The sequence below is a fragment of the Triturus cristatus genome, chromosome 3_2, assembly GCF_964204655.1.
Source record: "Triturus cristatus chromosome 3_2, aTriCri1.1, whole genome shotgun sequence".
Classification (NCBI taxonomy): domain Eukaryota; kingdom Metazoa; phylum Chordata; class Amphibia; order Caudata; family Salamandridae; genus Triturus; species Triturus cristatus.
In genome coordinates, this window is record NC_140584.1 from 275,598,249 (window position 1) to 275,670,337 (window position 72,089).

Here is a 72,089-nt window from a genome sequence, read left to right on the forward strand (position 1 = left end):
TCTATAATAAAAGTGGTGAAGTGCCCCAAGAGGGGTGACCATAATGAAGTACATTAAAAAAATCCAAAAGGGCAATGATCAATACGAGAATATATTGCAGTATATTGACAAAAAAACAAGTCCAATATTCACCAAATTATGATTGGTATGAGTAAAAAATGACTGAGGTTCTGCTTTGTTCGCCATAAGTTGGCAGGGTATGCTCAGACGTGAGTCCCTTGCTCACTTTGCCACTGGATTCAAGCAAGCCTGGCTGAAGACGGCTGAAATGCTAGAAACCGGTCCTAGGAAGCTTGTTTCCGGTCCAGGGAAGACATGGCTTATCAGTTCGGGCTGGGCTGTTCCCATGAGGCACAGGGTCAGACTGATTTGCATATGGCCATGTCTGAACTGGGGTGGCAGAGTGGGCTAAAGAATGGTGGTGGATTAAACCCAGATCAGTTGACTGGGGGTGAGTGCTTGCAATGTTCAACACTCCGTCCATCATTTCCTTTGGTTTTGCTTTGTTCGCCATAAGTTGGCAGGGTATGCTCAGACGTGAGTCCCTTGCTCACTTTGCCACTGGATTCAAGCAAGCCTGGCTGAAGACGGCTGAAATGCTAGAAACCGGTCCTAGGAAGCTTGTTTCCGGTCCAGGGAAGACATGGCTTATCAGTTCGGGCTGGGCTGTTCCCATGAGGCACAGGGTCAGACTGATTTGCATATGGCCATGTCTGAACTGGGGTGGCAGAGTGGGCTAAAGAATGGTGGTGGATTAAACCCAGATCAGTTGACTGGGGGTGAGTGCTTGCAATGTTCAACACTCCGTCCATCATTTCCTTTGGTTTTGCTTTGTTCGCCATAAGTTGGCAGGGTATGCTCAGACGTGAGTCCCTTGCTCACTTTGCCACTGGATTCAAGCAAGCCTGGCTGAAGACGGCTGAAATGCTAGAAACCGGTCCTAGGAAGCTTGTTTCCGGTCCAGGGAAGACATGGCTTATCAGTTCGGGCTGGGCTGTTCCCATGAGGCACAGGGTCAGACTGATTTGCATATGGCCATGTCTGAACTGGGGTGGCAGAGTGGGCTAAAGAATGGTGGTGGATTAAACCCAGATCAGTTGACTGGGGGTGAGTGCTTGCAATGTTCAACACTCCGTCCATTATTTCCTTTGGTTTTGCTTTGTTCGCCATAAGTTGGCAGGGTATGCTCAGACGTGAGTCCCTTGCTCACTATGCCACTGGATTCAAGCAAGCCTGGCTGAAGACGGCTGAAATGCTAGAAACCGGCCCTAGGAAGCTTGTTTCCGGTCCAGGGAAGACATGGCTTATCAGTTCGGGCTGGGCTGTTCCCATGAGGCACAGGGTCAGACTGATTTGCATATGGCCATGTCTGAACTGGGGTGGCAGAGTGGGCTAAAGAATGGTGGTGGATTAAACCCAGATCAGTTGACTGGGGGTGAGTGCTTGCAATGTTCAACACTCCGTCCATCATTTCCTTTGGTTTTGCTTTGTTCGCCATAAGTTGGCAGGGTATGCTCAGACGTGAGTCCCTTGCTCACTTTGCCACTGGATTCAAGCAAGCCTGGCTGAAGACGGCTGAAATGCTAGAAACCGGTCCTAGGAAGCTTTTTTCCGGTCCAGGGAAGACATGGCTTATCAGTTCGGGCTGGGCTGTTCCCATGAGGCACAGGGTCAGACTGATTTGCATATGGCCATGTCTGAACTGGGGTGGCAGAGTGGGCTAAAGAATGGTGGTGGATTAAACCCAGATCAGTTGACTGGGGGTGAGTGCTTGCAATGTTCAACACTCCGTCCATCATTTCCTTTGGTTTTGCTTTGTTCGCCATAAGTTGGCAGGGTATGCTCAGACGTGAGTCCCTTGCTCACTTTGCCACTGGATTCAAGCAAGCCTGGCTGAAGACGGCTGAAATGCTAGAAACCGGTCCTAGGAAGCTTGTTTCCGGTCCAGGGAAGACATGGCTTATCAGTTCGGGCTGGGCTGTTCCCATGAGGCACAGGGTCAGACTGATTTGCATATGGCCATGTCTGAACTGGGGTGGCAGAGTGGGCTAAAGAATGGTGGTGGATTAAACCCAGATCAGTTGACTGGGGGTGAGTGCTTGCAATGTTCAACACTCCGTCCATCATTTCCTTTGGTTTTGCTTTGTTCGCCATAAGTTGGCAGGGTATGCTCAGACGTGAGTCCCTTGCTCACTTTGCCACTGGATTCAAGCAAGCCTGGCTGAAGACGGCTGAAATGCTAGAAACCGGTCCTAGGAAGCTTGTTTCCGGTCCAGGGAAGACATGGCTTATCAGTTCGGGCTGGGCTGTTCCCATGAGGCACAGGGTCAGACTGATTTGCATATGGCCATGTCTGAACTGGGGTGGCAGAGTGGGCTAAAGAATGGTGGTGGATTAAACCCAGATCAGTTGACTGGGGGTGAGTGCTTGCAATGTTCAACACTCCGTCCATCATTTCCTTTGGTTTTGCTTTGTTCGCCATAAGTTGGCAGGGTATGCTCAGACGTGAGTCCCTTGCTCACTTTGCCACTGGATTCAAGCAAGCCTGGCTGAAGACGGCTGAAATGCTAGAAACCGGTCCTAGGAAGCTTGTTTCCGGTCCAGGGAAGACATGGCTTATCAGTTCGGGCTGGGCTGTTCCCATGAGGCACAGGGTCAGACTGATTTGCATATGGCCATGTCTGAACTGGGGTGGCAGAGTGGGCTAAAGAATGGTGGTGGATTAAACCCAGATCAGTTGACTGGGGGTGAGTGCTTGCAATGTTCAACACTCCGTCCATTATTTCCTTTGGTTTTGCTTTGTTCGCCATAAGTTGGCAGGGTATGCTCAGACGTGAGTCCCTTGCTCACTATGCCACTGGATTCAAGCAAGCCTGGCTGAAGACGGCTGAAATGCTAGAAACCGGCCCTAGGAAGCTTGTTTCCGGTCCAGGGAAGACATGGCTTATCAGTTCGGGCTGGGCTGTTCCCATGAGGCACAGGGTCAGACTGATTTGCATATGGCCATGTCTGAACTGGGGTGGCAGAGTGGGCTAAAGAATGGTGGTGGATTAAACCCAGATCAGTTGACTGGGGGTGAGTGCTTGCAATGTTCAACACTCCGTCCATCATTTCCTTTGGTTTTGCTTTGTTCGCCATAAGTTGGCAGGGTATGCTCAGACGTGAGTCCCTTGCTCACTTTGCCACTGGATTCAAGCAAGCCTGGCTGAAGACGGCTGAAATGCTAGAAACCGGTCCTAGGAAGCTTTTTTCCGGTCCAGGGAAGACATGGCTTATCAGTTCGGGCTGGGCTGTTCCCATGAGGCACAGGGTCAGACTGATTTGCATATGGCCATGTCTGAACTGGGGTGGCAGAGTGGGCTAAAGAATGGTGGTGGATTAAACCCAGATCAGTTGACTGGGGGTGAGTGCTTGCAATGTTCAACACTCCGTCCATCATTTCCTTTGGTTTTGCTTTGTTCGCCATAAGTTGGCAGGGTATGCTCAGACGTGAGTCCCTTGCTCACTTTGCCACTGGATTCAAGCAAGCCTGGCTGAAGACGGCTGAAATGCTAGAAACCGGTCCTAGGAAGCTTGTTTCCGGTCCAGGGAAGACATGGCTTATCAGTTCGGGCTGGGCTGTTCCCATGAGGCACAGGGTCAGACTGATTTGCATATGGCCATGTCTGAACTGGGGTGGCAGAGTGGGCTAAAGAATGGTGGTGGATTAAACCCAGATCAGTTGACTGGGGGTGAGTGCTTGCAATGTTCAACACTCCGTCCATCATTTCCTTTGGTTTTGCTTTGTTCGCCATAAGTTGGCAGGGTATGCTCAGACGTGAGTCCCTTGCTCACTTTGCCACTGGATTCAAGCAAGCCTGGCTGAAGACGGCTGAAATGCTAGAAACCGGTCCTAGGAAGCTTGTTTCCGGTCCAGGGAAGACATGGCTTATCAGTTCGGGCTGGGCTGTTCCCATGAGGCACAGGGTCAGACTGATTTGCATATGGCCATGTCTGAACTGGGGTGGCAGAGTGGGCTAAAGAATGGTGGTGGATTAAACCCAGATCAGTTGACTGGGGGTGAGTGCTTGCAATGTTCAACACTCCGTCCATCATTTCCTTTGGTTTTGCTTTGTTCGCCATAAGTTGGCAGGGTATGCTCAGACGTGAGTCCCTTGCTCACTTTGCCACTGGATTCAAGCAAGCCTGGCTGAAGACGGCTGAAATGCTAGAAACCGGTCCTAGGAAGCTTGTTTCCGGTCCAGGGAAGACATGGCTTATCAGTTCGGGCTGGGCTGTTCCCATGAGGCACAGGGTCAGACTGATTTGCATATGGCCATGTCTGAACTGGGGTGGCAGAGTGGGCTAAAGAATGGTGGTGGATTAAACCCAGATCAGTTGACTGGGGGTGAGTGCTTGCAATGTTCAACACTCCGTCCATCATTTCCTTTGGTTTTGCTTTGTTCGCCATAAGTTGGCAGGGTATGCTCAGACGTGAGTCCCTTGCTCACTTTGCCACTGGATTCAAGCAAGCCTGGCTGAAGACGGCTGAAATGCTAGAAACCGGTCCTAGGAAGCTTGTTTCCGGTCCAGGGAAGACATGGCTTATCAGTTCGGGCTGGGCTGTTCCCATGAGGCACAGGGTCAGACTGATTTGCATATGGCCATGTCTGAACTGGGGTGGCAGAGTGGGCTAAAGAATGGTGGTGGATTAAACCCAGATCAGTTGACTGGGGGTGAGTGCTTGCAATGTTCAACACTCCGTCCATCATTTCCTTTGGTTTTGCTTTGTTCGCCATAAGTTGGCAGGGTATGCTCAGACGTGAGTCCCTTGCTCACTTTGCCACTGGATTCAAGCAAGCCTGGCTAAAGACGGCTGAAATGCTAGAAACCGGTCCTAGGAAGCTTGTTTCCGGTCCAGGGAAGACATGGCTTATCAGTTCGGGCTGGGCTGTTCCCATGAGGCACAGGGTCAGACTGATTTGCATATGGCCATGTCTGAACTGGGGTGGCAGAGTGGGCTAAAGAATGGTGGTGGATTAAACCCAGATTAGTTGACTGGGGGTGAGTGCTTGCAATGTTCAACACTCCGTCCATCATTTCCTTTGGTTTTGCTTTGTTCGCCATAAGTTGGCAGGGTATGCTCAGACGTGAGTCCCTTGCTCACTTTGCCACTGGATTCAAGCAAGCCTGGCTGAAGACGGCTGAAATGCTAGAAACCGGTCCTAGGAAGCTTGTTTCCGGTCCAGGGAAGACATGGCTTATCAGTTCGGGCTGGGCTGTTCCCATGAGGCACAGGGTCAGACTGATTTGCATATGGCCATGTCTGAACTGGGGTGGCAGAGTGGGCTAAAGAATGGTGGTGGATTAAACCCAGATCAGTTGACTGGGGGTGAGTGCTTGCAATGTTCAACACTCCGTCCATCATTTCCTTTGGTTTTGCTTTGTTCGCCATAAGTTGGCAGGGTATGCTCAGACGTGAGTCCCTTGCTCACTTTGCCACTGGATTCAAGCAAGCCTGGCTGAATACGGCTGAAATGCTAGAAACCGGTCCTAGGAAGCTTGTTTCCGGTCCAGGGAAGACATGGCTTATCAGTTCGGGCTGGGCTGTTCCCATGAGGCACAGGGTCAGACTGATTTGCATATGGCCATGTCTGAACTGGGGTGGCAGAGTGGGCTAAAGAATGGTGGTGGATTAAACCCAGATCAGTTGACTGGGGGTGAGTGCTTGCAATGTTCAACACTCCGTCCATCATTTCCTTTGGTTTTGCTTTGTTCGCCATAAGTTGGCAGGGTATGCTCAGACGTGAGTCCCTTGCTCACTTTGCCACTGGATTCAAGCAAGCCTGGCTGAAGACGGCTGAAATGCTAGAAACCGGTCCTAGGAAGCTTGTTTCCGGTCCAGGGAAGACATGGCTTATCAGTTCGGGCTGGGCTGTTCCCATGAGGCACAGGGTCAGACTGATTTGCATATGGCCATGTCTGAACTGGGGTGGCAGAGTGGGCTAAAGAATGGTGGTGGATTAAACCCAGATCAGTTGACTGGGGGTGAGTGCTTGCAATGTTCAACACTCCGTCCATCATTTCCTTTGGTTTTGCTGAGGTTCTAGTATATGCATAACAACCCATATACTTTGAGAAAGCAACTTTTAGGTTACTCATGAAATTAGACTACTATTTAGGATAAATTGTATGCATGATGTATGGTTAGTTAAGATGACACAAGTTCATCAAACTAAAATTCCCTGAGTACGGGGCAAAACTACTACATTTACTAAATGTGAAGGCTTTTACTGTAAAGGAAGCAAAAAAGTGTGTTTATGGTATTGATTCACAATTGAGTTTCCAAGGTGCTGAAGTGGCATGTTCCTCAGCGTATATAAAGTATTATTAGTGATAGAAAGCATGGAGGAAGTAAGTGGACAAGGGTGTTGGCAAACAAGACTCAATCCTGAAATGGGATTAGTTAATAGCATTGAGTCACTAATGCCTATAGTGAGATTGGGAAACCATAAAGTGGAGTTGATGAGTCACAACTGTTAATAAAAACAGAAAGTAGAGCAAAACTGATGCCATGTTCTGACCAAAGAGGTTAGGAGGAACAAGGAGATCACAATATATATCGAAACTTCACTGGGTTTGTGGAGGAACTCTTATCTTCCATAAGAAATGTTTTTAGGGAAATGCATCATGCACGTTAATACACATTAGAAGATCAAGTTACGAAGTTGTCAGAAGCTGTCCATCAGATATGGTTGACGATTAAAAAGTATAGTCCCAAACAATGTTATTACTAGTACATATCATGTGAATTTAAACATTAATATATGCCTGATAGCCTATACAGCCAAGTTGTCAACATCAACTCACATAAAACAGCAAAATATTTTTACAATGAAGATGTACACCCAAATATTTTAAACACTGGGAGTGCGTGGTTATATTAGACAACATCGATGTATACAATTTAATAAGCATGAACATGTATGTTTGCATACACATCACTTGAACCAGTTGGTGTTGCACACATTTTTCAATGTTTCAGTTGTCATTAAGAAATGGTGTAATTCCCTATCGTAAAAGACACACAATTGATGGACGGAATGCTGAACAAATCAAAACATTCACCCCCAGTCAAGAGATCTGGGTTAAATCCATCATTCTTTTGTTCACCATGCCACCCTAGTTTAGACCTGGCCATATACAAATCAGTCTTGACCCTGTGCCTCATGGGAACAGTCCAGCCCGAACTGCCAAGCCAGGTCCTCCCTGGACCGGAAACGAATATCCTAGGACCGGTTTCAGGGTTTCACCCCTCTTCAGCCAGGATAGCTTGATTCCAGTGGCACAGTGAGCCCAGGACCCACGTCTGGGCCTACCTGGCGCACTTAGGGCGGGAAAGCAAAAGACACACAATTGATGGACGGAATGCTGAACAAATCAAAACTTTCACCCCCAGTCAAGAGATCTGGGTTAAATCCATCATTCTTTTGCTCACCATGCCACCCCAGTTTAGACCTGGCCATATGCAAATCAGTCTTGACCCTGTGCCTCATGGGATAAGTCCAGCCCGAACTGCCAAGCCAGGTCCTCCCTGGATTGGAAACAAGCATCCTAGGACCGGTTTCGGGGTTTCACCCCTCTTCAGCCAGGATAGCTTGATTCCAGTGGCACAGTGAGCCCAGGACCCACGTCTGGGCCTACCTGGCGCACTTAGGGCGGGAAAGCAAAAGACACACAATTGATGGACGGAATGCTGAACAAATCAAAACATTCACCCCCAGTCAAGAGATCTGGTTTAAATCCATCATTCTTTTGCTCACCATGCCACCCCAGTTTAGACCTGGCCATATGCAAATCAGTCTTGACCCTGTGCCTCATGGGAACAGTCCAGCCCGAACTGCCAAGCCAGGTCCTCCCTGGACCGGAAACAATGTTCTGCATTCTGTCCATCAATAGTTCTTTTTGCATTTGTCACCCTGAGTGGGATGGGTATGCTCAGACGTGAGTCCCGTGCTCTACATGCCACTGGAATCAAGCTATCCTGGCTGAAGAGGGGTGAAACCCCGAATCCGGTCCTACGATGCTTGTTTCCAGTCCAGGGAGGACCTGGCTTGGCAGTTCGGGCTGGACTGTTCCCAATGGGCACAGGGTCAAGACTGATTTGCATATGGCCAGGTCTAAACTGGGGTGGCATGCAGAGCCAGACTGGGAACCACAACCGGCCCTGGCAAAGTGCCCGGCAGGTCCCCCAACCCGGGTGGGTGCCGCCGAGCTCTTTGCCAGGGCCGGTTTTTGGCCGATTTTGTTACAGGGCCGATTTTGCACCTATGCTGCAAAAGCGGCCCTGTAACAAAAACGGCCCCCAGGGGCCCAAAACTGGCCCCCACCCGTGCGGCGCACCGGGGGATTGCCCAGTGCCGCTATGGCCAGTCCGGCCCTGGTGGCATGGTGAGCAAAAGAATGATGGATTTAATCCAGATCGCTTGACTGGGGGTGAATGTTTTGATTTGTTCAGCATTCCGTCCATCAATTGTGTGTCTTTTGCTTTCCCGCCCTAAGTGCGCCAGGTATGCCCAGACGTGGGTCCTGGGCTCACTGTGCCACTGGAATCAAGCTAACCTGGCTGAAGAGGGGTGAAACCCCGAAACCGGTCCTAAGATGCTTGTTTCCGGTCCAGGGAGGACCTGGCTTGGTAGTTCGGGCTGGACTGTTCCCAATGGGCACAGGGTCAAGACTGATTTGCATATGGCTGGGTCCACCCTGGAATGGCATGGTGAGCAAAAAAACGATGGATTTAGGCCCATATCTCTGTACTGGGGTGAATGTATGACATTGTTCTGCATTCTGTCCATCAATAGTTCTTTTTGTAATTCCCTATCGTGACTAAGACCATGATCCACTGCTTGAAGTTTACTGATCCATTTTGCCTCTATCTTGCATTATGCTTGTATAATATTGCCATCTTGTGGTTTGTTCCTGATGATTTTCAGTGTGTGGGAGGTGATTAGTACGTTTTCCACATTCTAATGTACATTTTTATAGTGGACTGCCCGGAGGTAAGCATCGCCATTGTTATGTTTGTCCCTTAAACGTTCCTGTAGATGTTCCTTTAAGCTTCTGATGGTACTATCAATGTTTATTAGAGAACAGTTGCAGATTTAATGCATGTTACAAATTTAGTATTATAATTGATGAAGTCTTGTATTTTGTACCTTTTGCTATTGTACTGAAACACATGTCTTATCTATGGCACATTGACATACCTTACAGTTCCCACATTTATAAAAGCCATCAGTCTGGGTTTAAACTAGGGGATTAACAGAAGGCCAGCCAATGGTTGTAAAGAGCTATAGCATAATTTGTCTCTTAAAATGGTACTCCTTTTATGTGAACCTTAGGTTTGGCAAATATAAGATTTTGTGTTGTGCTATCAACCATCAAAATGTCCCAATATTAGTCAGGATTTTATTAACGTTGGCACTTGATGTATTATATTGAGTAATAAATCTAGGTGAGGTGTCCGTTTTGATAGTGATTTTGATCTGGGCAATATTCTTTGTTTAGATCTTTTTAATGTTGTACCCTAGCCACTTGCTAGGAGCTGGTGTTCCGTAAGGTGAAGTTCCCTGAGGAAAGTAGAGTCTTCACTGCAGTTACGTCTTCGTCTTATCATTACCCTGGAGAGATTGATAGTTTCCGAGATCTAGTCTGTGCACTAGATGCATGTAAAATGGCACCACATGATGTGGGTTTTCTATACATTTTAGAGGCCCAATTATCATCCTGAAACTATATTGCAACATCAAAAAATTCAATGGAAGTGCAACAGCATTGACAAGTGAAATGTAAGCTATAGTAATTGTTATTGAGGTATGTGAATATGTTGAGTAAGGTGCTGAAATCTCCTTTCCATATCATGATACTGTCATCAATGTACCTTCCCAGTAAACAATGTTGGTACTGATATGGGGTGGGCAGTTTATTCATATGTATTGCACCTCGATATGGCTCATACACAAATATGCATATGAGAAAATACATTTGTCCCCCTTGCCGCTCCTTGCATTTGCTGAAACCTCTTCTGCTCATGTATAAATACATTGTTATCAAGTACCAAGTTGAGCATGTCAATAATCATGTCAGTATATTCAAACAAACTGATTTTTGATGCGACAAAGTGTTTGGTTGCTCTCTGTCCCTTGTCTTTAGTTATGCAAGTATATAAAGAATTGACATCTAAATTCTTTAAGGTTATATCATCTGTTCAGACGATGTGTGTTCTTTTATTGAGTACGTTTTTAGTATCCGGTATGTAAGATGACTAGTTAGTTGCAAATGTTTGCATAAAATGGTCAATGTATTCAGAAATCGTTTCTGTTAGAGAGCCTACCCCTGATGTGATTGGCCTAACTAGAAAAGATGGTACCTGCTTTATGTATTTTATGAGATTGTGAATGTACAGATACTTAGGATAGAGTTGATTAAGATATTTATATTCCTGATCAGAAATTAGACAAAGGTCCCTGTATTTGACTAAGAAATTTGTTATATAGTTGGTAATCTGTGAGATTGGATTTGGCTCATCTAACGTAAACCAGCGGGTCATCAAGTTATCTATTGATCTCAGATTTATAGCCCGATCTGTTCGTGATTGCAATTTTGCCCACTTATCTAGTTCATTAATGATAATGCTAGAGTCTCTCATTAATTACTCCAAAGCAGTAAGTTAATATGATATTGTTGCAAAGGGATCCTCTTCACTTTCCTAATACTAACCACAGGGATGTATGACGTTACAACGCATGCTTTTACAACGCATGCTGTTACAACGAAAGTTTTACAACGCATGCGATGTTACAACGCATGCTTTTACAACGCAAGTCTTTACATCGACATACACTAGATGGCGTGCTGACATTAGAAATGTGTAATTTACTATTCTAACTCCAGTCCACGTTGCATTAGGGAAGGTGTTTGGATAGTAAACTACACTATTTCTAATGTTAGCACGCCATCTAGTGCAAGTCGATGTAAAGACTTGCGTTGTAAAAGCATGCGTTGTAACATCGCATGCGTTGTAAAAGTTTCGTTGTAATGGTAGTGCGGTGTAAAAGTTGCGTTGTAAAGGTTGTTCCCCTAACCACAGCATCAAATTGTCGCCAATTTTTGTTCATATCTCCTTTGTTATGGCCCAATCATCAGCAACATTACTTTAATTGCTGAAAGAAATCCAATTGAGATTCCATGTTCTCCAATCTTCCTTTTTAACTGTGTTCCTGAACATCTCCATTACTGTGTGGGATTAAAAAAACTTGGACCCTTGCTCCTTTCTACTGGTCTTCTATTTCTTATTCCAGTTCCTACCTTCCCTTCTACATCCATTGCTAAATTCCTTTTGTTGAAGTAATTCTTGTGGTTTTCCTTCAGTCGTACTTCCATCATTCTCTACTCATTGCCAACTTCCTTCACAATATTCCACTTTTCTGCTCTTCATCTTGCTGGGACATATAAAAATGTTAGGTGAGCAGCCCTGAAATAACTCAAACAGGGACTTTCCAGCAGTTGTATGGTTCCTCCTGCCAGTCCAGACTGCCACTGCAAACTGATTGTAAACTCTCCTTCATAGTGGAAATTCATCTTTGAACAGTTCCATTGGACTCTGTATAATATAGAGCACACTATAGAGCTTGATTCCTTTTATATTCTGATACGCCTCCATTTCTCTCGAAAGCAAGCATACTCCATTATCAGGAAATCTTCCCGCTTGAACACCTTAAAGAAATATTAATATTTTGAGCACACAGAGCCTCAGGTTACCTGGAAAAGAAATCAATCATCACCAGAATTTAAGGATTTAAGGAGTAGCTACCTTTTGCTAAAGTGGGCCAATCATATCAAAAGCAGTTTCCTCCCAAGGCTTCCCAGTTTGTAAACCAGCACACAACAGGAGTCCTCCTTACATAGCAAACTTCATTCTCCAAGGTCCAAGTTTGGCCACCAAAGATCGATTCTGATTCTTTGTATTGCCTTCACAATCTCCAGATCAACAAATAATATTTGTATAACTCTTAACAAGACACCCTCCTTGACTGACAAATAATTCTTTACCAACCAAAACTATTTCAGTACCTTACTCAGGCCGTTCTTCTGTCCTCAACCTCATAAAAAGGCCCTAAAACATCTTGCAACAATTTATCTCAGTGGCTATCTCACTTTGTGTATTAACACACTTGATCCATCAGCAAATACTCATTGGCATTCTACTGAGCCTTATTAGCTTCTACTAATATAGACAATCAAACTCTCATGAGTCCTAGCTCCACCCCACACCCCACAATGATAATAAATAGCATTTTAAACTGTGGGCATCTGCATTTATAATGTGTGTGACATTAGAGCAATTATACTAAAGAACACACACTCATTACCCTAGTACAAAGGTCAAACTTGAGTTTATTACCACAGTACAAAAAAAGAGACATTAACACTTTTTATTGCCTCAGATTACATGTAACTTTACGCACGGAAGCAACTCCCCGCTTAGTCACTATGTCATGAGTATGATTGTATTAGCTGCACAAATTGACCCACTTGCATCCTGGATTTGATTAAATACATTTGTGAAAACAACTACATTGAAAAAATGCTAGGGCATAAACCATATATGCAGGTGCGCGGTGTATAATATGCTAGTAATTACTACTGGAAAGGCTCATTTGAGGCTTTAACTCTCTTGAAATGTGGACAAAGTTGCTTTGGTGTCACACCCTGGTCTCTATAATGGGCATATGAGTATTATATGCTTATCTCAGATGTCTGTTTTATAACTGTAAATCAAATGATGTCCATATAACTGTTTGAAGGTACTTTGTTGAAACACACTTAATAAACCAAGAGGTGTGGGTATCCACAGACATGTGCTCCACAAGAAATAAATCCATGCTCCCAGATTCACAGCCAGCTACAGAGTTGCTGGAACATGGGGTTTCTCTATCACTTACTCATGAATTATAAACCCTGCATACAGGTCAATGGATCTTTAATGTCGACAGAGATGTAAGGAGCTGAAGTCAATATAATATAAAGCATTATCAAGTATAATTTCTTTTAGTGCAGTCGTTAAAGAGAGTGTGAGTTAAAGGGTTTTATATTCAAATCTTTTAGTTTATCATTTTTATTAAGAACTTTTTCCCAAGTCTTATCATTAAAAGTTCATATAATCAATCAATTGATATTTTGTAATGAAGTAAATCAATATATTAATCAATAATGCAACAAGTGTGTTCCATAAAGAAACTTCCCAATTCTAAATAAATCAGAGTTAATATGCGTGAAGGAGTAAAGATGTCAAATATGATACCCATCAAGGGTCCTGATGAGAGAATTAAGCATAAGCCCTTGGCATAATAAATTGGAAAATATTCTCAGCTGAAATAACCGCAGACCAAGAAATTAGCTAAGACTTCTCATGAAGAGATTTCTAAGAAACCCAGTAATGAGTCTCCTCTCAGAGTCTGAGATGATGGACGAAATCTCAAACTATCTCTGCTTGCTCTCCTCCTAGTCTAAGAATACGCACTAATATAAATACACATTTTCTATGTTGTAACATCAATATTTTTTTCTCCTTCATGTTGACCAATAAGTGTTCAGCTCACTCCTAGGAGCAAGTTTACTCCCTACTTCTCACCAGAGTACAGTGTCCTAGAATGTTGCGGCACATCCTTTCTTGTTATCCAAAACTTATTTCCATTAATCATGCTCCCTCCCGTCTGCATCTTTTGCAGTGAGAATCTTACTGTTAGTTGTCTAATACAACAAATGTCTCTTCATTAGCTAATAAACAGTAGCTTCTGAAATTGCAATATCTGCAGCAAAGAGAAGAAAAAAAAGAATTATACAAACAACTCTTTATTGTAGAAAACAGGTCTTTCAGAGTTAATATATTCTCTTATTCATTGACGCCATCTTCGGGTATGTTACGTGAAGAACTCATGCTTTATTTCTATGATACAGGCCTATTGTTTTAAGTATGGCTACCTACTACAAATTTGGCATTTAATACCTTTTATTTTCTAAAGTAATTTCTGCACATTTTTTGAGTATGCATTTTGTGTCTACATTCACAGTAGCAGTTCCCTCCCCTCTGATGGTTGAAAAACCATCTCAATATTTTTACAAATGAATCTTTAGAGTACACTCACAGTCTGAGTATTATTTTTCAATATTATGTTTTCCAAATTCTTCCAATTTCTTGAATTCTCTATTTTGTTTCTTTCTCTATTCTTTCTTCGGTTTATCCTGCATTGAAATGTTTTATATAAAGTTTTCAAACAAATGTCTATTATTACTGGCTCCACTATCCCTGAAGCCTCAGGATGATAGCTACAACGTAATCTCTGTTCCACTTGAAGATCCGCACACACCATTCTAAGGAGCTCAGTAATAAAGGACTCCCTAGGTCTTACTCCAGAGAAACCAGAAATACATACCTTGGAATGAGTTTAAGCAACACAGTTTAGCAAAAGTGAGACTGTAATTTCTCCAGGTTGGGTAGGGTCCACCCATCAAGAGAAAAGGCACACTATAACTAGGATGTTTCTCAGCTCATTACATACAGCTGTTTCGAAGCAGCCCAACTGCATCCTAATAAATGGTTGTTGGACTTGGCCCTTCTGGCAGGTTCACCCCTGGACTTTTTGCTTTTACTGGTGACCTGGTGGTAGTGATTTTTGGTTTCTGCGCACTTTCCCTGTGTCCCAGAGTAAAGTGCGTGCGCACTCTGAGTGCATGTGGTGAGATAGGCCTGCCCTCCCATGGGAATGCATGGGGAATGTATGTGTCCCTGGTAGTTCCTGATGCGTGGGGTGTGCAGGCTCGAGTTTGGTATGTGCGGACTCGTGTGATCGAATGCTTCGCAATGATATATAATGCGTGATTATGTCATGTGCGGAAGTGCCACTTCTAGGAGTTGGCATATTAGTGTAAAATGTGCAGAGACTGCCTGTCGCGTGATTGGCTGGCTGAGGTCATGTGACGGGCTAGGGAATCCCCAGAGTCAGGAGGAGTCACCCAGTGGTGAATAGGGAGATCAACAGCTAGATGGGTGGGAGGAGTACACCTGGGTCCTGAATAGGGCTGGGTTTTCCCTACACAATGCTGGCTCCGCCCCCTGTGGTGCGACTGATGACCCTAGCCCTGCCAGTGAATAGGGAGAGGGGCTGAGCAAAACAAAGTGCTCAGGAACCAGTTGTAACTGGTTCGCCCCTTCCCTGCACCTTGAGACAAAGGGTTTTACAGTATAAGAAGGGGCTGTGTCCCCTTACAATTTGTTCTCTTGCTGATCCTAATTTGAGGGGGGCCTGCTGCTGCTGGGCACCAGGAGAGACCGCCACTGGGGACTGCCTACCTGCTGGAGGGCCCTGTGAGCTGGCCCCTGGGCCCAGTCCTGGCCCCCTGCATCTGAAGACTCTGGTTCTGGACCTTGTTGTTATCCCTAAGCGCCTGGGAGCGCTTTTATTCACTTTATAGCGCTAGGAGCACTTTATTTGGGACTTTTCTGAAGCCTCCAGTGCCTGAAAGCGCTGGACTTGCCTTGGCACACAGAGCACTTCCCCCTGTGCCCTCGGCGCCTGGAGCGCTTGGTTTCTGATAGCGGGTGCCCACCCCGCTTATTGCCGTGGTTTTAAGGCGGGAGTCCACCCCGCATACTCGTACCATCGCGGGTGCCTACCCCGCTTTATTAAGGAATACGTATCCCTGGCGGGTGCCCACCCCGCCAGGGACCTGGCCGCAGTCTTTTGTTGAATTATCGGGTGCCCACCCCGTGTTTCCCGCAGCCGCCGGGAACCCTGGTCCGCCGCGCTGCCCGCGGCAACCCGGAAGGGAATCCCGGCAGCCTTAGAGGGGGCGGGGCCTGACCCTGAAGACGAGTCCAGGCGGGAGCCCACCCCGCGCTGGACGGCACCCGGAAGGAGCGAGAAGTGAGGGTGTCGTAGGAGGAAGCGGACGGGAGCCTATCCCGCGCTTCCCCAAGGAGAGGACGAGAAGCAGCGCCGTGACTGCCCCGGCCCCGCCGCGAGAGAAGTGCCGACGAGTGCTGCCGGTGAGTGGGGGCTCTAGGGGGCCAGGATTCTTTCTGTCAGAGCGCGTGACGCTCTATCCACCGAAGGGGCACATCGTTCGTTACAGAGCCTGTAAGGCTCCACCGAAGGGGCACCTTGTTGTCAGAGCATGCGAGGCTCACGAGTCCCCCGAGTGGGACTCCAACGTTGGGGACATTGTGGTTTCCCGAGCCCCGTGAGGCTCCCAGGTAGAAGGGGGCATTTCTTTAGTGACCAGAGCACGAGTACGCTCCAACACTTGGGGGCAGTCTTTTTGGCAGAGCCCAGGGAGGCTCCAAGGCATGCCATATTTGTTTTAAAAGGCACAGTGGTGCCCACGCTCCTTCTCCCAGCTGCCCAGCACTTAGTGGGCAGCTGCACCGTGTAGGTTGTGCCCCTCCACACTTTGGCTTGCGCAGCCTGCGCAGCCTTCCCCTGACATTGACACAGGGCGTCCTTGCCCCTTCAAGGCCAATTGGCCTAGGGACTGCCACAGGTGGTGGCTAATGTGAGTTTTGCGCTATTGTTCCTAACCTGCACCTCTGAATGTGCCTAGCAGCTATATTTCACTGGATGTCTGACAATCATCTTAAATGCAATGCTGGCAAAACGGAAATCATTCCATTCGGAAAGCAAAATCTGTTTTCCCCGATAACTTGCTAGCCTGATGATGCAGAAGCCCCCCCTAAGACCATCACCTCTGCCCGAAACCTGGGCATTAAGTTTGATTGTCAGTTATCCTTCAAACAACAAGCGCTGGCTGTAGCCGGTTCATGCTTCCACATAATAAAAACTTTAAGGAAGTTTTTTGACCTTCTTCCTTTGCCAGCTAGGAAAACGGTCGCAGTTGCCTTAATTGCCTCCAGGTTGGACTATTGTAATAGTCTATATGCTGGAGCCAATAAATCAGTACTCCACAGACTACAAATGGTCCAGCATTCTGCAGCTCGTTTAGTACTACGCTGGCCTCGTAAGTCATCAGCTTCAGCAGCACTGAATGCGCTTCATTGGCTCCCAATCGGTAAAAGGATTCTTTTTAAGATCCTTTTACTTACTTTCAGGGCCTTTCATCATCTAGGTCCTAAATATCTATGCAATGGCTTTAAACGTTACCACCCGACACGTTGCTTAAGATCTTCAGGTCTGAATCTGTTTACAATCCCCAGATTCAGGCTAGCCACAAAAGGTGGCAAGTCTCTTTTTGTTTTGGGTGCTAAGGCCTGGAATAAACTTCCTCCTTCTATACGATCCCTGTCTCAGGAATCCCAGTTTAGGAAGGCTTTAAAGACATGGGTATTTTCCCTCACTGATGCAGCTTGCTCAGCAATGGTATAGATATTAGTGTTTAGCGTGAAATGTGTCTGTCTCCCCCCTACCATTCCATCTGGTTGACTTAGCGCCAAGATACTCCTTGGAGTGGTAGCCGCGCTATATAAGTTTACTTTTACATTACATTACATTACATTTATGCGTCATGTGCTTTGTTCTACACCGCTGAATGTATTTTATGCATCATGTGTTTTCCTTCCCTACACCTCTGAATGTGTTGTGATGCATCATGTGTAATGTGCTTATACCCCTACAGGTATTGTGATACTTAGGTGGTTGTTTTCTCCTAGTACAGGTGGTGCTAGTGAGGTCCTGGTTCCCTGCGCAATATTTTCCTAAGGTGGTTAGGGTTGCGTAGGTGGTACTTACCTGTTACCAGTAGTTACTGGTTGTGCGCTACATGTGTTATTTAGTGCTACAGTGATTGTAGGTGCTATGTTCTACAGTATTATTTCTATGTTCTAAGTGCTAATTTCTACAAAGTGCTAATTCCTGACAGTGGTCCATGTCGCCCTGTCCCCTGTACATATAATCCCTTGTAAAATTCTGCCCGTGCCAGTTGGCACAGTGTAAATTGTGTGAATATTATCTAATGTGTTTGGTATAATACAAAGGCTATTTTTATATAATACCTTGTGTGGAGTTTCCTTTGTGGTGGGCCTTGGGTGTTGTTGCTGGGTGCGCGCACAAACGCTTTACAAATCGCCTCCGGGATAAGCCTGACTGCTCGTGCCAAGCTACCAAGGGGGTGAGCAGGGGTTATCTTTGGCGTGTAACTCCCCAGCCCTGACTAGAGTGGTGGTTTCTGCCTGGCTTTGGCGCAAGCCCTAGCCAACCAGAAATCCCATTTCTAACAATGGTCCACCTGAACTTCCTACGTGACTCATGGTTACTAGTGTTCTCCATCCTACATTCATCTGTTGACATGTTACACATCTGTGGCACAATTCTTCTACTAGCACTCTAAATCAGGGATTGAACCAATTTTGCCTAAACAACATAACCATTATATCCCTTCCGATTTGTGCATGACCATGGAAATATTGTATCATGGGAAACAACAATCTGTCTGGTAACACTGACTATACATCAGCTGCAATTCAAATGTCATTTTCATTCTTAACACAACCTGCTCTGGCCTAACCTAGTTGTTCTGCTTCTGAAACCTCTTCTTGCAATCTTGTAATCTCTTCCCAAGTGTCACCTACTAAAGCCAACATAGAACAAGCAACATCCTCATTAGATTAATTTGCATATTCTCCTTTAAATGTGTAAGTCACAAGTGCACAATATTGGGCCACTGCATCTGCATACTGATCGCCAATTGTGACATAATCATTGCCAATTCTGGGTGCTGCAAAGCTTCCAACAACCCTTTTACATATTCCCCATTTCTAATGGCTGATCCTGATGATGTCATGAACCCCATTTATGACCATAACTGTCCAAAGTCCTGGACCACACCATGGATACATGCTATCTGTAAATATATACCAAAAGGGAGTCACCGTTCCTAAGTAGAGAGAGAAAGTAGGGAAGTAAGAGGTACTCTCGTTGTGTGCTACTCTAATTGTGGGGGGCAGTGTGTCCTCATCTTGATGCCCGCACACACCCCGAAGGATGTAATGATTCATCATTGGGCTTTTGCCCCTTGTCGGGCTGGCGCTGCAATGCCCTACGAGTACCCCGAAGGGTCTCTTTTTCGGTGATCTTTTGATGAAGCCGTATGGGTGCGTGGGTGTAAGTGGCAGTAGAGTCCTAGAAGGTGTATTAAAAATGGCTGGAGGGAGAGTGATTGATTTATATTAAGGTGATCCACTGGCTGAGACAGCGAGAGGCACACAGGTGACACAATCCAGATGCACCGAGAGAACCCTCTCTAGTGACCCTCATTGATCTCATGGCATCTTACCCTACCCACCAAGGGAAGTTCTACTCCCTTTGTTTATCCGGGGGCATTGAAATTTTCGGGCCACTGTAGATACAACTTTCTTACTCGGTCCTGACGAAGCGCCCTGGATCTCCCCCTGAGACCACTAAAGCGCAAAACATGTTGACCGGGTCATATGCCCACTAGGGACATATAGTTACCCACCTACCAAGGGACATAATACCCCTTAAAGCAGCACCATACACTTTGTTTTAATAATGACAGAGGGATCACCTTAATAAAAATTAATCACTCTCCCTCCACCCATTTTTTAATACACCTTCTAGGATTTCACTGCCACTTACACCCACACACCCATATGGCTGCATCAAAAGATCTCCAAAAAAGAGACCCTTCGGGGGACACATAGGGCATTGCAGTGCCGGCCGGACAAGGAGCAAAAGCCTAATGATGAAGCATGACATCCTTCTGGGTGTGTGAGGGCATCAAGATGAGGACACACTGCCTCCCCGCAATTAGAGTAGCACATGACAAGAGTACCTCTTACTTCCCTTCTTTCTCTCTCTACTTAGGAACGGTGACTCCCTTTTGGTATAAGTTTAACTTCGGGAGCACGGGGCACCAGACCTTTTGAAGAAGAGTCCCCCTCTTTTGATAAATAGGAATATCTGTAAATATAGTCACTCTCATTTGTGCTGAAAGGCAACATGAACTTGTAAGGGCAACAACTCCAAGCCAAAATGCTTCTACCACTTCTTGAATTGTGCAGACTGCATAAGCTGCTGTCAGAGTTCCCTCATTGTTTCTTAGACATGAGCTATCCACAAAGATTTTGTAATCTGTCTCATAGAGAGGTTCATATTTTAAGTCTTGTCTCGGCCAGATGCATAAGTCTGTAACATCTAGACAGTCATGTCCAACTTCATATCCATCAATTTCATTTTCAGGTAATGGCAAAAAGGTAGCTAGGATCAGCATGCAAAATCATTTCAACATTACCTTCTCTGCTGCAAGTATCTGTTGTTCATACTTTGTAAGTCTGCTGTTTGTTAAATATTGTGTTTTAGTTCAAGTGAGAACATTTTCCATAGAATGAGGAACCATCATTGTAAGATGTTCTGTCACTATGCTCTTGCATCTCTCAGTACTGACACCAACTGCCATGATAACTTTAAGACAGCCGGGCAATCCTGCTCCAACAGGGTAAGGAGTAGTTGAAAAATATGCCACAGATCTTTGTGCGTCTCCCTGCCTCTGAGTAAACACTGAGAGCGCAGCCCTCCCACTCACTGCAAAACAATGTGAATATGTTACTGTAATCAGGCATTCCTAGTGCCGGGACACATCAGAGATGTTCTCTCAGCTCTTGGAAAGCCTTCAAGCAATCATTGTCCCATTGAAGAGGACCAGGCACATCTTTTTGGGTCAGCCTCTGTAAAGGTTTGGCCAATAGGGAAAAGTTTGGTATCCACCGTCTACAGTAGCCAACCATTCCCAGAAACATCCTGACTTCTCTCTGAGTTCTTGGTGGATTCGTTGTTGAGATAGTTTTGAGTCTTTCTCGCTCCCCTCTCAATTTTGTGTCCCAAATATTAAACTTCTTTTCGGAAAGATTGCAGTTTGCTCGGAGACACCTTATGCCCATTCTCAGCTAAATAATTTAGTAAAGTAATTGTATCTTGTTTGCAGGTCTCTCATGTATTTGATGCCAGAAGAAGGTCATCAATGTACTGAAATACAAGGTATCTACAGAGTCTCAAGATTCTTTTTAAAGATATTATTAAAGATTGAATAACTCTCTGTATACCCTTGTGGAATTCGGCACCATATCAAAACTCTATCTCTAAACTCGAATGAGAACAATATTTGTCTGTCCCCATGCAACGGAATAGAGAAGAAAGCCTGACAAATATCCATGACTGTAAACCACTCTGCAGTGCAAGGAATCTGGAAAAGTAATGTTTCTGGATTTGGTACCACGGGACAGCATGGAACAACAATGTTGTTAATTTTTCGAAGATCCTATACAATTCAGTATTTCCAATTGGGTTTCTGTAAACCCATAATAGGAGAATCGCATGGCCTTCCCACAATCTCTTTTAAAATTCCCTGTTTTAGCATGTTCTGAATCGCTGTTGTTATAGTTGCCACTGACTCTGATGTTCAATTATAAAGTGGTGTTCTTGGTAAAATTGCATTTGGCTTTACTGCAATTCAGACTGGTTGTACACCTTTGATGACTTTGATGTCTTTTTCTGAATATTACTGTATCTTTAAAATTGGGAGGTAAATCCTCTAATGTTCTCAATCAATGGATACAATCCTGCAGCTGTTCCTTGTCTGGCCATTTTAAATTCAACATCTTGATCATGCGTTTGAAATTTAACACCATTGGGTCTGCAATTTAACTTGCACAAATCTATCTTCCTAACAGATTCACAGGACTTGATTCACATATCACAAACTGGTTGTCTTCCTCAAAATACCCTATTTTCACAAGAACTTTCTTTGAAATAGTGTTTACAATTTGCTTATTTGTAACACCTACAACATGGATCTTTTTTCTCAAGAGGGGTAGGTCTGGGACTTCCGTCATTATAACAGTGGATCTGGTAGCTCCAGTGTCAATAGGAAATTACACTTGGTGGTCATTAACTTCTCCTTCTACAAATGTTTCACTTTGTTTACCTCTAAGACTGCACCAAGTCCACAATCGTCCTCCCCCCCTCAGGCACCTTCATTGGGAATTGTCAGAGTAAAAACTCTCGTTTTCCAACATGGAGGAAAGTTGAAATGGGTTCCAGTGTTGAAATGGGTTTGGATTTGTTTTCGGTACTTGATTCATATTGAACCTAGGATTTCCCATAATCTGTGGGCCTTTGGAACTCGCTGAACCTGCATCATAGGAACTTGTGATTGTTCTGGTATTTGTATTTGTTCTGCAGACATCTCAACTGGAACATTCTACATCTGAATTTGGTTTACTCTCTGCATTTGCCCATTACCATTGATATATTAGGATTCTGCCTACACTCCCTCTTCCAATGCCCGATCTTGTTACAGAAATTACAATGAGTTGACTTCTTCAGTGTAGCAATGCATAACCCAGAATTTGGCTTGTTCTGAACAGCTCAACATGGACCCTGTGAGACACCAACTCCTCCGTGAGCAACCTGACCTCCAGCTTGAAAAGTAACACCTTGGATTCCACTAATGTTTCTTCCACATAACTGATTCTGGAATCCTTACTGAGCTAGCTTTATCTGCAAGCATAAAGTTCTCCTTAAGTCTTTTCTGCTTCTTTTCTTGCTCATCACTACAATATTTCGCATACCTTGGGACCTCGTCTAAAGTGTTTGTCTGCCAGCAAATCACATTTTGCCATATGTGCATACTGATCTCTGGTCGCAACCCAAGAACAAACTGTGACATAAAATTCCTCAAATCACTTTTCTCAAGATTTTCTTGGCCACTGTGCTGTTTCAATATCTGTAACAATTGTTCATAGTAAGCATGCACCGATTCCTTTGCCTCTTGAGTTGGTCTGTTGATCGTCCGCCAATCAATATCTCTCACCGGAACTTTTCCTTTCAAAAAGGTACTTGCCTCATCATACTTAGCTATGACCACAGGTGAGGGTTCACAGTCCCTCAGAGGTTCATAATGTGCCACAGCACACCTAATTACATGCAGACCACAAGTCACTCGGTACTGCAATGTCAAAGAAAGTATTCAAATCTGTCCACAAAACCTTTGAAATTTAAACAAATCTGTCAACTTGTATATACCATTATGCAGGATTCTCTCTCAATTTCCTAAAATTGTTCATTAATGTTGCAAGTTCACCTCTACTCCATGGTACATAAACATGCCCTCCAACTGGTATTTACCTCATAGAAAAGGTAAATGCTTCATCTACATCTGGGAGTGCTGGTGTGCTATTTGCTTCTGCTGTATCTGATGGTTTCTTTATATTTTTCTGTTTCGTTGCCCACTTGCTCTCTAATGTCAAAGGGCCCGATTCACAGAACTAACTTAAGACAAAATCCTAAACTTACTACCATTTTGGTATTCACAGAACGTACTTACTACTTTTGGTATTCACAGAAGGCACGTACTACTTTTGGTATTCACAGAATACACTTACTACTTTTGGTATTCACAGAATGGATTTATGACTACTAACTTTACGTCTGCACTCGGGCCGGAATTTCCGCACCCGGAATTCCGCTATTGGAATCTCTGATTACGGGCCGGAATCTCCAATTCCCGCCCGGGATACCCGCACTGTGGCTGTTGATCATTTTCCTCAAGGGTAAACACCTGTCCAAGTGCCTACCATCCCCCACCAAGCCAAATACTAGATTAAATGGCGACGTCCCAGTTAAGATAGGTTCAAAAAATTTCACAAAGAGGCTGTATAAAGATGTCATCAATTCTAGTAAAATGCAAAGCGGAGTAAATTGTTGTCCATATTGACCAAAATACTGCGTTTTCTTGTGGGAGCGTTATCAAGCGCACTGTTATACTTAAGGATCCAATTTTGAATTCCATGGAGCGATTGATTGACCCATTTACTTTTGTGGGTGTTTGGTGATCTATTTTGGTCAATATGGACAACAATTTACTCCGCTTTGCATTTTACTAGAATTGATGACATCTTTATACAGCCTCTTTGTGAAATTTTTTGAACCTATCTTAACTTGGACGTCGCCATTTAATCTAGTATTTGGCTTGTTATCCTTGAGAAAGTCACAGTACGCATATGTATGGACGAAACACGTGTTGGCTGTTGTGAAATATCTTTTGTGCGAATTGGGACACAAGATGAACTATTAAAAAGAATACGTTTTGTGAAGATTCATATTCCATTTGAATTATTTTATGGAAATTTTGGAGCACTCTGGATTTTTCAAAGGACACTGAGTATATCATTACTCCGACTATTAGTTTCATAACATCAGTTTGATATTCAACTGTTTATAACTTTATTTTGTGTGTGCGGCAATAGCTGTTTTCTTCATTAATCCCTCAACAGATTTGATTCCCCACAAATGATGGGCCCACACCGTGAGTGATAATGTCATGGGTGAATCAGGCACTATGTGTCTGTGATGCGCAGCACTGCTTCCTTCCAATTTTCCGTAACACAACACACAACTCTTGTTTTGAGTACCATAATGCAAAGTAGGAGAAAACGAAACTTTGTTTTGATGTTGTGTCAGCCCCCCCCCCATCCGTGCAAAAATATCATTAAATGGTCTGTTCTCCCTTTTGTAACATGTTTATGATTCTCACCTGCACTGTCATTTCAGGTTTTTCCACAACAGAACAGCAGGATGGCAGTGGATTTGATTAGTGATTGTGGATGGATCAGGATGAATACAAAATGGCTGTCAATAATTTCCTGTGATGTATTTCCTGTCTCCCACTTCCTGTATATCATTTCCTGTATGAAATAATGTTTTCCGGGTCAACTTCGGAGATTACGGCCCGAAAACGGGATTTTCGATTTCGGAGCGTAATGTGCAGATGCGGACCCACCGCTCTGGAACCGGAAACTACGTTTTCGGGCCGTAAGCTCCGAAAATTAACCGGAACACATTATTCCATACAGGAAATGATATACAGGAAGTGGGAGACAGGAAATACATCACAGGTAGTTGTTGACAACCCTTTTGTGTTTATTCTGAGTCATCCTCTATCACAGATCAGATCCTCTGCCATCCTGCTGCTCTTCTTAAACTTATTTCCCCCAAAATGGCTCAGGGTTATGAGGAGAAAGCACCCCCTTTCACTGAAAGGGGATTAGACATCTTGGCTGAGGGGGTGCTGTCCAAATATCCTCAGCTATATGGGGACCCTGAACACCAGCTGAGCAATGCAGGCCAGGCTATGGGCCAACATCGGTGAGCGCTGCAGTGTAGTGGGCGTCCACACCAGGAGTGCTAGGGTATGCCGCAAGCGCTGGGAGGACCGAAAACGCTGGACCCGGAACAAGGCTGGTGGGACAGTCTTCCCAGCACCATGTGCATCGTGCTCGCCTCTCCCCACTGTACAGGAGGGTCCTGCGAGCAGCTTGGCCGACCCTCCATGCTCAGCTGGAGGAGCATGAGTAGCAGAAACCAGGTAAGTGCATTATATGCAATATGTGTCTGGGAGTATGATGTAAGTGAAGACAGTGCTGTACTATTGTGTGTCCCATGCCTCCATTCACCTATTCTGTGTCCATGCAGCAGTCATCATGAATAAAAAGGCACACTGTGGAATATGGACTGTACAGGGCAGAGTGCATTTAGGGAGTTGTAGTTTCTTTATGACAATTGGGGAATTGAGCCACACTTGTGCATTTGTATTGAAATGTGCACTGCCAGCACCACTAACAGTGAACCAAGGGAATCATAACTGATGTGTGGATTGGATGAGCAATGGTACAGACACTGTCCAGTGTGTGTATGGCAGGCCAAAGGGTATTGGATACCTTGACTTGCGTTGCATTGCATTTGTTGAGTTTGGGTTATAATTAAGACAGATCATCATGTGCCATGGAGTCAAGATAGACTTTGAAATCCTTGCCTCACTCTTAAGTGTTTCTAAATTTTCCAAGTGTGTCCACTGACACACCTCTTGCCCTCAGTGGCTTGTATGTCAATTCACATTTACAGGTAGCTGTCACAACGACCCACTACTGGTCACCGGTGCACTGCACTACCTTATCAGTCACCAAAGCCAATATGTGGCACTGGATTGTCTGCTTTTGTGAGGGGACATCAAAAGGCTAGACTCACAACGTAGCAAAACAAATAGCCCCGACCCTATGTGGATGTGTGACCCACATTCGGCATTTGTCTTGTCCTATCCAATGCTACACAGCAGATGACATTTGTCCAGGCGTAAAAGAGCTGCAACTTCATATCACAGGCCAATGTCAATGAATTCTGGGCTCTCTCTGATCTCCTTTGGTGGACTGATTTTGGAACCTGCACATGTAGCAGTGACAGGACACACAGATCACAAGAATGCCAAAGTTGAGGGTTGGCCAATACAGTTGTGTAAGCCACAAATATTCTCGTGAGATGTCCATGTCAGACTCAATTCAGGAGATGACAGTGAACATACACGTAATGTAAGCTCATAAACACTGACAACTGTATAGTGTAATCAGAGGAAAACAAAGTCTGACCTTGGCTCATCTATGTATGTGTCTCGTCCTGAAGTATACAACCACTACATCATTATTTTGCTTGCATTTCAGTGGGCACAGCTGGCCAAATGGTAGAGCAGCAGGGCCAGGTTCGGAGTGGGAGAACATCAGTGCGCCGGCGGCTACGACCTCTTTCTACCAGTGAGGAAGAAGAGGATGAGGAGGGACCCTCAACATCTGGAGGCAAGGTGATTGCGCCCACCCGGACTGACCAGGAACACAACTCTGGTGCAACGGCCCGGGTGGTGGCTGTGAACATTGAAGTGGGGGGGGAAAGAACCCGACACCTCTGGCCAAGGGGTGGTGGAGAGCTACTCCCCCCAGACCATTCACCTGTGGGTTCTGTTGAGGTATCCCTGGGGCAGGCCTATACCCAATCTGGGCCTGCCATCAGCCCCTCCCTACCTCTAGAGACCCCCATTCCATCGGGAACTCTAGCTGCATCCCCTCCAACCAGTCCCCCTCATTGTAGGTGCCAGCTCGACAACAACATTGGCTCTGACCCTGAGGCACCACATCCCTCCTGTCCCACCCAGGCCCCTTCCTGTGTTGTTCCTCCTGTGGCTGTCCCAGTTGACTTGATGTGGGTATGTGAGGGTCAGCCAGACATGTCCGCTCGCATCATGCTGCAGTTGTGTCTAGAGATACGCATGATGTGAGAGGAGATTGTCTGAGCTCTGGCCACCCTCACTACCAGCATCAATTCCATGGCCACAGCCATGTCATCTGTTGTTTCCCAACTTCCTTCCCATACCACCGTCAATGTCTCCCCCTGTCCGTTGGCCCACTCTGTTTCCCCCATACTCCTCGTGTGTCCAAACCCCGTGTGGTGCCTGTTCCTGCACCGGCTATCTGTGTGCCTGCATCGGACTCGGGGGATAGTAGTAGTAGAGGATGACCAGAAGGACACTTAACTTTTTGACAGAATCATCTTTGTTGACAATTATTTACTTTTCCCCTTGTAAATAGACTGGTTTCCCTGACGCTCCCTGACGTGTTATATTTTTGTTGCCCCACCCCAATCCAAGTTCCCTTCTCCAGCTGCATTAAGATCATCATTTGTTTTCCTTTCTCCCTTCCAAACGGACGGTTGTTCTTCAAATCATTTATAAATATCTTTAAGAATCCTACTTACTTTAACTTGTTTGACTTCATTGTGAATGTCTGGTACAGAAAATGGACACTTATTTGGTGAGTCATCTGCTATGCACATTATGGCTTGTTGCAATGTAGGGTTACACTTGTAACTGTGTCACACACACACATACCTCCTCACATCTCTAGGCCACCTACATTGGTATACAGGGCATGATACACAATAGAATCTTGACTTTGGAAGATCTTTACTTTTTCTTTACACATTCACAGTGGTCAATTTGTTTTTGGGATGTTGTCAATGGCGATCGTGCTTGTGACATCGTAATTTCTGAGGGGATGATCGTTGTGAGGGATCAGGTCTGGCTTGTCGCCTTCGTGTAGGTGGGTGTTGTCCATGTGCCTGTACAGGGTGACTTACATGTGCAGGGGCAGATGGCGTATGTACAGTTGGTGTTTGTGCCTGGACAAGGGCTGGTTGTGCAGGTGGTGGCAGTGCCCGTTCAGGGAGTGGTGGTGGCTGTGCGGTGGTGGGAGTGCCCATTCAGGGGGTGGTGGTGGTTGTGCAGGTGGTGGCAGTGCTCGTTCAGGGGGTGGTGGTGGTTGTGCAGGTGGTGGGAGTGCCTGTTCAGGGGGTGGTGGTGGTTGTGCAGGTGGTGGCAGTGCCCATTCAGGGGGTGGTGGGGGTTATGCAGGTGGTGGGACTGCCTGCTCAGGGGGTGGTGGTGGTCACGCAGGGGGTGGGAATACCTGTTAAGTGTGCCAGTGTGGATGTGTACCTTTGCTGTGGTCCTGTGCAGTTGGTGGTACAGGTGTGTGGATGTGCTGTCCTGCAGGCAGATATGATGGCTTCCCTCTCTGCGTTGACCGTGAAGGGAGACTTTGGATCACTTTCAGCATGCCCTCCATCATCTTCATGGCCAAGGCATGGTGTCTTGCACTCTCTTCCTTTTGGATGGATATCATGTCTCTCATATTCCTGGACATGTCCTGCCAAGTTCTATCCATCCTATCCAAAACATGGGTCAGTTTTTCCACCACCTGAGAGAATTGGAGCATGTCCTGCAGGGACTCAGACATGTCTGACAGGGTAGCCCCTATGGCACGAATGTCCTGCCTCACATCTGTTTGCTGATGAAGACGTCCTGCTCCCACTGGCCACCATAGCCAGGTGCACGCCCTCTCTGCAGGTGTCGGCCATGGATGAGACCAGCAGGTCCAACAGCAGGGGAAGTGGCAGGTGAAAGCCTGTGGGCAGGAGAATGGTGCCCAGGGGATACCTGCACCACAACAGGGTTAGTAATTCCCCCAGATGGTGGAGAGGATGCCGGGGATACACTGTATAGAGAAGAGCGTGTAGGGGAACCACCATTTCGGTCCTAGATGTGAGGGCTGTGAGGGAGTGATGTCTGTGTTGGGATGCGCGAGAGCTGTGGCTGGTTAGCTCTATGCTGGGGACAGGCAATTGTTTGTTTTGGAGGAGGCTGACGAATGTTGCTGGGCAGAGGATGTGATGCCGTGGAAGATTTTGGCAATGTGGTAAGATTGCTGTCCATGGCATCCGAATCGTCATCCCCGGAGTGGATGGACATATAGTCACCATCATCTTCCAAGTCTTCGTCCTCAGGAACTTCCTCCTCCTCTTGCGCAGGACTTGCTGCCGACATAACTGCCTGGAGGAGCAGTGGATTTTCCCCTCTGATTGCCCGTCGCCCAACACTGGTTGAAGGTCCATCATCCTCATCATCATCATCCCCTGGAACACAGAGGTTGCAACCATATTAGTAATTGACCTGGTATTACAGATGGTGCAACACAAGGGTTGGATTAACGGTACATTGCATCAACAGTTCACGATCATGTGACTGGGTTAGGGTACCACCACAAATGACAGCTCACACCATAGCACTGAGGTGTTAAACGGAGATGTACATTCTACAAGCAAACTTACCAGCTCCAGCCACAACATTCTGTTGCTTCGCGATCCCCCCTGATGTCAACTGCTGAACCTGGCTCCTCATACATGTCGTTGACATAGCTTTCCCCGATCCAGCAGCTGTAGAGCGAAGTGACAACATTCTCAATGATCTGCATTACTAATTGACAAACAGGCACATGTGACACTCATAACATGTATGTCACTTTGTAAACAACAACTGCTGATGATTCTATACAGAAGGGGAACTTGATCTTTGTCATGGTTTAGTAATCTGAGCTAGTGACACACTTGATGCCACAATTACCTGATGGACAGGTGCGAGAGGGTTTCACTGCTGCAGCCAGGATGTCATGCATTCCCCAGAATGGTGTACGCTGCACTGGTGTCATCCTGTCAGCAGCTGCGATGAGACATACATGTCCATATTTCAGTACAACAAATGGTAGCTATGAGCTAACATGTCATTCTCAATGACCATTGACCGGATAATCCAGAACAATGTGCGGCATGTTTACCTCATGGACTTTACATGGGGGCCACTGCTCACATGTAGCAGTTGCCAGCTGTCAACTCCACACAGCACTGACATCAATTAGATGACACATCAACAGTCAAACTTGTATGAGAAGGTTACCGATATTTCAAGGAAGGGGATAAATGACCAGGACTCCTCCACATTACACTGATTACACCTTCAACATTAAGACTAACAGGTTTCATGAGTGTAATGTTGTCTGTTGACAAGTCAAAAGGAGTTCATGTGTTAGATGTGCAATAGTCAGGTACATAATGTGTCTCATTTGTGCTTCCCTACCCATGAAGTCACAAAGCTCATTTTTGAATGAGAAAACACACATTTCTTATGTCCATTCTTTGAGTGTCCTCTGTTTGCATAATCTATTTCCAACATCATGGTAGTACTTAGCTGACAACAGATGGTGTCTTGTACAGCAGACATCCTAATCTCATATGTCAACCACTCACCTATATATGTGAATACAGTAGAAGAGGAGGCAAGCAGAATGCAACATTTGGCTATGATCCCACATTGTGGCTAAGTTGAGAAGCTTTGATGCTTTCCGCCTGCACTGGAGTAGCTTGTTGTTTTTCAGCCAAGTGATTTGAAAATGGAACTACATGAAGATTCACCTTAGCAGCCCATACACCCATCTCAAAGGAACACAACTGGCATCAGTTTGAGCCTTATCCATACCAATTTCAATATGATTTTACCATTGATATTTTGCTAGGGAGTTTTCATATCATTGAATTGCAAGCTGGTTGTGTTTTGGACCCTTCATATGACACGTTGTACTATTTTATGTCCATTCTGCACCCACTTGGCATACATTTTGTGTCATCCATTCATTAGCCACCAAGGTCTGATCTGGTATGTGGTTAAATGCCATATGTGAGTATATTGTGATGCAGGACAACAGTGTTGTACAACACATACAACATACAGTGGAGATTAAAGGCACATTTCATGAGCATTCAGGTACATTATTCTTGGGTTTACTTACCATGGCCCAGCATCGGCCCAGTATGTGGTCCCTGACCATATATCACAGCCAACCTTGTAGCAGAAGTCAGTGTGAGTCTTTGATTCTGGGAGGACCTCATTGTACCTACAATGATAAGTGTGTTTGCACCTTAACATTTCTGCTGCCACATGGGATGCACTCAAATTCAGGCCCAAAGGATAAGCACAAGCAGTTGTGGGCGCCACCGTTGCAGAAGTGTGTAGCACTTAATAAGATGAGTGATCCCACATATAACTTATAATGGGCCCACTACCTAGAAGCAACTTCTATCAAAATGACATGACTACGAATCCTGAAGTAAGGTCCACTATCGTGTTTTGTTGATGGCCAACAAACAAGCCATCCAATGAAAAAAGTACATGACCAGCTAGGCGGACTGGAAGATTTCATGTATAGTGACAACATTCTAAGTTGGACAGTGGATGCATTGTCAATACTACTGACAATAGTATCTCACTTCATGTTCATCATTGTCATATTTGTTAACATTGGATTTCTTGATTAGGTCTACAGAAACTATTACAATATAGTGGGTACCCCCTTTTGAATTGTTGTGGCACTCGATTCCAGGATTGAGTTCCCAGGTCTGGGACTGTTGGTGGAATACATGTTATGTTCCCCAATTACAAAGGTATGATGAGCCAAGACATATTATATTTGTCTTTCGCTATTCACAAATGTCATTTGCTAAAGGTGAATGTCCATTGACAACTCCAATAGTTATTAAGCTAGTTTTTCATCTCTGGTTACCTTTCATATTCGGGCACTATACGTCCCTCTGTTGTCTCCTGACAATGTATGCATTTTGACCATCTCCTGACCAGTTTGACTTACCAGTTAGTGAGGGTGGTATGCCTTGCTCTGGATGATGTTGTTTCCTTCCAGAAGATGCAGGGACCTCTGCTACTGCAGTTGTCTGTGCTCTGGCTGAATGTGGCAATAGGTGAGAAGAGAGAAAAGTAAGCAAATGGGAAATGTACATGTGGAACTTGTGAGGCATTTCCCCATATCTTCTGCATGCTAACAGTGTTGTGAAGTACTGCCGCAGACGGGGCAGGTAGGAGCAGTGGGGCGCTGGGGATGTAATGGCGTGGCAGGGTGGGAAAAGAATAACCGAATATGTGAATGATTCTCTCACCTTCTGCTTTGTGATTTTGTCTCACACAGGGTAAGTTACTTTTTGGATAATTTGGAGCAGATTTACAAGCCCCTTGTGACACATTTACGCCGCCGTTGCGTCACTTCTGTGATGCAGCGGCGGCGTAAACCATGCGCCACGTCGCAACTTATTTACAACATGACACATCTAGGGAGATGCGTCACGTTGTAAAGCCCTGCGCAACATTAAACCTGCGTCAGGTTTATTGTAAGCAGGGTGGGCGTTCCGCCGGGAGAAGCCTCGTAAAAGTGACGCAGTGAAATCTACAAGATTTCACTGAGTCACTTTTCAGAGGTCGCTGCGACGAAACCTTACGCCTCCTTGAAGCAGACGTAAGGAGTGGCGCAGCACGTTAGGTATGGGCGGTCCCTGAACATTGTTAGAGTTTGCATCGTGCTTGAGACACGACTCCAGCAAAGCACCGCCCTTACGCCATCAGATGCGACACGCATCTGTCTATCCCTGTGCCATGATGCGCCGCATTGTAAATGCGATGTATCCGTGGTAGCGCAAGGGTAGAATTGCATATCGCATCGGTACTGGTGCATCCCTGTTAATATGCAAGGATGCGCCAGTACTTGTAAATCTGCCCCCTTGTATTTTCCCAATTCATTTGTCAGTTGATTTTCATATGCTCCGCAACCCCTACCCCCTTACGTTTTTGACTGACTCAGCCGCATCTGGATAAGTGTAAAGGGCACTTTGTAAATTGCTACTTAGCAGGGTTTGGTATATATGGCAGCAGTACTGGGCTCATGTCTTCAATAGTGGGAGAGGGATTTGCCATTTCTAATACAAAGGATTCTGGGACTTGTGGTGCAACATACAGAGGGTAACACATGAGTCTCTGACTGACTATATTTTTATATACACTTTGGACAACTTCCTTACTCACAATGGCAGTGCAAAGCAGACAATCTTTTCATATACATTTTCTTGTCATCCAATTTACCTGGTACCACGTTGGAGACATCACTCACAGGCAGCCCATGGAGCATGTGGGGGTGGATTGTGGTGAGAATATCCTCCTCTAGTGGGGTGAGACGGAGGCAGGGTCCAGAGTGTGGGGCAGGGAGAATCCTGTTCAATTTGATCCTGGAGTACTTCTCCTTCACCCTCTTCTTTTCATCCTGCCACTTCTTCTTGATGTCCTGGACTGTGCGCCTCTCCTCCCCCAATGCTGTGACAGCAGTGGCTAATTGCTGCCATAGAGTTGCCTTCTGTGTGCCACTGGTGCAGTAAGGCGTTTGTGGTGCCTCACTATGAACTCCACAACCATGGTGGTCTCCTCAGTAGTAAAGTTTTTCTTCCTCCTCATTTGTTCCATATTCCTCTGGCGATGTACAGCGATTGAGAACATGAACTCTCTGTGGCCAAACCTGTTCCTTCAATGTGTGCTGCTCTTATATGTTTTGTGGTGCTGGTCTTGCAGTTAGTGTTAATTGACTTCAGCTGGAGTGCGGTGGGGGATGGTAGGCACTTGATACGGTCATCAGGCCAAAATGGAGGTATTCCGGCACAAAATCGGGAATTCCGGCCCGGAAGCGGATAATCCGCTCAGAAGCGGAGATTCTGGCACAAAAGCGGAGATTCCGGCTCAGGAGCGGAACTCCCACTCCGGGTGCGGGAATTCCGGCCCGAGTGCGGACGTAAAGTTAGTAGTCGTAAATCCATTCTGTGAATACCAAAAGTAGTAAGTGCATTCTGTGAATACCAAAAGTAGTAAGTGCATTCTGTGAATTCTAAAAGTAGGAAGTACGTTCTGTGAATACCAAAATGGTAGTAAGTTTAGGATTTCGTCTTAAGTTAGTTCTGTGAATCGGGCCCAAAATTACTCCATTTGTGGATGCATTTTACTAATTCCACAATGTGTAATCTCCTCCCAGAAGATCGCATTGTCACAATCGCTTCAACTATTTGTGCCCTAAAACTTCATTGTAATGGAACATTCTTAGTAAGATCCACTTCATATTTTCCTACTAGTTCAGTCAATTTGTCATGTTTAGCACCTGCCCGTCTCGTGATTTCTTTACTCATAAATATTAGTTCATGTTCCTGATAACGATCCAAATGTGAAATCTCTAAACATCCCCAAATAATTTATTTTAATTCTACTGTCAATTTTGAGATGTCTAATGGTCTTTCGCTTTCTTAACTAATGAAGAATCTCTCTGCACCTCCTATATTTTTATTTGATGTGGTTTCTTCAAACCATGGAGGGAAAAATCCATCTTCAAATGGTTTTGTCTCACTTTGTGCACTAGTCTCATAAAGACAGTCCACCTCCATTCTCCATTTAATGAGCTGGTGTACTTTCCGGTGGCTTCTCTTAACTTCCCAGAACTGGGACTCTTACATCACCCTCATCAAATCTCTAAGAGATTTAAAACATTTAATCTTTGCAGGAATTCAAATATGAATCAATAGTGATCAGATTCAAAATTTCAATATTTTGATTCTAGTTTTTAAAACCTTATACATAAAAATCTCTTCTTCCAATCAGGGCCGAACTGGCTACCGGGCGTTTTGGTGTGCTGCCGAGCTGGGGGCTGATTTCGTTGATGGGGACCTGCATGCGCTCAAAACCATTCGTTTTGCTTTGTTTATTTAGGAGCACACGCAGGTTCCCATCAACAAAATCAGCCCCCACCGCAGTGAAATCAGCCCCCAGCTCGCAGCACACCAAAACGCCTGGTAGCCAGTCCGGCTCTGTCTCCAATCCTGTCACAGCTTAATATTTGATGACAACCAATCTCAGAGTCACTTCACACAACTGACCTACCCCGGTGTAGCACCCTGTAACGTCATCAAGCAATAACAGCATGACACTGACGCCAACCGTCCAATCTCGGTGCGGCACTCTGATGTACTTATCACTCTTCACAGTGGTTCATCCTCCTTTCCAATCTTTCGCATACATAAATTCTGTAACTCTTAAGCAAGCACTATAAACAAATACATTTTGCCTGCCCTGCTTCAGAATTTCAAAGTAATACATTCATACAAGAAACAAATAGAAATAAGGTTTTAGCACCCTCCGACTTTCCTACACTTGCACACACGCATAAATAAAATCTCGACCAGCGGGAAATCACTCTAACTGATGTAGCTTCCCAATGCGCAATGCGCTCCACTAACACCGTTCAATATCAGTACAATCACAACAAATGTATTAATCACTATCTCAAGTGTGCAATTTGATGGTACAGTCAAACCAAAAAGAGGGGACTATGGCTTTTTTGAGGTCCAGCATACATGCCCAGGCAATATCAACACCAAAAAGGGTATTTATTTATTTTATTTGCGGGTTTATATAGCGCTAGAATCGACTCCAATGGAGTATCTCTGCGCTATGCAGTTCCTATGTAGGTAAGTGAAAGGAAAAAGGGGAGAGAAAGACTCAAAAAACGACTGGTTGTCCTATTTAAGAAGGGAGGGAAAAGGGAATCCCTCCTTTCAGAATTAAGGCCATCACACACCCAGCCAGCTGGGTGTCATGCTTCATCATAGGACAAGCTCCTCATCAAGTCGGCGCTGCAATACCTGACGGGCACCCTATGAGGGGCTCTTTGGCGGAGCTCTTTTATTCCTTGCCGTTTGGTGCTGTGGGTGTGAGAGACCTACCAGTGTAGATGTGCTAAAGTGGAGGTCAGTGGACCGTGAAGGATTAAAACAGGGGAGCAAGTTCAGACAAAATTGTTTTAATGAAACTGGCTTCCATCCTGGTTAAAAATTAGAGTGGCGACTACATGATGTAATGTGTCAGGGTGTTGCCCTCAGCTGCATGTGGTCAAAATGTTTCTTGCCTGGATGTCAGGGTGATGTAGCGGCAATTCTTCAGGAGATTTGTAAATCTACACTAAAAATGGTGTTCTGGTTCTCTTAATCTTGATCTACCACACAGTACACCTAGAGGTGAAGTACCTGTAGATGTGATGGACAACCTATTTGGATATAAACAACAATGTTAAACAGTATTCATAGTCTGTATTCCTTTCAAAACATCACTCTCCTTTGTGAAAACACCATGTAAATGCTCGTAATTTGTTATATGCCCCACATGGTGTAATATAGAGAATAGAAACTAGCGTTATATTGGGTATGACAATTGTAAGACAAAGGAAATTCTAAAGTGCTAAAAACACAGCCAGGATGAGTATACTGTAATAAAATGGTAGCTTACATGTTTCGCAAACATTAGACTCACCCAAGAGCTCAAAAATAGCCTGGCCCCATCAACTTCCGACAGGTCAAGACACGTGGAATTTCCAGTGTCCTAGAGGATGTAAAGGTTATGTGGAGAATGTGATGCTAAAGACGAAGGTATCACATTGCAATGGTAAATGAAAACGGAGACGATGAGCAAAAGGTGCCGGTAAGACAAGGTCTCACAAGTAGTGAGTAGGACCATTACAGTGTCAAGTCAGAGGAACGCTGTAAACGAACCAGGGTCCCAACCTCCGCAGGCCCAAGTACAGACCCGTGTCTCGCACCCGCACCCCAACCGTACCATGTCCCAGCAGTGTGTGGGGGCACGATTGAAGACGGTGTCGGGGGCGGACCGCGTGTCTACACTGAACAACAGGTCCAGCGGAGGAGGGTTTCCGGCGGTATAACGCATGTCTGCTACTGCGGTAAAAGGACCCCGTAAGCTCACCTTATCGTGTAGGGTCGGCAAAGCGGCCCTTGGGGATTCCAGATGGGGAGAAGGGTAGGTACTTACATGTAAGGACCGCATAGATGGCAGAAGACCTACCCCAACGCTGCCAGAGCTGGGGGGTGCTTCTCGTCTTGATTCTGACGGCGGTATAGTCCTTGAGTTCGATAATCAGTGCGGGCAGGCCAATCGCCACCAGCCATAAGATAGCAAGTGGACCTCCCTGAGGGAGGTGGTAAAGCAGCCGCCATGTTGTAGGTATAGGTGATTGGAGAGTTTTACAGTGGTGTCCATCTTGGAGTGTGGAAAAGAGCCCCAAATTGGTACTCATTGGCATTGGGTTGCGTCAAGGGTGAGGGTGGTAAAGTACAAGTCAGTCGCAGTGCCTTATAGGTCATAGTTCTAGGGGGTTATGATTCTTGACCTATGGTAGAACCAGTTAGAAATGCGCATGCTGGTACCAATGGGGGAATAGAGACCTGTGGGCTATGATCTATTCAATGTGCTCCATGGGATATCTTCGTTGAGTCCCTGTTTGTCGGTGGCAAGGCGGTGTACCCACCTTTGTTCAATCCTAAACAATGACCCTGGAGTTATCAGTGGGTGCGCCTCCAGAATCACCCAGCGCAAAGTGTCAGGGGAATGTTTGAATGTCTCAAAATGTGTTCACATTCTCGTTGTGACTTGGTGACATGGGATATTACTCTTATATTCAGTGAAGCGTATCTTGATCATCCTGGTGGTCATGCCGATGTACCGAAGGTTACATGGGCAGGTGATCATATATATGCAGTTGATGGTATTGCAATTAATATGTCTCCCCAATTTTTAGGTGAATTTATCAGAAAAAACTATTTCTTTGGTTGGTGCAGTATGGGGACAGACAGCACACGAACCACAGAGGTAAAGGCCCATTACGAGTGGGAGGTCCCACAATGGTCTCTGTCGGTAGATTCCATGGACCCTAGGTCTTGTGTGTACGGGCATGACTTTCAGGTTGCTGGTGCGTTTAAATGCGAACCTTGGCGTAGGCAGCTATAGGGTGCCAGAAGTGAGGATCCCCCAGTGTTTCTTGAAAATGTTTCTAGTTCTGTTCGAGTCAGGTGTATAAGAGGTCACACAAGTTAGAATCTCAGTGGGATCTTTCTGATTGATTTCTAGTAGGGCTTTGCAGTTGTTAATCCTCGCCCTTTTAATAGAAAGTGCAATGTGATGTGGTGGGTATTCACGTTTACTGAGATTCTCCACTAGATTAGCTGCCTAAGTTTTGTAGTCTTCCAAAGAGCTATAGTTCCTTCTTATGCGGTGAAACTAGCCAAAAGGTAGGTTTTCTTTCAGCCCCTCCGTTGTGTGTGGCAGCCCAAGCTGAGACAGCTTCCCCGGCGCATACACAGCCGCACCCAGGGTAAAGCACGAGCCTCGGTGAGCGCGCCGTTTGGTGAGGTGAGGTGTCTGGGTCCTGGGGGAGCGCGTGGTGGCTGCCGGTGTTTAGCGCGAGGGAAGCGTGTGAAACTGACTGTCTTTCCCCGCGACGGGTGCCGGTGGCTGCTTGCGTTCCCCGTTTAGCTGGGTGTGGCGCCTCCCTCGGGGATCCGGACGCGTTAGTGCGCGGCGGCATAGTTTCATAGTTGTGGCCCAATTATCTTCTCAGCGCGGTAATTTAATGGTGCAACGTTCGGCATCACCCTTGGTTCGGAATAACTGTTCGCAATACCTTGCTCTTTGAAGCTTTGAAGTTTGAAGCGTAACCGGTAATTGTTGTTAATACGCACCGTAGAATCCCTGCGCTACCTTCGACGGGAGGGGGGCCTTGTAGGAACGCGCGAGCACTTGGTAGCATGGCGCACATTGTGCTGGAGCGATTTGCATATTACGGAGCGGGCATTTCGGGCGGGGAAGCGGGAGCATTTGGGCAGGAAATTTCAAACGCTCGGTAATATATGCTCGCTTCTTTGTATTGGAATAGGCGCGTGCAGGATATTGATGGCATGTTAAGCGAATAGACAGCAAAGAATACTGATGACAAGCATTGTATAGCACTTATTGCTTAGTATTAAACCGAAGTGGCTTTGTGGCAGCAATAGGATCGAATTTACGGTGTGCAGGGCATACGCGGTGTGCAGGGCATACGGTGGGGAGTGGCTGAGTGTGTTGATAGGTAACTCTGTTCCATCTCAGCAGAGGGAGGTTATTGCAGTAGTCACAAAAGGAGAACCATGCCTATTAAATGCAATTCAAAGAGAAAAGGGGGCGAGTCGGAGATTGCTCAACTGTTGAAGTTGGTATTGGAAAAGTTGGGCAGGGATGGGGAGGAGAGTGAGGACGAACAGGGGGGGAGGCCCCAGTGTCCGATAGTGAGGAGATCGCTGAGCCAATTGAAAGGGCCCGTCCCCGGAGAACCATAGTCCCGCCGAAGGCAGCATTTCCACCTTTAGTAAAGAAACCTAAGGTGACCAAAAAAGGAAAAGGGGGCAGGGGATCAGACGATGCACCTAACCTTCCGGTAATGCCTCAGCAGCCGTTGCTCCCCCTGCCGGTGGGGCTCCCTACGCCAGTCCTCAACCCACCTGAACCGGCACTTCCTATGCCTGTGGAGCCTCCCGCACCGTCCTAGCAGAGATTAGAGGGGCGTTGAAGGCCTTGGTACCCATGCCTACTCCCCCAATCCTAGCAGTGCCAGAGGTAGCACCAGTGGTAGCCTCAAGTCCAGTAGCAGTTTCTAGTGTGATAGTGCCCCCTACATCAGGACAGACGGGGACAGCAGCAGAGGGGGGGCAAATGAATACAGCAGCCATACTGGCAACGGTGGCAACACTTTTAGCACAACTGGGTGCACCCCCAGTAGGGAGCCCGAGTAGCAGCAGCGCGACGGTAGCACCATGGGTGCCAGCAATAGGTACACCAGACCTTATAGGCGAGTTGAACAAACAGGTGGCCCTTTTAGGCAAAGCGCAGGAGAAGGATGCAAACATGCCCCCTCAGGCGGTGGGTCAAACGGCCCCCGCTGTATGCATGGCAACGAGGGTGACTGCAGGTAAGACAGGAGAGTGTGCAACCAAGGAGGTAGACAGTGGTTCCAAACAAGGTGGAAGTCATTATGTAGTGTTATCTAAACGTGGGAAATTGGCATTGCACATTGCGCAGGACACAAGGGAAAAGATCTGGAAAAGGGATTTTATTGACATATTCTCCTTGATTAGACCCAAGAGGAGGGAGGTGGAGCCTAAAGAGAAGGATGGGAAAGACGGCTCCTTCAGAGAGAGGAAACCGAGGGTTGAGGAGTCGATCACTAACTGGTTGTTTGGTTTTAATGTGTTTTTTTTATAGTAATGCTAGAAAAGAAACCAGAGTTGGCCATTCCCCTGATTTTTTATTCCAATAAGATTTTAAAAGCTCAAGCAATGTATGGTGGCATGGCTTGGCTAGACTATGATAGGTACTTTAGATGGGCCAAAGTAGATGACCCTTACATGGGCTGGGATCAAACTGAAGTAAATGTGTGGTTAGAGAGCGTCAATAACAAGGCGCCCATGAAACAGCCCTTTCAGACTTCCCAGGGGGGCGCGGGGGAGAAAAAGGGAACATGGGCTTTTAATATGAAAACGTGTACCTGGGCCCCTGGGGCATGTAAGTTCAAACACGCTTGTGCCTACTGCGGCCACCCTTCTCACCCCGAGTTTAAACACATCAAGAAGTCCAAAGAAAAGGGAAGAGAGCCTAAGCCCCCACAATAGTGAGCTACTCAAGCCAGTTGATTTAGGGAGGCAGATTTTCTGGTTGAATCACTACCCGAATAGGAAAGCAGCCAGGATATTGTATGAAGGTTTCTCCATGGGTTTCCGCATCCCAGCACAAGGTGTGCCCCCGGTGGGGTATTGCAAAAATCAACTGTCCGCATGCCAGCACCCTGCAGTGGTTAGTCAGAAGGTCGATAAAGAGAGGGCGCTTGGGCTTGTGGCTGGCCGGTTCGCTGCTCCTCCGTTGCCTGGGTATGTGGGTTCACCACTGGGCTTGGGTTCTAAGAAGGAGCCGGGCCAGTCCCGGACGATTAACAACTTGTCAGAGCCGCGGGGGGCATCAGTGAACGATGCCATAGACCCGTCCCTTTGCTCTGTGACATATGCTTCCTTTGATGCGGCCCTGCTAAAGCTGCGTGGCCTGGGGTCCTGCGCCATCATGGCAAAAACAGACATTGTGTCTGCCTTTCGGCTATTGCCAGTTCACCCCGAAGATTATCATTTGCTGGGTTTCCAGCTCAACCACCAGTTTTACTATGACAAGTGTATGCCAATGGGTTGCGCAGTATCATGCAAGTACTTTGAGATGTTTAGTTCTATGCTGGAATGGTAATTTGTCTTCAGAACAGGGCATAGGGAGGTGGTACACTATTTAGATGACTTTACGATCATAGGCCCTCCAGCGTCAGGAGCTTGTGGCCAGGCATTGACTAAGCTAGTAGGTATGATGGCGGAGCTAGGCGTCCCACTGGCTCCTGGGAAGATGGTGGGCCCGGCCACTTGCATGTCTTTTTTGGGGATTGAGATAGATTCCATATTGGGAGAGTTCAGGTTGCCTGGGGACAAAGTGCAAGCCTTTCAAAAGCAATAGATTCTGCCTTGGCCGGGCCCAAGGTCACGCTGCATCAGCTTCAGGTATTGGTGGGTCAACTGAATTTTGCCCCAAGGATCATCCCGATGGGACGCCCTTTCTCAAGGTCAATTGCACGGGTTATGGTGGGGTTAACTCAGCGACATCACCACGTGCGATTGCAAGCTGATGTGAATGAAGACTTGAGGGTCTGGCGCAGTTTCCTGGCCGATTTCAATGGAAAGGTAATATGGCCAGAACCCGCGGTATCTAGCGTTGAATTGGGTTTGCTCACTGACTCAGCCGGTAGGGTTGGTTTTGGAGTGGTTTTGGGACCGCACTGGTGCAGGGGCGACTGGCCATCTTCATGGCATGAGAGCGGCTTGACCAGGAATATAGCTTTTTTGGAATTATTTCCCATAATAGTGGCAGTGGACATCTGGGCACAGTTCTTTAGGAACAAATCTGTAATCTTTTGGTCAGACAACATGGCAGTGGTCGAAGCGATCAATAGGCAGGGGGCTACTTGTAAACACGTTTTGAGACTATTGAAACATCTGGTGTTGGCTTGCTTGAAACTCAATCTGCTCTTCAAAGCAGCTCATATCCCGGGGGTGGAGAATCAGGCTGCTGACGCTTTGTCTCGCTCTAAGTTGCAGGATTTCCGGAAGTATCATCCTCAGGCAGAACAGCAGATGACTGGGTTCCCAACATCTCTGTGGAGGATTGGAGCCCCGCCTTAGCAGGGCTGGTGGGAGCTTCTTTGAGCGAACGCACTAGAAGGACATACCAGCAACAGTTCAAGGCGTACAGGATATTTGCTAGACATGCTGGCCAGTCAGCTCTCTTTTCCACAGGGGTTCTTTGCAACTTTTTATTAGCCCTGAAGAATCAAGGGAGGCCAGCATCTTATGTTAGGGCGCATGTGGCGGCGATTGGTTTTTTCGCCAAATTAGCGGGCGAGCGGGATCCTGGTGCAGCCTTTGTAGTAAGGAAAGCACTGTCAGGCTGGGCTAGGCTGGAAGGGGTCAGGAAGGATAGTAGAAGACCGTTAGATGTAAAAACCCTGGGTGAGATTCTGGGGGTTCTGCAGACGGTATGCTCTTCCCATTATGAGAGTATCCTGTTCGGGCGGCCTTTTCCCTAGCTTTTGATGTGGCTTTTCGATTGGGGGAGCTGGTAGGAGCTTCCAAAGCGGATCATTCTGGGGGATTACAATGGCAAGACACAGAGTTCTTGCAAGAGTGCCTGGTAGTGGTTTTGAGAAAATCCAAAACGGACCCATTGGGTAAAGGGGTCACGATTCGGTTGTGCCAGGCACCTCGGGAAGATATCTGCCCGGTTGCTAGGATGAGGTCATACTTGGGAATTCGTCCATCAGGGATGGGGCAGGCCCTGTTCATACATGAACAAGGGGACTGCATGTCAAAGTTTCAATTTAGCGCCATATTTGGGTGGGCACTGGGTTGTCTGGGGCTGAATTCTAGGGGCTATTCTTCACATTCATTTAGGATTGGGGCGGCGACACTGGCGGCAGGCACCAGCCTACCTACTGAGACAGTTAAGAAAGTGGGGTGTTGGTCTTCAGCGTGTTTCAAACGATATGTGCGGCCCGAGTTATTGTGAGGCACTCGACTTGTCCACGCTGACTTTTCTATTTCTTCCCTGTTATTAGTATGTCTTCGAAAGTGGTATGGGTGTTCGGACACTCGTTCGTGCGGCGGGTCACAGTCCGTTTACGTCAGAAGCGAGTGTCAAAACCACCGGGTCTGAAGAGGACGGCGTTCCTATGGCGGGGCGTCGGTGGCCTACGAATCCGGCAACTGCGACAGCTGATCGAGGAAACGGGGGCACGAGAGGGACATCAGTCCCCAGACTTGGTAATCCTTCACCTGGGCGGCAACGACATGGTGGATTTGGGACGCTTGGCGGTCAAGGAAGCCTTACTGACTGAGTTGGCATGGATTGGGAGGACATTCCCTCACACATGATCCTGCATGATGCCTCGCCGGTCATGGGCCACCGGAGTCCGATCCCGCGCCCTGAATGTGTCGGTGAGGTGTCTCAATGGGGAGTTGGCCAGGCTGTGCCCAGGATCGGGCTGCTTGTGTCACATTCCACATAGACTGATTGCAGGGGACATAATGTTTCATCCAGACGGCGTACATTTGTCTGATTTTGGACAGACACATGGATCAAAGGGATTTGGTCTTTCGTCGAGAGTTTGTTTGCAGGAGGTGAGGGTGAAGGACCTGTGGGCCCTGGTCAGCCTAGTGGCGGAAAAGAGACCACACAACATTGATTTCCAGGCTAACGGGAGGCCTACTTACATACTCCCGAGGCCAGCACTGAGGGGAGAGAAGGTAAGCTCCTCGAAGAGAGAATGGGGACACCGGCTGGAGAGGCAAGGGCGCCAGGTCACGAACGCCTCCTTTGCAGCCTGGTGGTGGAGAGGTGGGCCCCGGAAAGGACGGACAAGGATCGAGGGCTAGGGGCTCACCGCTCAAGGACGCAGGTGGGTTGCACCTTGCGTGGTTCTCAGTTAAGAGGGGCAAGCTTGAGGGCCCCTTGGTGCTGGAGTAAGTAGATAATTCATAACCGGTAGTTATGATCAAAGGCAACACCTGTAAATATGAAAATGTAAAGTTTGAATTTTTGAAATGAGTTTTAAGAATATTTTGTCATGTTTATGAATAAATGTTTATCTGTTGGTGATTAAACATGGCCATTCTTCAACCCACATTCATGGTCCGTCAAGTCTGATTGTGGGAGTGCTGGGGTTGGGGCGGGGGACTACTTGGGGGGGTCTGGTCTCTAGTACTTCACAGGCCCTTAAAAGACCATTTGCTCGTTAATGAGGCTTTGTTGTATTTTCACTCCTTCTTAGAGCCCCTGCATCACCACTCTGCCTATGGTTGGAAGAATTAGCCCCCCCCCCCCGAAATTTCGCTCTAGTTGCGCCTTTGCTCACACCACTCATCAAAATGCGCCCTCTTCCTCATATTTACCTTTTTTGACAAAGGAAAGGAATTGAAAATCCTCTTTAGGTAATGCCACGTTCCCCTACATTTTACTTGTCTGCAAAACTGTTAAAAAAACGAAAGAAACCTATATTCGGAAAACAAGCTACCACAATGTTACTTAGGCAGAGCGCCTCAATGCGGAGTTAAACTAGGCACTTACTTCTGGAAAGTACTCAGTGATCATTGTGGAAAGGGCAACTAATGTTCCCTGAAGCAAGCAGTGTTTCTGCTATCAATGCGGGCTAAAAGTGAAAAGCAAGAGCTGTTGTTTAAGTTAAACCAGACTGTGAGCTCGTCAAGAGTCTGTCCCTTAAGGGAAAATAGGCTCTGTAGCACAAGTACCTTCAATTCAACTAAACATCTGCATATATCTCCACGCGTTCAGGATACTACTTTCCTGTTCGGTGTGTTCCGTTTGTCGCTTCTGTTCTGCAACTGATTATGGTTGAGCGCGTGTCAGACTCTGATGTTAAAGTTAAATTCACCCTGTTGGAATTGGCCCTTCTGGCAGGTTCACCCCTGAACTTTTTGCCTTAAGCTCTGACATATTGGAAGTGATTTTTGGGCTCTGCGCACTTTAGCAAAGTGCGTGCGCTCCCTGAGTGCGTGTGGTGAGACAGGCCTGCCCTCCCATAGGAATGCATGGGGAATATGTGTGTCCATGGTAATTCCTGATGTGAGTGGAGTGCAGGGTCGAGTTTAGTATGTGTGAACTCGTGAGAATAAATGCTGCGCAATGGTGTGCTCAGATTCATGGTGGCTAGTGGAGAAGTGCCACTTCTAGAAGTTGGCATGTCTGTGTGCTGTATGATGTGAATTGCCTGTCTGGCTTGTGATTGACAGGAGCTAAGAGGGCTGGGGAATTCCAGGAGCCAGGGTGAGTCTGACCGGTGGTGAATGGAGGGATCTGCATGTAGATGGGAGGGAGGAGTTGCACCTGGGACCTGAATGGGGCTGGGCCTTCCCTTCAGAATGCTGGCTCCACCTTCTGTGGTGCGTCTGATGTCCCTGGCCTGTCCTGTGAATAGAGAGGGGAGCTGAGCAAAACAAAGTGCTCCTGAACCAGTTGTATCTGGTTCTCCCCTTGCCCTACAGTTGCAGAACAAAGGAAAATCCTGTATAAAAAAGGGGCTGTGACCCCATGAAAATGTTCTTGTTTGTGGACTTGAATCTACCAGGGGCGTGCTGCTGCTGGGGCTCAGGGGAAGGCTTACCTCCCTGGGCCCTGCCCTACCCCTGGATGCCTGGAGGACTTTCCCTTGCTGGGAGCTGCTTTGCTCCATCTTTTGATGCCCAGGACTTCTTAGACCTTTTTGGTTGCTTTTCGTTTACCAAGGTTTGTTACAGCCTGCCAAGCGCCCCGGGAGCACGTGGGTCTTGCAGCACGGCGCTGCACGAAGAGCGAGTGAGGGAATCCCCAGCGTAGGTATTCCCCCATGATGCCGGCCTCACGGGTGCCCACCCCGCTTATTTTTATCTTAAATTGCGCGGGTGCCCACCCCGAGACTTTCCCGGTACTAGATTGAGCGGGTGCCCACCCCGCTTGCTATTTTTGCTTGTTACGTACTGAGGGAGCCTACCCCTCATTGCCCCCGAGATCGCCGCCGCCGTCCGCGGCCTGCCTGGTTGTGGGCGGGGCGGCCGCGGACGGAAACGGAAGTAGCCGGCGCAACGCTGACACGGGGCTCCCAAGCTGAGGGGAGAGCCCCGCGGTGGCGGCCGGATGTAGGGAAGCCCCGGGTCCCAGGAGGGGGCCCGGGTCTGAGGCCGCCAACAGCAGTGCGGGGCTCTCAGGAGTCCAGGGAGCCCCACAAGAGAAGTGCTGCCGCCACAGAGGAGGAATCCCCCCTGCGTAGGAGCCAGGTGAGTTGGGGCTGGGCAGGGGACCTGGATGCCTCCCGCTCCCGCTCTCGGAGGGAGCATATCTTGCTTAGGTGCCAGTGAAGGCACCGTGTTCCGGTTTCCTGGGCGGCCCCGTCTGGCAGCAGGTCGCCCCAATGGGGGAAGAGTTATTTTCAGAGCCTGCTGGCTCCAACGATGGGGCAAGTCATTTCCAAGTCCCGTAGGGGCCAGAGGGCACCGAGGTGCCGTGCCCATATTCCTTGTTTCCCGCTGCCCCGATGGCTATAGGGCAGCTACCACGTGGGGCATAATTTGTTTCAAGGGCCAGAGGGGCCCGTAGTTGCTCCAACAGGGGCATGTTTTACTTTTCAGAGCCAGAATGGCTCCAACGTTTTTCATATTGGTTTCAAGGGTCAGTGAGAGCTCATGCTGCATCTTCCCTTTTACAGCTGCCCAGCAAGTAGTGGGCAGTTGCACCGTTTGGTCTTTCTTTTGCTTTGGGGGACATGCCTTGACTTTCGCTGCATTGGCAGCGCGCCCTGACTGTCGGGACACAGGGCATTTGAGCCTCCTTCTTTGCAATGACCAGTTGGCCAGGGGGGCTGTTGGGATTGTTAGGTTTAGAGGGCGCCAGGCCCTAATGTGATTTATGTTCATGTAATTACGCCTAATGTGAGTTATGATTAAGATGTAGTGTCTAATGCGTTAGACTTCTAATGTGTGTGTGGTGCCAGGAAAGGTTATTCATTTAGTATGATTTACGCATCCTGTGTAATACCTCTAAATGTGTTTTATGATTGAGGTTGGTTCACATATGATGGTATGCTAGTGAGAGTTATTCCCTAATGTAGTTATGCTTGGGAGGTTAAGGTCTAATGTGTTTAGACTTGGGAGAGAATTGCATAATGTGTTTATGCTGATGAGGTTGGCGTACAATGCGTTTGGCGCCTAATGTGATACTGTGCATAATGTGGTTTATGTTACAGGCTGATGCTAAGTACAGTGGTTACCAGTAGTTACTGGTTGTGTTCTCTGTTTATGATAAGTTCTACATTTACTAAGTTCACTTTGTGATGGTACTGACAGTGGCCCAGTTGGCCCTGTCAGGTGTAAATAATCCCTTATAAATATTGCCCAGTGCCAGTTGGCACAGTGTATAATATGTGCTTACTATTCTAATGTGTTATGATGATAGAAGGGCTATTTTTATATAACCTTGTGTGGAGCTTCTTTTGTGGTGAGCCTGGGATGTTGTTGCTGGGTGCGTGCGCAAATGCTTTACACATTTCCTCCGGGAAAAGCCTGACTGCTCGTGCCAAGCTACCAAGGGGGTGAGCAGGGGTTATCTGTGGCGTGTAACTTCCTTGCCCTGACTAGAGTGGTGGTTTCTGCCTGGCTTTGGCGCACGCCTCAGCCAACCAGGAATCCCATTTCTAACACACCCAATCATTATTTCCGGCTCAGAGGCAATCGAGGCCCGGTTGTTGGCTGTTTTCAGACAGGCTGTGTTGAAATAAAGTATCATTTATTGAAAAAAACACAGACGTGCTACAATGTAGCTTAAAAGCTTGTTGGAATTAGTACTTCCATTGATGCTTTTTATATGCGTTTATGTACAATCTCACCTTAGTGATGCCGCCATTTGCAAAAGGTCCTTATAAATTTTTTCTGTAAAAAAAAATATCTGCATGCCTTACCAAGTTAATGATACTGCCTTTCACTTCAGTAATACATTGCAGAGGCATAGGGATTCCCTCATTTGCATGGGGCACACCCCCATGCAAATGAGGGAAACGCCCCCTTGAAGATAGCACAGGCGCTTTATGTGCGCCAGTGCTATCGGTATTACAGAAGGGGCCACACAATCGTCTGCGCCTCCTCCTGTAAAACCAAAGTGCCCAGGGGCCGCGTAAAGCAGGCACAAACGCCTGTTGCGCCCTCTGGGCACATTATGTAATACGGTCCCTAGGTGGCACTGGTTTTGGGGGGGTAACACTAACCACTAGGTAAGATTCTTCCTGCACTAGAACATGTCTCCAAACTGAAAGTCTATAAATGTGTGCACTGAGGAATGTTCCATGCATGTGCAAACAACAGAGAATGTTGTGCATGTGTAACACAAGACACGTTTCATGAGAGTTCATTCAGTGATTTGGACACCAACCTCACCTCAAGGAACACTTTGCCAAAAACAGATGGTCTGGTACCACCTCTGTCTTCTAAAGAAAGTGAAAACATTTTTTCCAGAAAGCAATTTCAGAACTGCTGTTCAAGCAATCATGTTCTCACATGTGAATGTTGGCAATGCCCTACTCCATGGACTCCCAGACGCCACACTGGCAATCTTTGGGGCATCCTATATGCAGCAGCACATCTCATCCAGGGCCTGAAGAAATATAATCACATCACCTCCAGTCTGAATGGTGCAGGCTGTTGCGTGAAAACAGAAATTTAAAAAAAAGACTACTCTTGGCAAGGCAAAGGTGGGTTTAATTGTCACGGCTGGGAGAACAGCTGCCCTTGCAGAGGTTACCAGCTAAACTCAATTTGCTGCTTGCAGGCAGACACTTCTATTTCGCACAAAGTGCTGAGCTACATACAATTATCTAAAAAGTCTGTAACTGGTCAAAGAGTGCATCTAGTTAATCATAAACTTTTACATAAACATAACATCACCTATGTGCTTTATACTCGTAACCTTTCCTCTACATTTTCTTCTTATAAAATTAGCAAAGCTTTAGTACAATATTAACTTCCCTTCCAACGTGTATGCGTTTATCATTCTGCACCCCAGACTTCATATCTGATTCTGTGTGCACTTAACTGAAGTTACCTTTCACCTATATTCTCTAGGTCACATTTCCATTAACTAGGAGAATGAGATACATGCTTGTGTGCTGTGATTAACCCTGGGCGTAGTGGGCGTAGTGGGGCTACGTGGAGCACCACGTAGTGTGGCCAAATCGACGCACACTCGCGCACTCCGCGTAGCCCCACTACGCGCCGCCCGCCTCCCGCCCGCCCTCATTTTAAAATAACTTAAAGTGGTTAAAAGTAAGAAAATATCTTACCTGAGGTGCAGCGTCCCGGGGCTCCATCTTCTTGCTTCAGCGGCAACTTCTTCCTCACAGAGGTAAGCCCGTTTGCGCCCGTTCGCGTCCCGGGCGCGTCAGGGGCGCCTCTGGCCACTCATCCGGTCGACAACCATGTGGATGTTAACAACTTACCGTTCCGCACGGGGGACGTGGCTCAACACCGACTATGTCCTTCAGCGGCCAAAAATCTTTCCTGCGGTCTACTGAATGTTCGCTCTCTCGTGAAGCATCATGCCGAGATAGCCCTGTTATTGGAATCCTTACAATTGGATATACTATTTGTAACGGAAACATGGACCACGGCGGACTGTGGGCTGGAACTCGGTTGGGCTTGCCCACCGGGCTATCTGATCAGACATGTACCTCGTACCTCCGGCAGGGGAGGTGGAGTAGGTTACATCTTTAAAGATTCGATCTCCCTGGTGGAATTAGCAGTTAGGGAAGTAATAGGGTTTGAGCTTATGGGCTTCTCCATTATGTCCCAGAGTGGCTCGTTGATCACAGGGCTGCTATGTTATAGACCTCCCTCCTCGACCACAACCTCTCTTCAGCCATTGGTTGATTTAATTTATGATCTTTCTAATTCCCATGCTAAAGTTTTAATATTGGGAGACTTTAACCTCTGGCCGTCCGGCCCTCAAGATCTGGCCTATAGAGAGCTCTGCCAGTCGTGTGGTAACATTCAACTTACACAGTTGGTTTCATCACCCACGCACGTTAAGGGACACGTGTTAGATCTGATCTTTGCTGAGCCGGAGGTGGTGGTGGTGAAAGAGATCTTGGAGCAGGATTGGACAGATCATTTTTTGATCAATATGTCCATTGGTCTATCTGGGCCGTTAAAATCAACTAATACAAGTGGCTTTAAATTTAAGCGCCAATGGGCCCGCCTTCTTAGAGAGCCAACTCGCCCTATTCTACTGCCTAGGGGTTTTCAGGTGGAGGACAGTGTAGATAAGAGCTATACTGCACTCTGTCAGCAAATTTCGACATCCCTAGACGAATTGGTTCCTCTGCGGAGGGTGAGGGAGAGACCCAGAGTGACTAATGCCTGGTTTAATGACGATCTGAGACAGCATAAGATCCGCTGCAAACAGGCTGAGCGTACTTGGAGGAGAGGATACAAAGAGTTGGACAGGGTAGCGTACAGAGTGGCCTTACAGGTATATAAGAATCAGCTGAGAAGCGCTAAGGCAAAGTTCTTAGAAGATACCTTGGATAAGGCCACAAATAAATCGCAAACCCTATTCAAGCTGGTTAACAACTTATCTAATCCATCCTGTACAGCTCCAGCTATCCCGGCCTCTCAGGATCTGTGTGATTCTCTGGCCGCTGCATTTGAGGAGAAAATAAGAACCATCTTGAATGGACTCCTAGTGCCCGGACAGCTGGTGTCACCGTTACCTCCTTCACTGGAATCTCTCCGCTCCTCGGTGTCGCTCCGGGATAATAACAGGGTAGATACCTTTTGTTTACCTTGCTTTCCCATTCCTACATCGGAGGAATTTGATTCATTGGCCAATGGAGTGTCTTCGGGCTCACCATTGGATCCAATGCCTCATAAGATCTGGAAGGCATTTCAGGATGAGCTGTTCCCTCCACTATATTCCATCTGCTGTCAGTCACTGATGACGGCGACAGTTCCAGTTAGCTGGAAAGTGGCAATAGTAACTCCACTATTAAAGAAGGCTTCTTTAGATCCATTATGTCCAGCTAACTATAGGCCCATCTCGCTCTTACCTTTTGTAATAAAGGTCCTCGAGAGATGGGTCACAAAAGCCTTGTCCAACTATCTGGAACTAAACTCCTGCCTGGATACAGCTCAGTATGGCTTTAGGCCGGCACATGGTACTGAGACCGCATTGGTTACCGTGTTAGATTGTCTACGAACCCGTGTCGACAGGGGCAGGTCAGTTTTCCTGGTGCTGCTGGATATGTCGGCCGCGTTCGACACGGTTGACCATGCGGTTCTCCTGGAGCGTCTCCATAGTGCGGGAGTAACCAATTTAGCTTTAGATTGGTTAACGTCTTATCTCAGTGACAGACAGCAAGCGGTGGCTTTACCACCATTTCGATCAGCCACTCGACAGGTGAATCAGGGAGTTCCTCAAGGGTCGGCGATTAGCCCGATCCTGTTTAATTTATATCTTCGACCCCTTATAGTACTGATTAAGTCATTCGGCATATCAGTCATCAATTATGCCGATGACACTCAACTGATTTTTTCATTTGAGGGTAGTGAGTCGGTTTCGAAAGACACCTTTCATCGTTGTATGTCGGCTACAGCCGAATGGCTGCGAACTAACTCACTTCAGTTCAATGGGTCCAAAACGGAGGTTCTCCACTGCTCTCCTGACCGCCTCCCCCGTGCGTTGCCGGATGATTTTTGGCCACCTTCTATTCCTGGCTCTGTGGCAGGAGCTAAATCGGCTCGTAATTTAGGAGTGGTATTCGAACCGGACCTACAGCTGGATGGTTCCGTAAATAAGACCGCAGCGACTTGCATGGGCCTGCTTCGTGCCTTACGCAAAATCTTGCCAATACTCCCCCAAGGTTTTAGAGCAAAGGTGGTGCGTAGTATTATACTCAGTAGATTAGACTACTGCAACGCACTACTTCTAGGAGCTCCTAAAAAACTGATCCTTAAGTTGCAGAGGATCCAGAACATGGCGGCGAAACTGGCTTTATCGCGCCCACGCTCTGCTTCCTCCTCTGCAGCCCTAGCTGATCTACACTGGCTGCCGATACAACAGAGGATCGTGTTCAAGGCGGCATGTCTTGTATTCAAGGCGTTGCATGGACTTGGACCAATTCCACTCCAGGGCCTGTTCTCATGGTACCAAGCTGCCCGGCCTCTGAGATCCTCATCGGCGTTTCTGGTGCGGATCCCAAGGATCACTAGAGTAAGGATAGGTGGCCGCGCTTTTAGCTACACGGCCGCCTCACTATGGAACTCCCTTCCTCTAGTGCTGAGGGGTAATCAAGATCTGCTTTCCTTTAAAAGGGACCTTAAGACCTATCTGTTCCCAAGGGCAATGTAAACATTCTTCCGATGGTTTAATGGGGTCTCAGCGCCAGGATACCCTTAGGGTGACAGATGCGCTTAATAAGAATTAAATACATACATACATACATACAAATGCGCGGGCACCCGCGCATGTGCATTTGTGAGGAAGAAGTTGCCGCTGAAGCAGGAAGAGGGAGCCCCGGGACGCCGCACCTCAGGTAAAACATTTTCTTACTTTTAAACACTTTAAGTTATTTTAAAATGAGGGCGGGCGGGCGGCGGGTGGCGGGCAACTCTGCTCCGCCGTGGCATGTGCGTAGCGCTGCCTGCTATGCCTACTTCGTGGACCACGAAGCAGGCAGCACTTAGCACACTCCGCGGGCGGAGCGGAGCACTATGCCCACTCTTAGCTGTGATCATAAACACTTTAAGGCTTGTTTAAACACTTGTTTCCATTTAACTGAACCTTGCTGCAAGGGAAGTCGATGGAGTTCCATCTTCAAAACCAGCTACATCAGTTACAAAGCTAATGCAACCAGCACCCCCACTTATCTTGCGGACAAACTCACCATCTTTAGTGGTTCTTGAAACACCAGTTGTGAGAACACCATTTGACTGCAGACTGGAGAAGTGTAAAAGAAACTAGACAACAGGCCTTTCTGTCTATGCACCCAAGATTTAGAACAAGGTCCATATCCATTAAGACTGCCCAAATGCTGCTCCAATTTAAAAGAGTTGACGACTCACCTCTCTAAAGAGCACATCACAATGCCTTAAACATCCTCAACCCAGCTCCATCTCCTCTTCCTCATTGACTTAATGCTTGTCTTTGGCCATGTACAGTGCTATGCTGTCTATTGGCTAGATCTGAGCTGTAGAAATACCATAAGGTGCATACATTAAGCAGCATAACATATGCACAAAATGAATCTGTTAAGTCTCCATGATCCTTTGAAAAATAGAGATGAAGGAAATGAACACATAATAAAGAAACAGACAGCTCCCCTACCAAAACTGGAAGCTTTGTTGGTCTCTAAGAAATTAGTGCAAACGATGTGCTTTGCTTACACTACCGATATCACTAACCCTGCCAAACAACATTAGTAAATGATAAGCAAACAACAAATGAATTAAATAACTCAGGCAACACATTGTTTGCTGGGAAATATTTTGCTGCAGGTTAATTTCAGAAAATGAAACATGCCAACAAAAGGGTTAACTTACAGAAGATCCAGAGGGAGGCAGTGTTGAGTACCCTAAGCTGCCCACCAGCTTGATGAGCCAACCGGCACTGTGGAACAAAACATTCTGTGCTTCAATTCCATTTTGGGGAGTTTTTTTCTCCCTTTTAAACCATGGACCACCAGCCCAGAACTGGAACTCATGCCCTTTAAGGGCAGAGCAGCACCAGGCAAGCCCTCAGTTACTTAGGCTTGCAACCGCCTGAGGGACTAACTGGGTGTCATCCCTTATGTACCGGGGCCTACTATAAAGACTCCCGGGTTTTGGCATAGAGCACCGCTGCTGTGCTCCCTGAGATGGTACCTTTACGTACCAAAATTACCTCCAGATTGCCCTGTAACTCTGCCAAAGCATCAGATGTGGAAGCCACCACATCCGGGGTCCCCCACCATGACACACTCCGTAATCGCTTGCAACCTGCAGCTTTCAGCGCTTTTTGCAGGTCAAAGAGGAACAAGTCCATCTTAACCTCTGGCACCTGTACCCCGTCCTTATCGAAGCACTCCGCGTTGATTGCATTTAATAAGCCGTGCCTTATGAAACCAAATCCCCTCTGTTCAGTGCACTTGCGCATAGTACTGTTTACCCTTATGCGTGAATGCTCAATGGCATCCCCAGACCGAGCTCCATGCCAGACCCTCTGGGAAGGTACTCTAAGACCGCCATTGCTCGCAATGCCCCATGAGCTTGCTGATTTCACCTATGGTGAACTTCATTGCCTTGATTAGCATGCAGTGCCCCAGTGAGATGAGGTCATTGCCCCCAGGTGGAATACCAAAATGTGGGATTGACAGCCCTACCCCCCACCCCCCACTAGTCTCTGTTGGAGCCTAGGGATCAAGCTGTGACAGTGCATTCCCAGAAAGCCCTGTCATGCTATCTGTGTGAGGGTGAAGCCATGCTTCCAGGTCCTGGTCATTGCCCATCTTGCCACCCTTGTGATGAATGGGTGGCCGATCACCCACACCTTGAACCTTGAAGAAATAAAGAAATAAAGAAATGGGCACACAGATTTAATTAGTTGCACCACATGTTACACACTTATGCTTGAAAATTACGCAGTGCTGGTTACACTTATAACAAATGACAGTTGAATCATAACACACCCCCCAATCTGTTTTTATACATAATGCTCTATGTATATGATGGATTTGTGGCTGCAGTTACCGCTCCAATGCACTACTTACGTCATGGTCTGATGTGGTGGCTGCAAGAATCCGAATCCCACTGGCCCAGCTTCTTAATACTGTCGGGGGAGATTAACCCTGAAAGCTGTGGTAGCCACCCCAATCCGGAAAGAGTGCATGGAATAGCGTTTGCCTGTGTTCCCTGACAGTCCAAGCAATAATTCAGGACTTTATCCAACTGGAATCTGGTCAGGGGGCACTGGTCTGCATGCACTAGCAGATACATCCCCAGAGAAGCTGTGACTAATGCCAAAGTGCAATAGATTCTGATGCCCAGGGGGTGCAACACTATTGAATTCCTGAGTCCCGTCTGATCAGTTTTGGATCTACGCAACTTTATTGTTAAGGTGCCCCCTTTCACTCTAAGGTCCTGTATGCAAAGCACATCCTTATTTTCATCTTTCTTCAAGCTGGCTACCAACTCGCTACATCGGAAAGCCCCAAAGAATGGCAAGCTAAATGTCGCTGCAAACTGGTTGGAGAATGTGGCCTTGTGAACGCAATCTATCTACCCCAGCAGAATGTGGAGCTAGATAGGTAATCTGTCATCTGGTACCTTTTCCTCACCTCTGGCCCAGCCTTTAAGTGCCGCCCTTATGGCGAATGCCCTGGTGGGATATTGATGGCCATCCAGTTTTGCATGGTGATTGACAACTGCAAGTAGCAGAATGACCCATGAATGGCTCTTTTTATGATCACTGGCCCATAGAACTAAGTGTTGCACCTTACTCTCCAGGGCTGCTTCCCTGCTGCCCTAGTTCCCTGTTACCCTACAGAATGCAGACACACAGTTCTTGACTGGGTTCAGGAGATAGCTCACCTCATTTCATGAGGCGTGGGTCCACTGCAATAGGTGCTAAAGCTGTGGAGAGAATGGGGTAATCTCTGCTCTCACTCGCGGCCAAGCTCCCAGAAACAGAGCCACTGAAAACAAGAGAGAACATCAGCACCACGTTTTTGACCCCTTCAATGTGTTGCACACAGAATTCTATATTGCTGGGCAGGCAAGCTCGCACAAGTTTCCTCAACAGGCTAAGTACCAGTGCATAGTTGGCTGATTGGGAATTGATGACCTGCACTACCGCCATGACCCAAACAACACCCTTTAGGCGGATAATGTTTTCTGGCCTCCAATGAAAAGCAGCAACAATGGTAACAGTTCCAGCACAGTGATCTTCTGCAAAGTATTGGGTCATTTCTGTGCACCACTTACTCCCCAGTATAGCTCCAAAACATTCCCTACCTAAAACACTAGTAAAAAAGCACAATTCTGGGCTGTCGGACCTTTGCAATTTCCATATCAATGTCCCATTGAAATTAATTCAGCACCACAACCTCAGGTTCTCCTTCAAACCCTTGCTCAACCTGATGAGGTGGTGCTTGAGTGTCACCTTTTCTGTTGCCCTGGACACTCTCCTAGCAAAATCCCTACTAGCTGGAATAACCCTTGCCGTAAGGTTCATCTTGCCCAATAAGATCTGGTGGCGCCTAGGGTCACCTTGTCTTTCACTAGTACCCCTTGGATGTCCTGGAGCAATGCCTCGACCTTCTCCACAGCAAGTCTGGACATGCCATGCACTGTGTCCAGTTCAATGCCCAGAAATGTCAGGACCTGCATGGGGCCTGCAGTCTTCCCTGTTGCTAAATGAAGATCCAGCTGATCCGTCAGGGCCTGGAACTTTTGCAGTGTGGCTACACAGTCCTGTGTCCCCAACTCCCCGATGAAAAGAAAGTCATCCATGTAGTGTGTGACCTTGCCCGCCCCGTGTGCCTATTGCAGGAAGGTGCTGAAGGGCTCATAGTAAGTGCATGACACTGAGCAACCCATGGGCATGCACTTGTCATAGTAAAACTCACCTGCCCACTTGAAATCTAAAAGATGATAGCTGCCCAATGCACAGGCAACACACGGAAAGCAGCTTTTATGTTCCCCTCTGTAAGGAATGCACCCTTACACACTCTCCTAAACATGTCAACCACTTTGTCAAAAGATTTCTACGTGACAGAACACAGCCCACTGTCCAGCCAGTCATTCACTAAATTGTCCTTGGTGTATGATAGGTGATTAATGAGCCTGAATTTTCCTGCTTGTTTCTTAGGGACCACACCCAGGAGTGACACCATAAAATTCTCCAGTGGGGGACTTGAAAGGACCAGGTAGTCTCCCTAGCGCTAGTTTTTTTGCTATCTTCTCCTGGACTACGGCAGGTAGCTCACAGGCTAACATAAGGTTCTCAGCATTCCTACCTACCAGGGGGCCGGTGTATGGTATGCTAAAACCTTCCATAAAACCATATGCTAACAGTTCCCTCTTCCTGGTGTCGGGGTAACTCCTCAGCTGGTGCAGGCGAGTGTGGAGGATGAGGGGCCCTTTTGTGTGATCCCAAGGGGTGGAAGTGGTGGTGCAAGTACCTGTGATAGCCAGGTGGGGGGTGTGCTCCTTTGCAGCCAAGCAGGTGCAGGGCGGTTAATTGTTTTGCCAGTTGGGGGGAGAGATTTTTGGGTTCCTTTGCAGGAGGATGCTGGGTGGTAGGGCACTGCACTGTGAACAGCTGTGTGTAAATTTGCATGCTTTGCCTCATGAGCAGGAACCAGCATTAAACAGTCTGCATATTGCTTGTGATGCCCTTCTGTACCCCCTCGCATGCCCCATCACCCAGCAGGAACCCCGAAAGGGTGACTTAAAGAAATGTTTGCCAGGCTGAACCTGTTGCCTAAAGGTTGTTTGACCAAATGAATTCCTGTTGTAGGGATCCTTCCGGGGATGGGTGGATGAATTTGCCCATGTATTTCATCCAAAGCTGGAATGCCTTCTGATCCTACCCCAGCTCGGGACACATGGCCATCTTTTTCCTAAACTCTGCCATACAGTAAGGAACCATCTTGATGACCTTGTTATGGATGGTACACGAGTATTGGAGCAGTGCCTGATCCTGTTCTGGATGCTTTTCCATCACTACTGCTGAAAGGATAAAAAACGCCTCAAGTCAATTCTTTATGGTCTTGTCTGGCCAAGCCTGATACCTCCCGTTCTTGTCCTCCTCCTTGCCACCTATGCACCTAGAGTCGGTGCCATCTTTGCCATGCATCACAAGTGTAAGGATCTCTTTAAATTTGGCCACCATATCACTTCCTTAGCTGCCAATGGTACCTGCCAAGCCAACGAGCAGTGCCCTGAGACCGGTGGACCGATTGTGATCAGGGGAAGGGGTAAGGCGCCCCCAGCAGAGGATATCTCCTTACCTGCCTGGTTCAGCATGGTTGGGGCACCAGTGTTATTCATGCCAGCCTTCATCGTGTTGTAAATGCGACCCATGTTCCCCTGTGTGCTATATGTATCTCCCACCGTTGGTGGAGGAGTGCCTGGTGAGGCGGCTAGCTGGGTGCCCAGTGAACTGGTGCTAGTGCTTGCACCACTACCTGATGAGGCCTGTAGCGTTGTTTGTGGCCTGGTGAGTGACTGAGGTGTGGCGACTGTGATACGGTGGCTGTGGTAGCCAGGGTCGACAGTATTATTGGACTGGGTAACCGCTGGTTGCCCCCCTTGTTATCCCAAACCCTTTCTATTTGCAACCCACTCTCCACAGTAATAGGTGGGGCTTCTTGTTGCTGCTGCGGCAGAGAGTGACAGACCATGGATTTGAAGACAACCATAAAACTCATCATTGTGTCCATCAATCTACCCATTCTATCCAAACTTCCCCGGGTTGCCAGTGCCACTTGTCTTGAGCTGCTGCCCTATGCTGTTTTCAAGGGGGCGTGGCCGCACGCTCTGAGGCCTCAGTTTAGGCACTTTTAGCAGGTGGCTTATGTGCACTCTTCGCCCTTATTGGCCCTAGGTAACCTTTTGCGGTCTGCTGCCTACTTGGACCATCTTGATCAATGCTGGAATCCTCAGGTCTTTCAGGTTTCATGATGCCCATTGCCCAGTCAAGACTCTTTCCTCATGCCATGTCCATAGATGCTGACCAGGCCACAGCCTGTGATGTGCCGGGCTGGGACTTATTCACCATTTGTCATCTGGGAGAAAAGGGGGGGGGGCGTGCCCTGGCTATCCATGACCTAGGTCCTGCAACGCTGGCCCCAGACTGATATGACTCCTGAAAAGGGTAAGAGGAGGTTGTGAAATCACACTCGCTGCTCCCTTGACCCTAGCGTGCACACTCATTACACCGCCGTGCCCCCTATTCCCAAGAAATACCCCCGAGTTTCGAATCAAAGGTTCTACCATGTTTGCGCATGCTGGAGCTTGGCTGAAGGTGTTGCCTGGTCGTGTCTTTATACTCAGTTCTCCAATGCGTGACCACAACACACCCTCCCAACATGCTATAGTGTAATGGTTTACTGATGTGCAAAAATTGTCCATGAAAGATTCCTTGTAGTGTGCCATGTTTGTGCTTCGCAGCCTTGAGGATAAGGGGGAAAAAGGTAATATGTTAACAACCGCCAAACGTCTGAATACCCGTCACACAACCTGGCATTACCTCCTCGTAAGTCTTCCTTGCCACATGATTAACAAAGTGAGCTTCAGCTCCACACCAGAACCCTCCAAAGCAAAAAAGTTAGCCTCCCATGCCTCCCATCCCTTCCCAATATGGCCGACCCATGTCACCCTTGACCTCTTTAAGAGGCGGGCCGGCCCAAACCTTCTGCCTGTTTTTTTGGTTCTGCTTTGCAGATTCTCCAGAGCGTGTTTCAGGTAAGTTGGGGTGAGGTCCTGCTCCAGCAGGTCCCAGTTCCCTAGGGAGGAGGCCCTGCTCCAGCGGGCTCACATACTGGTTCCCTCACCTTCTGGCCCTCGCACTGCCCCTTTTTGGTTTTACAGCTCTGCTCTAGTGGGCTCTGGTGGTTGCGGGCTCTTGGGAGTTTATTCTACCCAGCGCTCAATCCCTTTTAGCTTTGTGCCCTGCTTTAGCAGGCTCTAGGGTTTGAGCCCTGCTGTCTGGCAGTCCGGCACAGGCGGGCTCGGCCGGGGAGTACTTTCAGCCCAGCTCCTGGGAGGGCTGCGGGCTTCCCCATGACTTGCTGCTTCTCAGGGATTTCCGCTTGGCTTCCCGGCCCCTGTTGATGTAGTCCGTGTTGGGCTCTCCAGACAGGTTTTCGGCGGGGCTCCGCTTCATGCACCATAGCAGACTGGTTCTGGCTCTGGCCTCGGCCCGACTCGGCCTGCGGCTGCTTTTGGCGTTTCGTGTTGCGAGACACTCGCGTACGCGTCTCGTTCCCTGTGGCTGCTGTGGGCATCCTGGGATTACCGCCCTGCCCCCTCGACTTGTGGCATTCATGCCCTGCTTTAGCGGGCTCTGGGGTATGGAGCTTTCCTAGATTGCAGCCCTGCACGGGCCGGATCTGCTGGGGGGGTTAACCTGGCTTACCCGGCTCCTGTTGTGGGCTACTGCCATTGCCTAAGTCAGCTCCTGGTCAGTAGATGCCACAATCTCACCCGTTCCTCTGACCGCCGACGTGCAGCTTGTGACTTGATTGTGTCCTTTGCGTGGCACCAGTCCTTGGTGGGATTCTTTCTGACTCTTTTCAGTACGTTTGGTTTTGTTGGACTGTCACCTTAATGAACGTTGCTTTCTGTATTTCCAGTTTGTTGGAGGTGTCATGCACACGCGCCTGCGCACCTCATTGTTCTCCCACAGCGTAAATGACACCCTGGTTTGCAGCGGACAATGGGTGTGGACAAGTGCTTGTGAGAGCTCTCGAGCCGGCTCGGCTCTTCTGCTTGATGTTTTGTCCGAGTAGTAATGTGAACACATTAATGGGGGTTTGCTTAAGTCCCTGTGGATTATGTACGATTGGCTCAATGTCAAACTTGCTTTTTTGTTCTGCATCTCAAGGCTCATCATGGCATATGCACATGTCGTGGGATGTTAGCGTTGCATGCATGTCACCTTGGAAATCCGACTAAAGTTACTCACTGCATGGTGCATTTAAAGGTGCGTTTTCCCTTTTTATTTTTTTTTTGTAGTCCGTGTTGGGGTCATTTGTGTAGTGCTCTGTCCTGTAGGGAGATTGTATTCTCCTTTAAGTGCCTGGTAAGCGCCACAGTGCCATTGGTTGCTGCCGATGTATATTATACAGGCGTCTAGGACATGTCTAACCACCCAGGGACATCTTAAGGATTTTGGGGGCCCTGGGCCAAACATATTTTGGGGGCCCCTTTTCAGAACAGCTTTGAATTTATGATCCAATTTGAGTCCCTGTTTCCCACGCAGTTTTCATTCGCTCAGCTTCGGTAGCAATCCAGTTTGCATCATAGGCATTAGCCTATATAGACCCGCTGCAAACGGACGCACACAGCTGACAGTGGCAGGATTTAGTGTATCCTGCCCTGCTACTAGGTTTTTAATACTTTTTAAATTGTATATGTGTGGCTGAATTACTCTGTGCTTTTTAACAATTTCTCCTACCTACGCGCACTTGCACTTTACTTGATTCTGCTTGCCTACACCTCCTTAGCTGCTCCGTTTCGCATCTCACTTTTCCTCCAGTCCTAGTCCGCCACGGATTATACACAGATTGTGCGGAGGGCTGGGGCTACTACCGGGCTCCTCACTTCCGCCCACGCAGTTTCCGCTTCCTCAGCTGCGTTAGTGATCCAGTTTGCATCACAGGCATTAGCCTATATATTCCCGATGCAAACAGACAAGCCCGTCTGCGCTCGTCAGCTTCGCGGAGGCGTCCGGACCCAGCCATGCTGCCCAGTTTCCCTCCGGTGAGTTTCTTCCACTATATTACAATAGGGAAAACTGCTTAGCCTTAGGCAGCTACCATTATGTCAGTGTACAGCGGCTGATATGAGCTTGGAGGTAGACTTTTGATGCAATAAGTGCAACTGGTCTCTCCTCCAGCCCAGGAAACTCGCACCCAAGATCCTCCCAAGAACAATAAGTGTAAAAACAATAAGAAAACAGAGGACTTAAAGGCCACCCTTTTAAATTGTTGCTCTATGCAAAAGCATGAGCCACACATTTATGACCTACAGCCTGATCTTTTATTTCTCACTGAGACCTGCCTGTATGAAGCCTCCAACCCTACTATCACCTCGGCCATTCCTACGGGTTATAATAGCCTTTGGAGGGACAGACTGAGTGGGAAGGGGGGCAGCGTCACCATAATTTACAATAAAAAACTAGACTGCTCTCCCATCCCAATGGAAAACATCGAGGGTGCAGAGTCCTTAGGCTTCCGCTGTACCTTATCCCCCCATTCATAGCATAACTGTTTTTCTGATTTACAGATCTCTCGGTGCAATTGGAAATTTTATTACTACACTTAATACAACCACCACCTCCCTGGACTTAAAATACAACAACTGCCTTCTTCTGGGAGATTTCAATATACATATGGACAATGGAAAAGACCCTCATACAACCTAGAGATAGCCTAATCTCTTAGATTTAAACAAAGAGAGTTACTTCTAGCAAGGAAAAAAGAATTGCAGGAAATAGCCTGGTCAAAACTGACTCAAGCGGCGGAGATAAGGGATAGTAAGTTATTTTGGGACATTGTTAACTCGTCTCTTTTAAAGGATGATTCCCTTCCTGAGAATTTGGTAAGCAATTATGGTTCTCAATTGGAGAACTGTGGGCCATCGCGTGCAGACATCCGTACTTTGAGAAGCAGAACGCACGAGTCGTGTAACAACTCTGAAACTCTAACAGAGTTAAGTGGGGGAAGAAACAAATCGACTGAGGAATACAAATTGATGAAAGAAAACGTAGAAGGTCTTCTATGGTCTTGCCTATCAACAACTTTTGGAAAAAGCTTGGCTTCCTCGCGCATTGGGCCCCAGGACTCATACATATTGAAACTACGCATTTGCTAAGGAACTTGCCTTGGAAATATAGGGAGGATTCTTTCGCTTATTATAATGAGACTATATGAATAGCTGCCATTTGTCAATTTTCCATAAATCCTTTGACCCTGTCCCCTGGTTGCTGTGATATTGATGTGGGTATCTGGAAAGGTCCTGATGAAGGTGGTCTAACTACTCTTCATATACCGCCGAAACGCGCGTCGACCTGATGTTGAGCCTTGTTCTCTGAACATAAAAATCTATTTGGTTGTGGAGGTTTTCTGCGTCACACATAACCTCTACCTTGTTCAGATGCTGGTTGTATGAAGTTTGTGAGAGTATGTATGTGTTCGAATGGCTGTGATATGGATGTATTTATTGAAGTTAGTCCAGGGGTTGTTTTTCTATTAAATGGATTTGTGCATGTGAAATTTTATGTAATTATTGTGATGATTTTGTTTTTTGTACGAATTTTCATAATCAGTTTTTTCTATTTGAATGAAAGAAAGATACAGATAAAAAGAAAAAGAAAAGTGAAATGTTCTAAAATATATAAAGCAATTAAATAATAAAAGTAATGAAAATTTAAATGTCAAGTGTCACTGTTGTGATTATATGCATGAGATAGCTCAAGAGAGAGCAAGTCCTTGAAGTAAGGAATAGAGAGGCTATGAGGGAGCATATTTAGTGGTCTCTGGTTCTTTCCCCTCTTTTCCCTAGCCTTTAGAGGGGGTCCCCCATAGTGCAACGGTTCTCTGGGAGAATGCACTAATCATTTTGCAGTTAAACGTGGCATTCGACAAGTTTGTGTTTTAGCCCCTATTTCGTTTTCTTTATTTATTAATGGGGTGGATCAGACTTTGCAAACTGTCCATGCTGATGTCCCACAAGTGGATGGGTGCCCCATTCCGATACTACAGTACGCAGATGATGCAGTCCTGCCGGCCAGGACCCCTCTGGGGTTGCAACGTCTAAGGGATGCTTTGGGGGATTTTATTGGTGCACGGAAACTGGTCATTAACAAAAGTAAAACTTACACAATGGCATGTCAGTCCAAGGTTAAAAAACTGTAGATCGTTCCTTTTGAATAAAATACCAGTGGCTCCTGTTGATTAATTTTGTTACTTGGGCATTACCTTCTCTGGTAATGGCTCCTGGACTCGTGAACTCATTAATGTTAAGAGTAAAATGGACAGAAGTACACATGGCATTTTTAGATTTTCTGCCAAGTTGGGCTCCAGACCAGTTAAGGAGATGACTGAAATGTATAAGGCAAGGGTTTTATCCATTGCAACATATGGGGTTGGTGTATGGAGTTATTTTAATAGTAAAGTTTTGCAGACTAAGGAAAATGTTTTCCTAAAACGCTTACTTTGTCTGCCTACCTCGGCTTCATCTGAGATTATTCACAGAGAAGTCGGACTACAGTACCTCACAGATGTAGTTGCATCACGCCCCCTATTGCTTTGGCATTCTCTATGGTCCAAAGACAAAACCAGCTTTACCAAAGCAATTATCCAAGACAGTCTTAAATTGGACAACACCTTTATGATCCCTTGGCTAAGCTATATCAATTCTGTGTATAGCAAAATGTTTAATATGTCAATCCAGAATAACCCCCTTGAAGTTTTATCACTTAGTAAATTGTCATCAGAGAAACTTAAATATGAATATTAGGAGGGAAACCCGGCTAGTTAGTGAGAATGAGAAACCATCAGTTATGTTTTATCTAACGCTTAACCAAGTACAGGGCTGCCAGGATTAGCTGACCTATATACACAATCCCATGCATCGCTTTGCCCTAGTTAGACTAAGATTGGGTATTGTCCATCATTTGGTTGCGTTTCCCATAAAAATCCTGTCCCTCAAACACGTTTCCGTGCCCATGCGATGGACAAAGTAAACAGAGCACAGTGCACTTTATGTTGTTTTGCTAATTTTATACTGGTTTCAGAATTTACTACCTTAAACCACTTTTGCTCGCATTCGGTGGTGGATCACATCTTGCTGCAGCAAAAAAAAAATTCCGAGCTCAGCGATGCTAGGGTCTGTTTTAACATGGCGCTTTTTATTATAAATGCACTTAATATACGTAAAAGCATAATTATTCCCATGGAGCGCTGAATTCTTGATGATTTGATGTAATTGTATTATCTTTTTAATGACATTTTATGAGTTTTTATGTTATGAACTACTAGTGATGTACTGTATTTTATGTATACCTTTATGGTTGTTTCTACACACCGAATAAAGTTTAATGAAATGAAATGACCTCAAACAATTTCCTTATTGGAGATGCTGCAGGCCTGCAACATGTTTCCATCTATTTCTTCGCCCACCCATGAGAAAGGGCCATACCCTAGACCAAATCTTTCACAACTTTGACATATCAGTAAGCCTACCTCTTCCCATTACCTGGTCTGACCACCTCTTATTAAAATTCGTCATTCCCAACTCTGCCACAGCCCCTCGGGCTAACGCAGGGCAAAGGGTTCCTAATTACAGGACGTTCCATAAAATATCCATCCCGATGTTAGCAGACTCCCTCGGTGGTTCCTCACCAGAGCTGTCTAGCCGCCCGACTCGGACGCCCTCTCAATAGATTCATTGCTCTGAACCAACATTGGTGCAGCGGTACCGGTATTTTCCCGCTCCTCAAAGTGGTTGGTCCCACCAGCTCCATGGTTTAACGATTCCCTCAGATCTAGCAAAAGAAATTGTAGAAAAATGGAACAGAAATGGTGTAAATCCTATCTACCTGAGGCCAGGAAGGTGTATAAAGACACCTTAAAAGCTCATTACATTCTTGTGAAGGCAGCCAAGAAAAACTTCTTTAAAACCAAGATAGAAAATGCCCAAAATAAGAGTAAGGAAATCTTTAGCATAGTTAAATCCTTTACCGCACCAAAAGCCGGCACAAAGGAAGAGCCATGCATGGAAGTATGGTCTAAGCAAATAGCTCAATTCTTCCACAAAAAGATCTCCATGATCCAACAAGCCTTCACTAACATCTCAGAGGAAGAACTGACCTTCTACCTCTTGAATCCTCCATCTTACTAGCTTTCCCTGAGTTTCAGCTTGAAGAGTCACTGACCCTTCTCCAAAGCATTAACTCCAACTCTCCTACCGACCTATGTCCAGTGAATATCCTGAACCTATTAGCTCCCACTATAAACCCCATGGTAAACCAGCTCTTTAATGCTTCCCTCTCCTCAGGCAACGTGCCAAATTTATGGAAGAATGCTAAGATTCTCCCACTGATAAAAAAAGCTACCGCCAAACCGACGGACCCTGCCAACTACAGGCCAATCTCCCTTCTTCCGGACCTCTCCAAAGTATTAGAGAAGCATGTAAACAAGGCCCTCCAAAAACACATTGAAGATGGGAAGCTCCTTCCTGAGTCCCAATCCGGTTTTAGGGCAAACTACAGTACGGAGTCCGCTCTGATGGAAGTGACTGAATTTGTCAAAGGTAAGCTGGACCAGGGAGGCAAGGCTGTTCTGATACTGCTCGATCTGTCGGCAGCCTTCGATACGGTCCCACATGAGAAGCTCCTGGAGAGACTTGCTAACATCGGCCTGGGGAGGACCGCCTTAACATGGATGTCATCCTTTTTGGAAAACCGATCTCAGGACATCTGGCTCCCCCCTTTCCCAGCCCCGGTTCCGGCCATGACTGTAGGTGTCTCTCAGGGCTCCATTCTCAGCCCTACCCTTTTTAATATATATTTATCCCCCTTGAATTTCTGGTAGAGGAAGAGGGTGCCAAAATTGTTTCCTATGCTGATTTTTACATGTGAAAAAGGAACTGACATTGATAGCGCAATGATTAGGTCTTGCCTCACAAAGGTTTTTAAATGACTTAAGATCAATCAGCTGAAGTGCAATCCTTACAAAACTGAAGTTGTTTTCTTTGGTAATATTATATTAACTCCCTCCTCACGGACCACCTGAATTCCAACAACAGGCTTGACCCTTCCCAAAATGGCTTTCGCCCTGGCCACAGCACAGAGTCGGCGCTCTTGGCAGTGACAGAACATCTGTGGACAGCTTTGGATGCTGGGCAGACATCGACACTGATCCTTCTGGATCTCAGTGCCGCGTTTGATTCAGTGTCCCACGCCATTCTGTTGCGACGCCTGGAGAAGGTTGGAATTGTTGGTTCAGCCCTGAAGTGGCTGGCCTCATTCCTTGCTGATAGGATGTTTCAGGTGATAGCTCCCCCGTATACCTCTGGCATCTTTCCCATCAAGCAAGGGGTGCCACAGGGCTCTTCCCTGAGCCCTCTGCTTTTCAATCTATATGTACAACCTCTGGCCGCAGTAGCCAAGAGCAGAGGGCTGACCATGGTCTCCTATGCCGACGACACATAGTTGGTGGTGGCTCTCTCGAGCGACTCTAAGCAGGATGCTTTTAAATTTCAAGGCGATCTTGGGCTAGTCGCCGAGTGGATGACCGCCAACTGTCTCCAACTTAATGCCAACAAGTCGGAGGTGTTGTTGATAGGAAAGGACCATGGTCTATGGAATGAGCTCTGGAGGCCCAAGAGCCTAGGCACTGCCCTTCTCCCAAGCAGGCAGTGAAGAACTTAGGGGTTTGGATGGATGCTTCCCTTAACTTCCAGACTCAAATGAAAATGGTGGCGGGAACCTGCTTTGGGTTGTTGCGAGGACTCATGCCCATTCTGGGCTTCTTTGATGCTCCCACCAGGCAAATTATAATCCAGCCCTTGATTATGTCAAGACTTGATTGCGCTAGCTCACTGTATCTGGGAGAAAACAAGACAGAAATACATAGGCTACAGAGAGTTCAGAATGCGGCCGCAAGATCTCTCCTCGGTCTGCACAGAGCCTGCTCAGTGACAAACGCTATTCGCCGTCCCCACTGGCTGCCTGTGGCTAGGCGGATTGAGTTCAAGGCTCTCTGCAAAGCCTTTAAAGTTCTGAAATTTGCGTCTCCTAATATATTGACTGACTTGCTTCTACCTTATGTTCCGTCCTGCCAGCTCCGCTCCATGGGACAACACCTAGTGGTGGCCCCCCTGGTTAGGAGGGTTCGTGCCGGAGGTAGTTCTTTTCGGAACAGAGCGGCCATCCTTTGGAACACGCTGCCGGCCCACATGTGGGGGCTCCATAATTACCTCGAATTTAGGAAAGCCATCAAAACCTTTCTCTTTCCCACTTCGTAGGCCTCCTTGGGCCCTCCCTGATCTTGGTCACCTCGTTGCTGTCAGTGCCGGGACGCCTCTTTGCTGGTGCAGCTGTCACGCTTTATAAACCCACTAACATAACATAAAAGAATCCAGAAACGCCTGACTGGAGCTCTTGGTGGCCAAAAGATCTGCCTGCACCACATTATACCTGCGCCAGGTAAAATGTATGCAGGGTGGGTTTTCCCCCGCAAAAAGCCTCATAGAAGTGGCACATTGAAATCTTTGAGAACTCAGTCCACCACTTCTAGGACGCCATTGCGTCAATATCTTACACCTGCCTCACAGCAGGCGTAAGACTGATGCAGGCCCTTTCACAAGGGGCTTGCCACATGTGAAAGGACACATTGCTGGACTTGCGTCAATTTTCAGACACACCCCAGCAATGCATCACTTTTGCGCCTACAGATATGTCAGGAATACGGACGTATCTGTAACTCCTTGCGACATGATGCGTCATACAGTAAATATGATGCATCCATCATGTCGCAAGGAGGGCGCACTAAGAAGTGACGCATCCTTGTTTTTGCACAGAGATGCATCACTTCTCATAAATAAGGCCCTAAATGAGTTTAAATCTAATATTCAGCGATAGGTCTGTGTGTTTTCAATATTGTAACACAGCAGTAGCTCACCAATATTACTGCAAATAATCTCTGTGACGCCCTCCCATTTCGTTTATGTTAGGCCTTGTTTTGATCTAAAATAAACTTTTTTATGTATATTTCATGAAACAAACACAACATTTCTCTGCAAAATGGCTGTACTAGACTCACACATCAGGTACATAAAAAATAAATGAAAGGAAAACAGTATTTAAAATAATCTGTTTAAGAAATATTCAAGGTCATTAGGGCAAAACTCTGGAGAACGGAGCTGACTCTGTCAGGGGGCCCCCTGAAAGGCTGGGGCCCTGGGCCAGAGCCCACTTTGCCCCTGCATTAAAACGTCTCTGTAACCACCGCCGTGGGATGGCTGAACCACCGCCTCTGTTGTAGGGTTTCTTTTTTGTTCCCATTTTATGCACATTTGTGTGTTTTTTCTTTACAACACACCCTGCTTTGCACATTATGGCAGCCCTAGTTTAAGGGAGGCGTTCGAACTGTAAGGTGGTTACAGTTCATTACGCAGACTGTGCTGCGATTGAACAACTAAAAAGTGGCCTTTCCCACGAGCACCTGACACTTGAGAGGGTCTCTTTCTTAGGTTGCATGGAGTTTCAGGAGGCATCATTACTGAACGATCACGTCACTGTCTCTTAACGCTGTGGCTCAATGGTGAGCTTGTGCCTCTGGCTCCCACTGGACGGGGTTAGTATCCTGCCATTGTTTTCAAGTATCCCTTTGTGGTACATGTTCATACAATCATTTAAAGTTGTGTGTTCCTGTCCTGGTGTTATCCTGGGGCATTTAGGGGTGTATCTAGGGGCCATGGCTTCGCTTTGCTGGCTGTGTTTGTCCCTGTCTCCTTCTTCCCTTCCGGGCTTTTGGCCTGCGGTCCTTCCATCCTGTATGCTCCTGTTCCCGCCTGCTCTCCCTTGGGGTGCAGCATCTGGCCTGGTTGGTCCCTGGTTGGTCGTCCACCTGGGGGTTCCGGAGGCTGTTGGAGACTCTGGGTCTGGTGTAGGCGGGCTGCTAATGGCACCTGTCCATTCTTCTCTGGGCTGTTTCTGTGGTCTCCGAGTGGGCTTTTTTGCTTCTGCTTCTGCTCCTTTGGGCTTGCCCTCTCTTTTCTAGGACTGCGGCCGTGGCACCACCTTCTCGGCCAGATTCTTGGCTCTGCAAGCGGCTGCTATGCCTCTTGTCTGTGTCATGCTTCTCCTCGGCTCCTGGCCATTGGCCGCCTACTGCCGCGCCGCTCCGTTGTCAGTCTTGGTGGTCTCCCTGGTGCTTCTCTGGGGGGGCCTGTGCAGGTGGGGTCTTGGGGCTCTTCCTGTTCCTGGCGGTCCTCCTTGGTTTTTCCTCTGGCCCCCTGAATTTGGGTTGGGGTCAGGGTCCTCCTCGGAGGGTGTCGAGTGTCCTTGTGCCTTGTTGGCGGGCGGTGCTTTGCATTGTCCTTCTCTTGGGGGCTCGTACCATGCGGTGGTTCTCGCGTGCTGCTGGGCCATCCTGGGTTCTGGTTCGTACTCGTCTTCACCTCTTCCCATGAGTGGACCTTCTCTTGTCCCACCCTCGGTTCCGTTCTGCCGGTGGTTATGTCTCCATGGTTTCGGTCCGGTCTGGGTTGGTGGGGTCTTTTCTCTTCCCCTTCCTTATGGTCACGGGTCGGGCATAACGGCTCCTTTTCCGCCCTGTCTGCTGGTGCGGCCTGTGGTCTTCCTTTTCTGGTGTGCCCCTGCCGGGTGGTTGCAGCCTTTTCTGGTCTGTGGGGCTGGGACGTGCTTGGGTTCCCGGTCGGTGCAGGGTCGATTGGTCCCCCTGCTGCCGCGTTTCTCGTCAGGTTTCTGTTGGCCGTTCCTTGGCTTGTCTGGCCTGCCTCGTTCTCCGGGGGGTTGCTTGGTTGGCCCCGGTTGTGCTGTCCTTGAATGGGTCACTTTTGTTCTGGTTTCGGTTTGAGTCCACGGTGGTGGCTCTTTCTGCCTTCTCGACCGGGCTCCCGGTTTTGCGCTTTCCTCTGGTCCCTTTGCTTACGGGGGTCTGGGCTTGTTTGGCCTGGGCAGGGCATTTGACCTGTTGGTGGTGCCCACCTGGGTGATTATCTCTTGTTTTCTGCTGCTGCGAGTGTTGGGCCATGATGCTATGGGTCAATGGTGGGTATTGTGCTTCTGGGGGCACTGGCTTGCTCCGGACAAGGGTTTGTCTCCTGCCGCAACTTTCGAACTATCCCACATTGGTGGGTCTTCGAATGGTGCCCTTAATTGTCCAGGGATGCTGGGTTTTCCCGGTTCTCCTTCCCCGGGCAGGGCCCTACGATTCCTGTGAGGACTTTGCATCCTTTTCTTCCTTGTCCCTGGTTTTGGGGTACTGGGGCCTGCTGGCTCCGGTTTTCTCCCTAGTGTTGTTGACGTTGCTCTGGCTCGTTTCACCCCAGCTCTTCTGTCCTTCTTGCCTTTGGTGTGTTTCTGCCTGTGGCCTTACCTCCCTGCCCGCTCCTGTTCGTGTCGGCTCTTCTTTGTTCGGCTGGGTCAGGCCTGGTTGTTGGCTGGCTGTGTGGTCTCCTGGGTGCTCGCTTCGGCGGCTCGCTTACTACTTGTGGGATGTTACTGGGGCGTTTTGCTTGGCCCCTGGGCGGGGTGGTCTTGTTTCTCCGTGCTGCATTCCCCTCCCAACCAGGTTCTGTTTGCTTTCTTGTGCATGGTGGCCCCTGGTGGGTATTTGCTTCCTTTCTGGTGGCTGGGCCCTGGGCCTGGTCCCTTCCGCTCTTCGGGCTCCATAGGCGGCCTTCTGGGCTTTCCGCTTTTTGCTGTTGGCCGGTTGGGTTCCCTTGGGGTCCAGGGCATTCCTGTGCCTTCCTGGGTCTTTTTGCCTTGTGCCTGCCTGGGTTCTCTCCTTGGTGTTGCGCTCCCTTCCGGGGGGTCCTTTGTGCGACTGGGTTTCGTGTCCCTCCTGTTTATCTCCTTGCTGGTGGGGTTTTGGTGACCTTCATTTTTTTGTTGTGCGGTTGGCGTGCTGGGTTCCTTTCTGCACCTCTTCCGTTCTTGCGGCTTCTGCCTGTCTGTTTTGTTTGAATCTGGTTCTGCTGCTTCGGTCCTCGGGGGATTCGACTCTCTCGCTGTTGGTGGTGCACCTTGCAGTGATGCTGTGTTTCGGTTGGGCTGCGTCTCTTTACTGCTGTAGCTTTTTGTCGGGTCATTATGGTGGGGTTGCCCTCTGTTTTCTTCAGTTCCGACGTCTGGGCTTTTGCTCCACTCTCACTTTTGGCTGTACGTTGGGCGGTCTTGGTGTGTTTGGACCGGCTTGCTGCTTTCTGTTCTGGACCTGTTTGTTGTTGCTTTTGGCCCCGTATGGTCTGATTCCGTGCCTCCTCTATCCTCCTTCGGTAGTTGGTTCGGGCAGATTTTCTGGCGCCCCTACGAGTCCCGGGGGTCTGGGTTCTCAGTCCTCCCACTGAGGACTCTGATCCCCCCTGACATGACAATGTGAGCACTCCTTAACAATAACTTACTCTTTGACTCCTCTTCCTCAACCTTAGGTGCTTAGCGGCTGTGCTGCCTTTGCGAGGTCCCTACCCTGTTTGCCAAAATACCTTGAAAAT